This window comes from Vipera ursinii (genome assembly GCF_947247035.1).
Source record: "Vipera ursinii genome assembly, chromosome: 4".
NCBI lineage: Eukaryota > Metazoa > Chordata > Lepidosauria > Squamata > Viperidae > Vipera > Vipera ursinii.
This window is the reverse complement of record NC_139514.1, coordinates 10818308-10890396: the sequence shown is the minus strand read 5'-3', so window position 1 is coordinate 10890396 and position 72089 is coordinate 10818308. Positions and strand designations below refer to the sequence as shown.

Genomic DNA, 72089 nt, shown 5'->3' with positions numbered 1-72089 from the left:
CCTATCAAAAGTCTTGCTGCCGTAACTAAGTTCAACATCAACTTGGAGTCCACAACTGTAGCGTCGACAATTATTCCCAACAAAAAAAATTGCGGACAAAACTTTATCCTCCGTTTAAAAATCTTCTGCATATTCCACCAGACTTTTATCCAAAAAACCTTAACCTTCTTACATGTCCACCATATGTGAAAATATGTTGCATCTTCATCACCACACCTCCAACATTTAGGCTGGTAATTCGGATACATACTTGCAAGCTTTTTAGGATCTAAATGCCATCTATAAAACATTTTGTAAAAGTTCTCTCTTAGATTTTGAGCTTGAGTAAATTTTACATTCCTCACCCAAATCTTTTCCCACGTGTCCATTGTAATAACTTCCTGAATGTTTTGGGCCCATTTTATCATACAATCCTTAACAAGCTCTGTTTCTGAATCAATCTCTATCAGTGCAAGATATATCCGTTTGATATGTGCTGGTCCCTGATTTCTAATTTGCTTTATCAAATTTTCCTCAGTCATTGCAAATCCATTTTTCTGGTCTTCTTTCCACCTGGCCCGTAACTGAATATATTGAAACCAAGTTTGAACAACCTTCTCTTCTCGCAAGAGGCTATATGATTTCAAACACCAAACATTCCTTTCCAAGCTTAAAATTTCCTTGTACGTAGTCACATCATGTTTGAAACCAGCATGTATATTTTCTATTGCGTGTTTTGGAATTGCCCACAATGGTATCTTGCTGCTTAACTTATGTCTATACTTCTTCCAAACTCTCAGCAATGCCTGCCTTAAAATATGCATCCTAAACACAATATCTACCTTCTTATCATACAACAAATATGCATGCCAGCCAAACAACAAATCATGGCCCTCAAGATTTAATAACCTCGGTTGCGTCAAATTAATCCAATCGCTTATTCCTACTAATGCAGCAGCTTCATAATATAGTTTAAAATTAGGCAATTTAAGGCCACCTCTCTCACGAGTATCCTGCATAATCTTAAGTTTAACTCGTGGCTTTTTCCCTGCCCACACAAATTTATTGATACCACGCTGCCATTCCTCCAAGTTAGAATCTTTCTTAAGAATCGGTATCATTTGAAATAAAAATAAAAATTTGGGCAGGACATTCATTTTCACTGCTGCAATCCGTCCCAACAAAGACAATTGCAATTTTTCCCAACTCTCCAATTCTTTTTGAATTTTCCCCCATAGTTTTTCATAATTATTTTTATATAACTTTGTATTAGAGGGCGACAAAATCACCCCCAAATATTTAACCCTTTTAACAATCTCAAATCCAGTTAATCCTTCTAAGAGAGCCTTCTGTGAAACTGTCATATTTCTAGCCAAAATTTTAGTTTTCTGTGTATTTACTTTAAATCCAGAAACCTTCCCATATTGTGTTATTATCTCCATCAGGTCCACAACAGAGTTCTCTGGCTGGGTCACTGTAACAACCAGATCATCTGCAAATGCTCTCAATCTATAGTCCTGATCTCCAACTTGTATCCCCTTAATTTTTTCCGAATTCCGAATCTTAACCAATAATATCTCTAATGTTAACACAAATAACAAGGGCGATAACGGACACCCTTGCCTTGTGCCCTTCTCAATATTACATGCTGCTGTCAGGCTATTGTTAACTATGATTCAGGCAGTTTGTTTTTGATATAATGCCCTAATCGGTTGTAAAAATTTTTCCCCAAAATCCATTTTGTCTAAAACTTTCAACAAAAATTGCCAATTCAATTGATCAAAGGCCTTTTCAGCATCTAAAAAGATTAGCGCTGCAGAGATCTGGTTGTGCCTTTCCAAAAACTCTAACACATCAACTATATGTCTCACATTATTTTTCATTTGCCTACCACTAATAAACCCCGTTTGATCCCCATGAATCACCTGTTGCAGAACCCTCATCAGTCTATTAGCCAAAACCTTAGCAAATATCTTATAATCTGTATTTAAAAGCGATATCGGTCTGTAATTTTTAACTTGAGTAGCATCCTGGTCTTCCTTCGGAATCAAAGAGATAAAAGCTGTTCTCCAAGACGGTGGCACCTTTCCCCCCCCTCTGGATTGTCTGGAACAGTTCCTTTAACGGTTTTATCATCTCTAATTGTAAATTTTTATAATAGGCCGCAGTCAAGCCATCCGTGCCTGGTGCTTTATCCACCTTCAGTTCCTTAATTGCTGTAAAAATTTCTTCTTCTGTAATCAGTTGATTAATCCCCTCTTTTTGTACTTGCGTAAGAACCGGGATGCTAGCATTCTCCAAGTATATATCAATATCTTTTGCATTAATTTCCTCTTTAGTATATAATTTCGAATAAAAATCCACAAAAGCATCCTTAATAAGATTCTGTTGAAACACAACCCTTCCTTTATACTCAATCTTATCTATATTAGAGGCCCTTTGTTTTTTCCTCAGTCTATAAGCTAACCATCTGCCTGGTTTATTAGCGTTGCAAAAAGTATTATGCCTAGCAAACCGCAGATTGGTCACCACTTGATCAGTCATTAATTTATCAAATTGTCCTCTTAGCAGTCTAATAGCCTCCTTGATCTTCACATCCTCTGGGTTCAAAATCAGAGCCTTTTCTTTTTCCTTTATTTCATTCTCCAGTTCTTTCCTTCTAGTTTCCACTGCACGTCTATGTCTATTATTCATATATATCAACACCCCTCTCATATAGGCCTTGCTAGCATCCCAAACCATATCCATAGAGGTACCCTTATTCATATTAATCTCAAAAAAATCCTTCATCCGCTGTTTGCATTCTTCCACATTTCTCTGATTTCTAAACAAATTCTCATTTACGCGCCACGAGCGCCTATCTCTTTTCTCCTTATCAATCTCCAACCAAACTGGACTGTGGTCAGAGATAGTTCTTGCACAAATCTTCACCTTTTTAGTTCTCAAAAAAAAAAAATCATTAGTCAACAAAATAAAATCAATCCTCGAAAAAGATTGGTGTCTGTCAGAATAAAAAGTATAATCCTTCTCCTGCAAGTGTCTCTCACGCCAAATATCTCGCAATTCCAGGTCGTCCTTCAATTCAAAAAAAGATTTAGGCAATCTAGCATGACTTGGAATGCGCTTAAAAGCTCCAGCCTTATCCAACTGCACATCCAAAACACCATTCCAGTCCCCCATAAAAATAAAAGATTTATAATCCAACTGGGTAAGCTTTGTGTGAAGTAAGCTAAAAAAGTCAGCTTGTTGTTGGTTAGGTGCATATAATCCAACTAAAAGCGTCTTTTTACCTTCTAACAACAGCTCAATCATAACATATCTTCCATGCTTATCTGTTTCAATTAAGTCTGCTGTTAAGGCACTTTTAACATAAACAACCACTCCATTTTTCTTATTCTCTGCAGAAGCAACAAATTGCGTACCCAGCCTCGAGTTCAATAAGTGCTTTTGATCCAAAACTCTAATATGCGTTTCTTGCAGACATATAACATCTATCTTAAATTGTTTTAAATATTGAAAAACTTTCTTCCTCTTCTGCGGTGAATTTAGTCCATTAACATTCCAGGTTAAAAATTTAGTTGCCATGCATATCCTCCAAAAGCTCTTGGACCACAGCTTTGATAGGACTAACTTCTTTAGGCCGTGCTCCTCCCACTGCTTGGCTATGAGTACGTTGTGAAGAATCTGAAGACTTTTGCTGATCTTGTTCTTTTATTTTCTTTGCTCGTTTTAAAGCAGCACGCGTTACTCTTTGCTCTCTAGGATCATCCAAAGAAATTGTAGCTTGATCTCCTCCAGCACCATTTTCCTCTGTTTCATCCTCTTGATGTTCTCCTTCTCCAGATCCCTTTACAGCTTCCAGAAGTGTTAATGGGGTTGCTTTTAAGACATTATTGTAGAAATCACGCGCTTGCTTCACAGTAATCAGCCGATACCTTTTACCTTCATGCATCACCATCAGCCCATCTGGAATCTCCCATCTGAACCTTATATCTCTTTGCTTAAGCTCATGCACGAGAAATGTATAGTCTTTCCTTCCCCTTAAAATCCTTGGAGGGATTTCTTTTAAGACCAAGACTTCTTGTTCAGCAATCACAACTTTAGCATCATAGGCAGCTTGTATAACTTGATCTCTAATTTCTCTTTTTGCAAAATAAACCACCACATCTCTAGGCAACTTTCTCTGTCTGGCAATCCATGAATTCACCCGAAACACTTTATCCATAGCTGCTCTTATTTCAGATGCTGGCTGGTTCAATACCACTTCGAGAGCCTCAGAGATCAGCTGCTTTAAATCTTCTTTAGTATTCTCTTTTAAACCTCTGATTCTGACAGCAAACTGCATCTGGTAATATTGGGCAAGGCTTAACTCCCTTTCCATTTTGTCTCTTGCATTTTCATTCTCCCGTGCTTTTACTTCTAATATAGCATTCCTTTGAGCCAGATCATCAATTTTTTCATCTAAATCTTCCACACATTCCGCCACTTTATGCACTGAGGACAAAATGTCTACCTTCATCACGCTGAACTTCTGTTCCATCCTCTCTTCCATTCTCTCCTCCAATTTCTCCAATTTCTCCTCCATCTGTGCAAATTTATCAGCAATTGATTGATTAATTGATTCCAAAAGTACCTGGGCATGTTTATCCAAAGCATCTCGCAAATCCTTCGATGTCAGCGCTTCAGGAGGGTGCAACGCCTGTAGTGATGATTGTTGCACCGGCGAGGATCCACCACTCCGAAGAGTTTTAGGGGGAGGTTTCGCCGCCATCTTTTAGTCCACAATTATGACGCACTTTCACTTAAAGTTTAAAAAGTCCAACAAGCTCGAGAGTATAGTAAAATAATCCTCTTCACCTTTTCCTCTTGTACCGCTCTGCCTGCTCCTTTAAACCATAGTCCTTTCTTCAGGCAGGGATGGTTCGCAGATGCCTGGCTCGGAGCAGAGACGCCGGCCAGCTGGGAGCAACCCAGGCTTCGGGGGAGTTCAATCCTTCAGCCGCCCAAGCTCCAAGCTCAGGCGGCCCCGGAGAACTCTACCCCTACCTGGGGCCTCACCCCCTCCTCTTCTCCCGAGGAGGGGGCTTCAATTTCGCCCGAACAGCTGATCGGCGCTGTTTCGGGCGAAAAAAACAAACAGCTGAGCCGCGGGCAGCCCGGTTAGGGTTTTAATGGGTTTTACATTGTGATTGTTTTAATTGGGCAATTATTTAATCCTTTTTTTAACTTTTGTATTTCTATTTATATGCCCTGTTCACCGCCCTGAGTCCTCCGGGAGAAGGGCGGTATATAAATTTAATAAATAATAATAATAATAATAATAATAATAATAATAATAATAATAATAATAATAATAATAATAATAATAATAATAATAATAATATGCACAGTCAAAAAATAAGTTTAATAGGGATAAAAAGTTTCCAGGGATAGAAAATCCATAATGGGGTTTGAAACAGAATTATGTACAAATGCTAAACACATAATTTCTAAAATGTATAAATGTTTGTTGAGATATGACATGGAAGAAGAACAAGTTAAACACTGCATGATAAAATGGGCTAATTTTTATTTTGGTTACAAGGTACACATGGATCAATGGGAAAGAATATGGTCAAAAGGTTTGAAATGAACAGTCATACAATTTCAGAGATAACTTTTATAAAAGGATGTATTGCTGGTATATGCCATCAGACAAATTGCCTAAGATACAAAGGAAACAACAATGAGTTTTATAAAACCCTGGAAACTGTTTATGGACTTTTTACTGAAAGGGGATAAAAATGAACTGATGATTTCTGGATTTACTGATTAATAAGGTTAGAATATGAGGAGACAGGAACCGTGTTATATAATTTTGGAGAGAGGAAATGGTTTTAAATTTTATTATTTATTTATAAAATTTATAGGCCCCCCCACCTTACCTAAAGGTAACTCTGGGTGGCTTACGATCATAAAAATAAAAACTATTTAAACTAAAAGCATAAATCAGTTAGCATAAAATCCAAAACTTCACAGCCCAATTAGAAGTGGAGGGGGGGGGGGCGGGAGCAGGATGGGTGGGAGGTGGAATCCATTGTTAATTGACCAACCACCTCCACTGTGATACTTCCCCATTGGAGCTCCAAGCTGTCTTTAGGATCTTCTGAAAGGTCATGAGGGTCAGGGCCGACCTCACAGGGCGGGGGAGGGGCAAGATGTTCCACATCTTAAATGTGTTTACAATGCTGTAAAGAAAATCGGAAGCTGCTTTCATAAGTATCTTTTTCTCTTTTTTCATTGCGTTAACGCTTTTTTTCTTTTTGCCTTTCTAACTCTTCCTTTACATCTTGCATTTATCTTTTTAATGTTGTAAAATAAATTTTCAATACAATGTATTAAATTAAAGTTATATCTTACCAGCTGCATTTTGAAATCGATGTTCATGCATTTCAGTGCACTTGCTGATATTTTTCTTGAGGTCCGTTAAGTTCCTTGCACACTGGATTTTTTTTTAAAAAAAATCTTCTTTAATTCAATTAAACATTCAATAGAGCTGAAGGGACCTTGGAGGTCTTCTAGTCCAAACCTCTGCTCAAGCAGGAGACCCTATACCAGAGGTTTTCAAACTTGGTCCTTTTATGACTTGTGGACTTCAACTCCCAGAATTCCTCATCCAGGCATGCCTGGCTGAGGAATTCTGGGGACTGAAGTCCACAAGTCATAAAAGGGCCAAGTTTGAAGGCCCCTGCCCTATACCATTTCAGACAAGCGACTGTTCAGCCTCTTCTTAAAAACCTCCAGCGATGAAGCCTCCACAACTACTGAAGGCAATCTGTTTCACTGGTTAATTGTTAATTAAAAACTGGTTAATTATAAAAGGGAGCAATCTAGCATGTGATAATGAACAGCTTTGGCCTTAAGAATAACCTTTATATAACCTCAAAGGCATCCCATAACTCAAGGTGACTCCTGCTATGATAATCAAAAGCAAGGTCAGGTAAACCAGCAGAGAGTATTCTGGAAGAAGAGAAGAAATGCTGGAAGATACGCCATTCAGTAAATCAGATCATGAAATAAAAACTCCAGGAAAGCTAAAACTACTTTCATTGAAATTGGCCATAACAACAGAAACCTGCAAGTCTGATTGTGGTCTACTGCTGACAATTTTGATATCCCAGTGAAGCGAGAAGATAACTTTCTGAGCTGTATCCAAATATTATCTTTTTTTTTTCCCTCAGGGACTTGTATATTTCTGTAAAAGTCATCTTTTCCCCTCTCTACACAGGCTTACACCGGCAACCATTTTAGAGCACGTTCATAATGTACTCTTAATTATGGTGTTCTTATTATTGATAACTAAAAAGATGATTGCTCAGGGGCAGAAATACTTGATTAAACTTTCTGTTCCGATATGTCAGGCCTATTAATTACCATGCTTGAAGAGATTTCTAAAAAAAGAAGTATATGTTGGTTAAAGAAAAGGAAGCGGTACAACTTTATTGGTAGTACAAGTGAGATGTGCACATCTTTAAAAATAATCAGACTTCTGGAAAACGTGAGAGATTAATACTGGAAAGTGAGATAGAAATAAAATAATTAGAGTGTTGAGCTGGGTGGATAAATAGCAATAGCACGTAGATTTCTATACTGCTCCATAGTGCTTTAAAGCACTCTCTGAGCAGTTTATAGAGCCAGCATATTGACTCCAAGAATCTGGGTGCTCATTTTACTAAGCTTGGAGGGATGGAAGGCAGAGTCAACCTTGAGCCTGTCAGGATCGAACTCCAGGCTGTGGGCAGAGTTTGCATGCAGTACTGCACTTTAAGCACTGCGCAACTGGGGCTTGGTGTAAAATAAATATATTCGCTAGAAAAAATAATAATCAAAATTAATCAAATTCTAAAATTTACTGTCTGGTGAAAAAGGTTGGCACCACAGGTGACAGAAGAGCCATGCTCTCTGGAGCTAATGCTGACTGTGGGCTCCCACCAGGGGGCTTCAATGGCCAGAGGTGCTTGCATCCCATTCCCCTCTGACAGCAGCAGGGGTGCCAGGTACTACGTGACCCAGCCCACCTCAGCAGCCAATGCCACCATTTTCTTTCTTCCTCTTTGGACACAACATTGGATGAAAGCTCCAAAGAGATGCTTTGGAGTACACTGAATTACATAGTACTGGTTTGCATTCTGTAAATTCTCAAAAAAAAACAACTGCCCTCCCCAGCTACCTTACAGCTCTGAATCACCTTTCTTGAAACTGAGTTTGAATATTTGTGTAGCACTAATTGTGGTACTCTGTCTTTGAATACAATAATCACATGGATGCAATCAACAACTTGGGTGTTTCTGTTGTGATTATTCTGTGCCAGCCTGTGCTCCCGACAGCTGAGTCTGGGGAATCTGAGGAGGAGGAGGAGGAGGGGCCTGGGATGCCATCAGAGTTGGGGGAAGGCTCTGATGAGCTCCAAGACTTACATTCCAGTAAGGAGCCTGGCCCTTCTGCTCGTGCTCAGGATGAGACGCAGCTGGTGGGAAGCTGGGTTGGACTTGGAGGACACACAGCTGGAGGACATGAGAGATGCCCACAAGTGAAGACAGGCCAGGAGAGTAGGCCAGTGGAAGGCAATGGGGCAACAGACCAAGACAGTAGGCCAGTGGAAGGCAATGGGGCAACTCTGGAGAAGGCATTGAGAAGCCATGCCTTGAGGACTGAATTACAAAAGGGGAATGTGTGGGCGGTGCTAGTTGCTGAAGGCAACCGTTGCAAATTACTTCATGGGATCATGTTCTGTTGGTATTGCCGGTGAATAATTCTGTGTTTTGCATTGTGTTTTGTGTGGACAATTTCCTCCATTTGGATCATGTTTTGTTGCCTTTGTTTTTGGACCATTTGGCAGGTTTGTTACCAATATTAATAAGGGGTTTTGTTTTTTTCTGAGTCTCCAGCCTATTTGTCAAAAGGGGTTTTGTCCTTATGCATTTAACAAGGATGTCCATAGGCTGGGACAGAACATTTTCTTAGCTGATCATCCCATCCTACAATTCTCTTCTATCCAATTCCATTTTGCAAAGCATTAGTACCCCAAAGCAGAAAAAAATAATGGTATGTTCCTCCTCTGGTCCTTGCTTCTGTATTTAAACTGCTTCTTTACCAGTGGGTTACATCATCCTTTGGATGTTTGACTAGATACCACATTGTCATTCAGAGATATTCTGAGAGCCACTACTGTGTATTGGTTAAGATGTTGGAGTATGAGAAGAGAGACCCAGGTTTATGCACTCTTAGCCATGGAAGCACACTGATGGACCATGGGCCTATCACCTTCTTAGTCTAATCTACCTTGCAGGATTATAGTTTGGGGGTCGAACACTTGTATTGCATTTGATAGCAAGCGCCTAACACCAGACATGTCACTGGAAGCCAAAATCATAAAACTACATCTCACTTATTATGGCTATATTATGCAGGGGAATTCACTGGAGTAAACAAATATGCTTGGAAGAGTTAGAGATAAAAGTAAACCAGGCTGCCAAAGGACACCTTCAAAGCGGACAGCAGCCAGAGCAGAGAACAACTCAAAGAAGAAGTGCAAGATTGGAAGATGTGGAGACACCTGACCCATAGTGTTGCAGACGACTGAATGAATAACATCATCATACGTTGCACTTCAATATAAAAGATCTATGCACAATGAAAATTCTCCAGTTTTCTGTTTGTAACCTTCAGTTGGGTGAAATGGAGTATGATAGAGCCAAAGGTGCTTTTTCTTTTTTCAGGAGAAAACTGGACTTTCTTGATTTTTCTATGAAGATGTTTTGCTTGTCTCCCAAGAAGGTTCTTCAGCTCTGACTAGATGGCTGAGAGTGGAAGGATAGACATTTAGCTATGCACTTTGGGATGGACACCCTTCAAATGGTATGAGAGTATGAATGGATTTCTAGAAAACATTGCAGACTCCTTTGTGCTTCAGTGTGAGATTCAGACAACACAGACTCATCCCCAACAGCCTATACCTGTCCTCAACAGTGAAGGGACACAGGGCAGAAAACATCCTGTAGCCAAGAAGGCTCCACACACATTTGCATGAACTAGGTGACCCTTAGGGCACAGGTAAATCTCCAAATGGTCCCAAGGACTTTCTAAAACCGTGGTGGTGAACCTATGGCACGGGTGCCACAGGTGGCATGCAGAGCCCTCTCTGGGGGCACACGCACTGTCACCCCAGTCCCAGGCCTTCAGCTGGATTTTATAAAACCTTTTTGCTTTAGGCCTCCACCGCCATGTGCAAAAAAAAAGGTTCAGTCAATCAATCAATCAATTTCAACTTTTCGCAGGAAAAAAAAAGATCTCGCAAAGTTGGAATTGATTGATTGAACTTTTTAGTCCCACCCAGTCTGCCATTACCATGCCCATCCAATGGGATACACCCACCCAATTGGTCACACCCACCCAATGGGCCATGCCAACCCAACACCTGGCGATACCTAAGTGGGTTTTGGGTTGCAGTTTGGGCACTTGGTCTCTGAAAGGTTCGCCATCACTGTTCTAAAAGAATGCAAATGATCAGCTGTTTGCAAGGAGTATAAATCCTTCCTATTCCCCACCATCCAGTAAGAGCTGAAGAAGCTTTTTGGATGAGAAGCGAAATGTCTTCAAAGAAAAATAAGAAAGTTCAGTTGCCTCGTAAAAAAGCATCTTTGGGATAACTATGACCTGGATGACTTAAAATCTCCATAGACATGACTCCAGTGGGATTAAAATTTGACCAAGTTGTGTTTCTTTAGTACCACTTTGATGCTTTGATCAGCCATGATCATGTGATCATCATTTCCAACACTCCCTGTCAACAACTATGAGGAAAATCAGTGGGGAATCCAGCAAGTGATTTCCCTCCTGGTATTTTTGCCTGCCCATTCTGGTTTTCTCTTTAGGTAATTAATTATCTTTGAAATGATGACCCACGAGTTGTTTAATATCAGATAAAAGTACAAAATACAAAAATACCGACACTATTCAGGCCATTTTGAGAAGAGTGTTTACCTGCCAGCTTTTTCCTGGCTATATCTGAAAGCAATATTACCTCATGTTTTTTTTATTTGCTCAATATTCCCTTCTGTTTTTGCTCCTAGACAGAACAAGAGGCTGAATAGAGATCACCATATCATATTAAATTCATCAACTCTCATGACAAACCTTGAATAACAAAAGCTCAATCCACCAAGTGTACAACTAAAAATAGGAAGATTAAAAATGAGCTGGATACAGGTTGAACATGATTGAAGGTAGACCTATAAAAATTTTGATCAGGCTTTTCAGTGGGAGTCTTTCCTGAACATGTTTTATTCGGATTCCTGCCCAACTGAGCTTTTCGAATTTGTCTTTGAACTAAAGAAAATAGTGGGGAGGAACTCCCTGAATCTAATTTTTAAACTTTATATTATTTAAGAGTTTTACATAAGTTATAAACAAACCTAAAGCAAAAGGAAGAAATGAAGAAGGTGCAAAAAGTAAAGAAACGGAATGGAGATATGCTTGTTAACTATTTAGATTACCTTGCTAGGCCCCAAACATGGGACAAATCTTTATTTCCTGTTTCAGCCTAACCGAAGGCCATCGACAGGCAGTAGTCACAACAGTGACAGGTCATATTTGTGTAAATTTTAGATTGCTAACAAAGAATTAAAGGGAGACTGATATGCATTTCAAACTTGTTTTCATCAGTCAGCCATACTTTTCTGAGATTCGAACCTGGACTGATTGCACATTAGGCAGTTGTTTTAACCTCTAGGCCACAAGCTCTATCTCGCTTTGTTAGCTGAGAAGCAAGGGAGATATGTGTTAAATGCTTGTTAACTATTTAGATTACCTTGCTAGGCCCCAAACATGGGACAAATCTTTATTTCCTGTTTCAGCCTATATATGAATCCAATGTTGCAGCCATTGCTTCAAACAATAACTATAAAAAAGGAATTATCAACTTGAAACCAATAGGTCTTATTGTCCCCTGTTCCTTGGGGCATTTCCTTCAGCCCAATAAAGTCACACTGTTGAAATTGCATACAAACTGCCAAATTATGGCACTTTTTAAATATTGCTCAGTTATAAATTTTATTAGTTTATAGTATCAGATACAAAGAAAATACAAAAGGCACTTTTTAAATATAAAATCACCACCAAATGAGCCTACTCAGACTCCATGACTTTTAGTAATCTTATTTTCCTGTACCCCAGAAAGCCTAGACATTGTGGGTGAAGGGGCAAAAAATTGTTCCCTGGATACAATGGTGATGTCATCGTTTTACCACCATGTTCTCTGAAATCCTTGGATGTCCAAATTAATCAACAAATCCATCCATCGGTTTTAAAAAGTGGAGCCAGCAGGTGCAAAATAACTAGTTATTCTTAATTTTAAGAGAAATAAAGCTAGTTTCATGTAAATAACCTGAAAATTATCTATAATTATATTTGCTTCCAAAACAGAGGATATCTAGGGGCCTTGATAACTTCATTGCATTCTGCAGCATTTTTTATCACCTCCAAGATGGCGTTCTTATGTCTTATACCCTTTCTGTTCTTTCTATTTTTAAAACAATATTTTTTACTACTAAATCAAGTTCCTCTTTGATCCAGTCTTGCCCTCTTGTTCAACCTCTGGAAGATAAGTGTTTGGTATAAGGGTTTTCAATTTTCTCCTTTTACTCTGAAGCATCCTTTTGCTTTTGAATCTGAAGCAGTGCCTAGCCTGGTACTTATTACAGACACTTTTGCTCCTGCAAGCTTTAAAAGATAAACATTTTTTTGAAATTAACAAGAAAAAAGGCCTTCTTGAAATTATTTAAAGTCTGTAGAAATTCCTACACTCTGTGGTGCTTCACAATGGCTTATAGTACTGGGCAGTGGTGGGATTCAAATATGTGAACAACCGGTTCTTTGTGTGGATGCCACTTCAGAAAGCCCATTCTGGGCCTGGGCAACAAAAAATTAGCTACCGGTTCTGCCAAAGTGGTACAAACTTGGCTGAATCCTGCCACTGGTCCTGGGGCTACATTCTGTGCAACCAGTATGATTCAGTTTCTTTAAATGTGACCAAGTTCTTTTGTTACATTTGTAAATTTTGCTGTTGACATAATCACACTGACAATATCTGTACTCCTTTTTCAGTGCAGATGACACATCTGCTCTGTGAGCTATACTGTTTACCAGTATGCTTCTGGGTTTCATTCTAGGTCAGGGGTCTTCAAACCTTTGGCCCTTTTATGACTTGTGGACTTCAACCCCCAGAATTCCTCAGCCAGGCACGCAGGCTGAGGAATTCTGGGAATTGAAGTCCACAAGTCATAAAAGGGCCATATTTGAAGACCCCTGCACTAGGTGCTGGTAATGACCTAGAAAGCCCTATCTTGTATGGGAGAAGAATATTTGAAGGGCTACTTATCTTTGTTACACCTCTTCATCCTATCAGATTCAGCAGGAGGGGCATAATATGGATCCTGCCGACTAAGTAGTGTCAATATGATGGGATTTAGAAGGAATGCCTTTTCTGCCATGGTGCCCACACTTTGGAATATCTCTCCCCAACTTAGTCTTGAACCTACTGGGCTTTGCATCCAGTTTTGGTCACCATGATGTAAAAAACATGTCGAGACTCTAGAAAGAGTACAGAGAAGAGCAACAAAGATGATTGGGGGACTGGAGGCTAAAACATATAGGGAATGGCTGCTGGAATTGGGTATGTGTAGTTTAACGAAGAGAAGGGTGAGGGGTGACATGATAGCAGTGTTCCAATATCTCAGGGGTTGCCACAAAGAAGAGGGAGTCAAGCTATTCTCCAAAGCACCTGAAGGCAGGACAAGAAGCAACGGATGGAAACTAGTCAAGGAGAGAAGCAACCTAGAACTAAGGAGAAACTTCCTGACAGTTAGAACAATTAACCAGTGGAACAACCTGCCTCCAGAAGCGGTGAACGCTCCAACACTGGAAGGTTTTAAGAAGAGACTGGACAGTCATTTGTCTGAAATGGTATAGGGTTTCCTGCCTGAGCAGGGGGTTGGACTAGATGACCTCCAAGGTCCCTTCCAACTTCTTCTTTTTCTTCTTCTTCTTCTTCTTCTTCTTCTTCTTCTTCTTCTTCTTCTTCTTCTTCTTCTTCTTCTTCTTCTTCTTCTTCTTCTTCTTCTTCTTCTTCTTCTTCTTCTTCTTCTTCTTCTTGTTATTATTATGGATCTGAAGATGTGGTTTTGTTACTGTACTTGAGGATCTGGTGTAAGGTCTATCCGACTGAATGTGATATATGGATGGATGGTATTCTGTAGCTGATTATGATGATGTTTTTGTGTATTTTAATATGGTTTTTATAATAGCTTTAGTATGCTTTGGTTTTTACTTGTAGTTTGTTTATTGTTTTTGACTGTTGTGAGCAGCCCAGTGTTATGTATGTGAGATGGGTAACTAGATCGATCAATCAAGCAGTGAAATGGATATTTCTGCTGTATTGTTGTTTTGCTTTGTATGTTTTAAACTCTGTTTTTTTAGGAGAGCTCTAGCCAATAACTGCAACAAATTCCATATCTATTGTACTATAAAATAAAGTTTCATTTCTCAGAGATATATAGTATGGGAGAAAATATTTTTTTGAAGCATCTGGAGTTGACATTTGAAATATTGAAGAAGAAGAAGAAGAAGAAGAAGAAGAAGAAGAAGAAGAAGAAGAAGAAGAAGAAGAAGAAGAAGAAGGAGGAGGAGGAGGAGGAGGAGGAGGAGGAGGAGGAGGAGGAGGAGGAGGAGGAGGAGGAGGAGGAGGAGGAGGAGGAAGAGGAGGAGGAGGAGGAGGAGGAGGAAGAAGAGGAGGAGGAGGGAGGAAGGGGGGGAGAACTAATGTACAATATTTATAAACATTTTTTAAAAAAATGTAATTCTAATTTCAATTTTTGATCTGTCCTTTTTTCCTTCAAAAATCCTACTTTCCCACTAAAAAAGTCATACTAATTTGCAGAAACCCTGAGCTTGCTAGTTATTTTTTAAAATCAGAGCATGCACTCTTCCTTGACTCCAGTTTCTTCCTCTGTTTCCATTGCTCATGACCCAAAAGAGTAACTTCTGAGATTGCATTGCGATCAACAGTGTGCAACGTCATATCATTTTGAGACGATCAAATTATGCTTATGGCCATCTTGAGATACTATGTATAATGGGATCTGGTTAGTCAGTGGAGCATCTGGTTGTGATGGGACTGACCTTGAACTACATAACTCTGACATAAATTCTACTGGATCATACTGACATCACTCTAAGGAAAGGAAAAGGAAATTGTTTTAAACCTTACGACATGAATAATGGAAATATTAAGAGAGCAAAAGATAAGTCAAACTGAGCATTGATTGAACAAAACTATTGGGTCTTTCCTTGGAAGTTAAAAATGACTTATATTGTAGTGAGATGAAAAGAAAGCTGTCAGAAAGTAAATTTGAACAAAATGATCAGCTTAGCAGAACAGAGCTCATCATACTTGCATGAGAGAAGGTAATCTTTTTAATTGTTCACTTGTCTTTAGCATCTGCTACTTCATCCCTTGGAAAGTAGACCTTAGGGAATGAAATGCGCCTTGTCCTTTGCAGCCAGTCCCTGCACTGCATTTCAAATAACATGATGAACTGTTTTTCTATTTGCCTGAGGAGAAACCAATCCAGGGATTAGGGGTATATCTCTAATACATCTAACTCACAGGTGTCAAACTTGATAGCGCAACGTGACATATCGTGACGTATCATGATGTTTTTTACCTTTTCCGAGCTGGGATGGGCGTGGTCTGTGTGTGACGCGTCCGGTCCAAGGGCCGCCAGTTTGACACCCCTGATAACTGAAGACCTGAAATATTTCTCTGACTCAAAAGCATAGGATGAAGCAAGTCAGATTGCTAGCCAGCCCCACCACAGGAGGCATTTGGGCCAAAACAACCCAATCCTTAAAACAGGGGTCTTCAAACTTGGCCCTTTTATGACTTGTGGACTTCAACTCCCAGAATTCCTCAGCCAGGCCCAGAATGCTACAGTCCAGATAATGTCTGCTTAGGGTCCCCACCTATCAAGTGGCAACCTAGAATGAGAAGGAAAATGGCTGTAGCCATGCTCATTTGCAGAGTTGACAGCCTCGGAGTTCTGCTTTACTCGTCTCTGTCTGTTAGAATCACGACATCAGGAAGCGAAAACGGAAAACTCAGAAGGATGGTTCCCCTTCTGGATGACCCTTCAGGACTGATTCTAGAGCAGGGGTGTTAAACTCCTGGCCCATGGGCCGGATGCGTCATCTGGAAGCCACACCCACCCCATTGCCAACAATGGCGAAAAAGCTCCAATACGTTGTGGACATCACGTGATGTCGCGAGTTTGACGTGTCTGTTCTAGAGCCTTCAATATAATTCTTAGTTTTACTGTACACAATGTTCTGAACCAGCCCTCTTCTGGCCTTGTAAAGGCAAACCCCTATTTAGGAAGAAGAGACTGGAGAGCTTCCAAGGCTAAAAGGCATCTGCCAAGATTTAATTACGCAGTTAACAAAAACACAAGAGCTTGTCTTCTCAAGCGGAAAAGTTGCTTTCAGCAACCAGCCCCTCCCCAAACACTCCTTTTATAGAGAGCTCAGGGCGTGGTCTCCCTGTGCCTCCTCCCGAGGAGTCCCACATTCTTTCTTTGTTTGTTCCTGCTCGACTGCCTCCTGCGTCGGGCGTCCTTGAACAGGGCCAGCTGTGGGTCATCATCTTCCGCACTATCGGGCTCACGCAGCTGAGAAGAGGGCCCCGGCTGGGAACTCTGCCAAGCCTCCACGCCATCATCAACCGGTTCGTCTCCCACACGGTCCTCCTCCCCTTCATCTGAGTCATCCGACACATCTGAGCCGGCTGCCGAAACCACAGGCTGGCCCTGAGTCACAACACTATCCCGCACCGCAGGGCCCTTCCCCCGGGTCTGCCGATCCGGATGCGGTCGGGATGGGAACTGTTCGTGAAACGCAGTCACCAACGCAGGGGCATGAACGGCGGTCGCGTCTTCCCATGTGAAGTCCTCCGGCCCGTACCCTTTCCACTCGATTAGGTACTGGAAGCGACCTTTCAGCCAGCGGGAATCCCTGATGCTGGCGACCTCATACTCGGGGGTGCTGCCTCCATCACGAGTTCCTGATGGGGGAGGTTCCGCTTGGCGAAGTGGACAGGCCGGTTGTTCGGGGACCAACAAGGACCGATGGAAGACGGGGTGCACGCGCAGGGAACGTGGCAGAGTTAAACGATAGGCGACCGGATTGATGACGGCCTCGACTGGGAACGGTCCAAGGTAACGGTGGTCCAGCTTCCTCGCCGGCCGAGTGGATGGTAGGTTCCTGGTGGACAGCCAGACCCGATCCCCCACCGATAGTGGAGGCGTATCCCTTCTCGACCGATCGGCGAACCTCTTGTAGTCGGCCTTGGCCTTCTCCAGCTGCCGTCGCACCAACCGATGGATCGCCTGTAACTCCGCCATAAATTCGTTCGCTGCCGGCTCCGATGAGTCCACGGGAGAAAGGGGGAAAAACCGGGGGTGATAACCCACGTTGGCCAAGAACGGTGTCATCTGCGTGGAGGTGTGCTGCGAGTTGTTAAAGGCAAACTCGGCTATGGCCAAATAGTCCACCCAATTGTCCTGCTGCAGGTTAACGTAGCAGCGCAGATACTGCTCTAAGATGCCGATGACCTTCTCGGTACCCCCGTCGGTCTGAGGATGATGCGCGGACGAGAGGCAAACCTTAATGTCCAACGCCCGCATCAACTCCTGCCAGAAGCGGGCTGTAAACTGGGCCCCCCTATCGGAGACGACTCTATCGGGAAGGCCATGCAGCCGGAACACCTGTTGGATGAACATGCGACTAGTGGCGCGAGCTGACGGTAAGCCGCGACAGGGGATGAAGTGCGCCATCTTGGTCAACATGTCCACCACCACAAACACTGTCGTGAAGCCGGAGGATGGGGGTAGATCCGTCAGAAAGTCCATGGACACAGCCCCCCAGGGTCTCTTGGGTGTTGGCAAGGGCTGCAGTAAACCAGGCGGGGCCCCTGTCGCTGACTTGGCCTGCCTGCAAGGAATGCAGGAGGTGACATAAGACTGGACATCGTGTCGGACTCGGGGCCACCAGAAGGTACGGGAGACCAGGTTCAGAGTCTTGAACAGGCCAAAATGCCCCGCAGCCGGGTTATCATGACACTGGCTGAGGACGAGTCCCCTGAGTGGCCCTCCTGGAACATAGAGCCGGTCACGATAATACAGGAGTCCATCCACGACTGACCAAGGCGAATCTGGCCCCACCTCTTCCTTCTACTGAGCCACCCACGCCTCCTGCTGCTGCGCCTCCCGGATCCGAGCCCGTATATCCACCGGCTCCCGCACCGCAGCAAAAGACTCGACGGGGATCACTGTCCTGGGCGGAAGCTTGTCTTCCGCTCGGGTGTATTCGGGCTTTCTGGACAGAGCATCCGCTCTCTGGTTGTGCCCGCTTGGTATGTACCGCACCCGGAAGTCAAACCTCGCAAAGAAGAGGGACCACCGGATCTGGCGTTGATTCAAATTCTGAGCGGTCTGCAGGCTTTCCAGATTCTTGTGGTCCGTCCGGACCTCGATCTGATGCCGCGCCCCCTCCAGATGATGCCTCCAAGCCTCGAACGCCGCCTTGATGGCCAGCAGCTCCTTCTCCCAGATGGTATAGTTGCGCTCCGAGGGGTTCAATTTCCGAGAGTGATACGCGCAAGGGAAAAGGGTACCGCTGGGCGTCGTTGCCTGGAGTAACACGGCCCCAATGGCAATGTCGGAGGCGTCCGCCTCCACGACAAACGGCCGTTGCGGGTCGGGATGTTTCAAGATGGGCTCCTTCATGAAGGCGTCCTTCAAAGCCTGGAACGCCTGTTGTTCGGGGGCGTTCCACTGGAACCGAGTCTTCTTCTGCAGGAGCCGGGTGAGGGGGGCTGTCAAGGCAGCAAAGCCAGGGATGAATGTCCGATAGTAGTTGGCAAATCCAAGGAGTCGCTGAACGTCCTTCACGCGACGCGGGGGTTGCCAACTCTGCAACGACTCGACTTTACTCGACTCCATGGCGATGCCCTCAGGAGAAATGCGGTGACCCAGGAAATCGATGGTCACCTGGTAGAACTGGCACTTCTCCAACTTGGCAAACAGCCGATGTTCCCAGAGGCGCTGCAGGACCTGACGGAGATGCTGATGATGCGCTTCACGCGACGGGGAGTAAATCAGGATGTCGTCCAGGTAAATCACGACAAACTGGTCCAACAGATCCCGAAAGATATCGTTCATAAAATGCTGAAACACAGCGGGGGCGTTGGTCAGGCCAAACGGCATCACCGTGTACTCGAAATGTCCATAGCGAGTACCAAACGCCGTCTTCCACTCATCACCCGGCCGAACCCTGACGAGGTTGTAAGCTCCACGCAGGTCCAGTTTCGTGAAGATCTTAGCCTCCCGGAGTCGGTCCAAGAGCTCGGGGATGAGGGGCAGCGGGTAGCGGTTACGCACCGTGATGGCGTTGAGTTTCCGGTAGTCACAGCAAAGCCGTAACTCGCCCGACTTCTTTTTGACGAAGAGCACGGGTGCAGACACTGGCGAGGACGAGGGCCGGATGAAACCACGAGCCAAATTCTTTGCCAGGAAGTCCCGCAATGCAGCCAACTCGGGCTCCGACATGGAGTACAAACGCCCCACTGGGAGAGGCGCATCAGGGACTAGATCAATGGAACAGTCATAGGGCCTGTGCGGGGGTAATTGGTCCGCCTCTGACTCGCTGAACACATCAGCAAAGTCGGACAGTTCGGGAGGCAAGGAAACCCCTGAGGAACCCTCCACCTGGCCGGCACAGATATGGCGGGTGTGGTCCACGCACTGCAAACTTGGGAAGGTGACCAAGTTCTGAGACCAATAGATCTGTGGATCATGCGCCCGGAGCCACGCCAGTCCCAAGACCACGGGGAAGTGCAGATCCGAAGTGACGTAAAACTGAATGGCCTCCACATGGGTACTGATGGCCATACACACGGGTTGCGTGGCGGCCGTGATAGGCCCGGACAGGAGCACTCGACCATCGATGGTCTCCACAAGCATGGGCGGATCCACTGGACACTGGGGAACAGCCCATTTGGCCACAAAGGCCGAATCCATAAAGTTAGTGGTAGCCCCAGAGTCAATTAAGGCATGGACCGGAATCCCCTCTGGCTTGCCAGGAAGGATCAGTCATGCCTCCAAAATCAAATGCCGTGGAGGTTCACAGGCACCGTCGGAACGGCGTCGCTCGGCGTGGTCGTTGTGGGTCGCCCGATCTTTCACACCGTCTAGATCGGGCTCGGGCCATTTCCCGATAGCAAAGCAGGGGACTTTCTCGGGGCAGGCTTGGTCACTGACGCCCGCTGACGCTTCTTCGGGCAAGAAGCAGCCAAATGTCCAGGGTCCCCACAGTAAAAACACAACCCCTCCGATCGTCGTCTGTCCATTTCCGTCACCGATAGACGGGACCTGGCGGCACCCAGCTCCATTGGCTCCTCCCTCTGGACTGGGGGCTCACGCACAACAGGGGCGGGAGGGGTCTGTGGGGTGGCACGGCGACTCTTACGCTGCTGCAGCCGGGCATCGATCCGCAGACAAAGATGGATCAGCCCATTCAGGTCTGAGGGAATGTCCACGCGGGCCAGCTCATCCAACATCTCCTCTGACAAGCCATCCTGAAAGGCATCCACGAGCGCAGCCTCATTCCAGGCGGAATCCTGGCTAAGCAGCCGGAAATCGCTGATATAGGCCTGTAGAGGGCGCTGACCCTGCCTCAAAGCTTTCAGGCGTCGGGTGGCAGTCTGCGCCTTAATCGGGTCCTCGTACATGAGGCGCATATGGTCACAAAACCCCCCAAAGTTATCCAACAAAGGGCTAGGCTGTGCCAACAGAGGCGTGCCCCAACGAGCTGCATCTCCCGACAGAAGGCTCAACATGAATCCCACCTTATCTCGGTCAGTGGGGAAATCAGCTGCTCTCACGCTGATATAAAGCTGGCATTGTCCCAGGAAGGCAGGAAACAGTTCTGGTTTACCAGCAAATTTATCCGGCATAGCTATCTGACATTTCCTCCTGGGTGGGGGTGCAGCATGTACCTGAGCTTGCAGTTGTGCCACCTGAGCTGCCAGCAAAGTGAGTTGCTGGGTGAGCTGGGCATTCTCGGCAAGAAGCTGCTCCATCGTAGTAATAAGGGGTGGGTGGCTGAAAGCAAACTGTTCTGAACCAGCCCTCTTCTGGCCTTGTAAAGGCAAACCCCTATTTAGGAAGAAGAGACTGGAGAGCTTCCAAGGCTAAAAGGCATCTGCCAAGATTTAATTACGCAGTTAACAAAAACACAAGAGCTTGTCTTCTCAAGCGGAAAAGTTGCTTTCAGCAACCAGCCCCTCCCCAAACACTCCTTTTATAGAGAGCTCAGGGCGTGGTCTCCCTGTGCCTCCTCCCGAGGAGTCCCACATTCTTTCTTTGTTTGTTCCTGCTCGACTGCCTCCTGCGTCGGGCGTCCTTGAACAGGGCCAGCTGTGGGTCATCATCTTCCGCACTATCGGGCTCACGCAGCTGAGAAGAGGGCCCCGGCTGGGAACTCTGCCAAGCCTCCACGCCATCATCAACCGGTTCGTCTCCCACACGGTCCTCCTCCCCCTCATCTGAGTCATCCGACACATCTGAGCCGGCTGCCGAAACCACAGGCTGGCCCTGAGTCACAACACACAATTCTGTTTTATTTTTTATGTGGTTATAGTCAGTAACTGCCTGAAGAAGGAAGATGGCAGTCCCAGTGATATAATGAAACTTGGCCCTTGTATAGAATCTTGGCACATGCTAGCACTATGGATGTTACTTAGTTGGGTAATGAAATGTCTGCCAGAAAACCACCAAGCTCAGAGAGCACCAGGACCTCACAGTTCAATCCCGAGCTACAAATATTTTATTCTGTTAATATCAACACATGTAACAACAACAACAACACCCATGCTTCAATCATAATGCTATAACCACCATCTTGTTTTGCTCCTCCTCCCCAAGTCAATAAAGTTAGGGGATCCCGTGCTTAATATGTATGTTAAGGGATCTTCCAATGTTCTCTTACAATGTTTTATAATTATACTGTAATGCTCTTAGCAAATGTTTGGCTAGGATGTATCTTGAATCTGCTTGAAAATACATTCTTGGACTTCTCTTATATTTCTTCCTCATAGAGGATGTAATTGCTCTTAGGAATGGAGATAGTCTTATTGAGCTTCTCTCTTTCGTTCAAAATCTTTTTAGATGGCCTCAAATCAGGACCTCTGTACCCATAATGGTTTAATTTCAGATGAACTCTTCTGCCACTTGCCATGTGTCTTTGATTAACTCAACATTGCAGATAAAAGACTGAAAGATAGTGACTTGCCAACACTCATGTATTTGTCTGTAAAATTATATTTAAGCCATTGCCTTGGATTAGTCTCTTACCTCGTAGGTAACACCATCTGTTGCTCCAGACTAAAAAGTTCACAATTTTCCTCGAGTGAAAAATGTATATATTCCCAATGTGGGGAAACTGTGACCCTCCAGATGTTGCTGAAGTATCGTCTGAGCAACATCCTTTAGTATTGGCTAGAACCTCTTGGATTTGTAGTGTGTCCACATCTGGAAGGACATCTGTTGTGCTCCATCGTTGCTGTAGTCTTTTAATTATAATTTGAAACTGAAACTTCTAGTAAGCTACTAGTCAAAAAAAATGCTGCTAATGGTGACTGAATGAAAGTCAAAAATGGTCATATCGGAGGTCAGAGGAGATCAGTTTCTTGATTTCTTTTTTCTACAAAAAACTGTTTGAAGCAGAAGAACAAGCTTTGTTTTGAGGTTATACCTGAGGAAGAGGGACGCGGTGGCTCAGTGGGTTAGGACACTGAGCTTGTCAATCAGAAGGTCGGCAGTTTGGCGGGTCGAATCCCGAGTGCCACGTAACAGAGTGAGCACCTGTTACTCGTCCCAGCTTCTGCCAATTTTACGTGCAGTTTGAAAGCACGTAAAAATGCAAGTAGAAAAATAGGGAGCACTACGGTGGGAAGGTAACAGCATTGCGTGCGCCTTTGGCATCTAGTCATGCCGGCCACATGACCACGGAGACGTCCTCGGACAAGCGCTGGCTCTTCGGCTTTGAAATGGAGATGAGCACCGGCCCCTAGAGTTGGAAACGACTAGCATGCATGTGCGGGGGAACCTTTACCATTTCCTTTATACCTGAGGTATAACCCCATTGTCTAATTCTACAAATATTTGAAAGCAAAGAAATGATTTTTAATCATTTAAAAAAAATCACAGGATTGGCACCTTCCTTTCAGCTGAGTTTGTCAAGGTCACCAACTGTAATAGAATTTATTTTCCTCACATTCAATCCTTCATTTGTTTTCTAAAATCACCAAGCATCCTACACTATTCATCTTTTTTTCTGGTTTATGGGCCAATTTACCTATGGCTGAAACTTTAGATACACAACTCTCCGGTCCGTGGAAAATCTCTCTCCACAGAACCGGTCCCTGGTGCCCAAAAGGTTGGGGACCTCTGTCCTAGAAGACAGTTATCATGTCCCCCTTAATCCTTCTCTTCATTGTTCTAGACATAACTATGTCCCTCAACTGTTCATTATATGATTTCCCCTCCCAACTCTTTATTAAGTGACGTGGTGGTGCAGTGGTTAGAATGCAATACTACAGGCTAACTAACTGCTCACTCCAGGAGTTTGATTCTGAGCGGCTCAAGGTTGACTCAGCCTTCCATCCTCCCAAAATCAGTAAAATGGGGACCCAGATTGTTGGGGGCAATATGCTGATTCTGCCTACTGATGTAAAGCACTATGAAGCAGTCTAAGTGCTATTGCTATGAACTTTGTTGCTCTTCTTTGCACACTTTCTAAGATCTCATTATCTTCTTTTTTTGTATTATAGTGACCAGAACTGTATGCAGCAATCAAATTATAAAGTAGGCACTATCACTTCTCATGATCTTGATGCTATCCCTCTGTTGATGCAGCCCAAGATTGTGTTGGCTTTTTTTGGCCACTGCAGCACATTGCTGGCTCATACTTAAGTGATGGTCCACTAGGACACCTAAATCTCCGTGGGTTGCAGATCCAGAATCCAAGATCCAATCGAGGCACCATTTCAGATTAGACCGGGCTCTGAAAATTGTAAGGACTGATTTGAAATGTGTCTGACTGCCGATGTAGACGTGCATGTATGGAAGACCAATTTAAAATCTAAGGCCTCACTACTCAGTCTGAAGCTTAGCTCCAGCATTCCAACTTAAATGGCTTCTTCCAATTGAAGATTGAAAAAAAATGTAAAGTTGAATAAAACTATATCTTATATTTGGTCTCCTTAAGCTAACCTACCTGTTTCCATTTATTTTTTTATTTTTTTAATTTTTATTTTAATTCCATTTATATCCCGCCCTTCTCCGAAGACTCAGGGCGGCTTTACAAACTTAGCAGTAGCCTTCATTCTATGTATATGCCTGCTTATTAGGGCTTTCACACACCCCAAGCGGCATTATTACAAAGTCAGCTTATTGCCCCCAACAATCTGGGTCCTCACTTTACCTACCTCGGAAGGATGCAAGGCTGAGTCAACCTTGAGCCTGGTGGGACTCGAACCTGCACTAATTGCAGGCAGCTGGTGTTACTTAAGGAGGCATCAGCCCACTGCTCCCCCAAGGCTAACCCTACATGATTTAGCCAATCATGTAAATGTGTGAACTATGAAACAAGGTGTGATTGACTCCTGCTTTCGTTCTAGCAACCATTCGCTGCTTCTTCAGGTCCCTTCAATTTTTAGTCTACCTCCCACCACCAAAATCCATACTGCAAACTGGGGATGTCCTACCTTGGCAACTTTTAACAACTGTGGACTTCATAGTCCAGTATTCCATGCTTAAAGTTGGACTCTTCTGCTGTAAACATTTCATTGAACATTCTTTCTTGCACGCATAGTTTCTTTCCTTTTGGTGAATACAAGCCTGTATCTTCATTATTTTTATTCTTGATCTGCATCGCTGTAATGTTGATTAAATATATCTTTCTTCAGTTCAGTTCCTGTTATTTTGTGGGAGCTGTTCCCAGTCCTCAGATTTGCTAAAATAGCATTTATAGTTTTAGAATCAGTGTGAGTATTTAAGATCGGACAACTACAATGCTCTATCTTTCTGCATGGATAGCTGAACAGCAAAGATAATAATTTGAACATTCAGTAAGACTATATGATGCCACATGAACGCAGTTGTACAGTTTCAAATATTTCTTTTGTAAAGACAAAAGAGTATTTGTGGAGGTTTTGCTTTAGATTCAGTGGGTCAAGAGTCAGCCTGGACCTTAGTCTAAAATCCATATACAGTAACCTGCGTCATTGAATTAAAATTCATATCGGATATTGAAGGATTGGGAACCGTGCAGTGCTATTTAGGCACTTTTAAAATTTGACATGAGTTTAATAGAATACATTTTTTTTTCTATAATGATCATATCTAATAAGAGAGTGCCTCTAATTTGCATGCCATTAGTGTAATATTTCAGTAATCACTGGTAATTATGAGCCTAAGCTGTTACATTTGAAATACAATTCCATATTTAATATAAGAAATGTTCTCTCGTGAACAGCTTCTGACTTTAATTTTTCTTTGTGTGGTTTATCTGTGTCATTCACCACTCAGTTTTGGAACAGACTCTTTGCGTGTCAAAATCAGATTGAGTGGTCTTTTCTATATACGCTTCCTTGATCATTGTCTCTCCACAGCTTTTCAAAAAAAAAAAATGACATCTTGGCTCAAAAAAGTTTTCATAGCTCAGCCTCCTCTTTGAAATTTCAGACTTTTTGTAATAAACTCCTAAGTGATAGGGAAAAAAATATGTATTTGTTAGGTTACTTCAGTTTAAAATTGGAAAACGCTCATACTCAAGATGGAAAACATGGAGGAGGAAGAGGAGGAGAGGAGGAGGAAGAGGAGGAGGAGGAGGAAGAGGAGGAGGAGGAGGAGGAAGAGGAGGAGGAGGAGGAGCAGGAAGAGCAGGAGGAGGAGGAGGAGGAGGAAGAGGAGGAGGAGGAGGAGGAAGAGGAGGAGGAGGAGGAGGAGGAGGAAGAGGAGGAGGAGGAGGAGGAGGAAGAGGAGGAGGAGGAGGAGGAGGAGGAGGAAGAGGAGGAGGAGGAGGAAGAGGAGGAGGAGGAGGAAGAGAGGGAGGAGGAGGAGGAGGAAGAGGAGGAGGAGGAGGAGGAGGAAGAGGAGGAGGAGGAGGAGGAGGAGGAGGAAGAGGAGGAGGAGGAGGAGGAGGAGGAAGAGGAGGAGGAGGAGGAGGAAGAGGAGGAGGAGGAGGAGCAGGAAGAGGAGGAGGAGGAGGAGGAGGAGGAAGAGGAGGAGGAGGAGGAGGAAGAGGAGGAGGAGGAGGAGGAGGAGGAAGAGGAGGAGGAGGAGCAGGAAGAGGAGGAGGAGGAGGAGGAGGAGGAAGAGGAGGAGGAGGAGGAGGAAGAGGAGGAGGAGGAGGAAGAGAGGGAGGAGGAGGAGGAGGAAGAGGAGGAGGAGGAGGAGGAGGAGGAAGAGGAGGAGGAGGAGGAGGAGGAAGAGGAGGAGGAGGAGGAAGAGGAGGAGGAGGAGGAGCAGGAAGAGCAGGAGGAGGAGGAGGAGGAGGAGGAAGAGGAGGAGGAGGAGGAGGAGGAGGAAGAGGAGGAGGAGGAGGAGGAGGAGGAAGAGGAGGAGGAGGAGGAGGAAGAGGAGGAGGAGGAGGAGGAAGAGGAGGAGGAGGAGGAAGAGGAGGAGGAGGAGGAAGAGAGGGAGGAGGAGGAGGAGGAAGAGGAGGAGGAGGAGGAGGAGGAAGAGGAGGAGGAGGAGGAGGAGGAGGAGGAAGAGGAGGAGGAGGAGGAGGAGGAGGAAGAGGAGGAGGAGGAGGAGGAAGAGGAGGAGGAGGAGGAGCAGGAAGAGGAGGAGGAGGAGGAGGAGGAGGAGGAGGAAGAGGAGGAGGAGGAGGAGGAAGAGGAGGAGGAGGAGGAGGAGGAGGAAGAGGAGGAGGAGGAGCAGGAAGAGGAGGAGGAGGAGGAGGAGGAGGAAGAGGAGGAGGAGGAGGAAGAGGAGGAGGAGGAAGAGAGGGAGGAGGAGGAGGAGGAAGAGGAGGAGGAGGAGGAGGAGGAGGAGGAAGAGGAGGAGGAGGAGGAGGAGGAGGAGGAGGAGGAGGAAGAGGAGGAGGAGGAGGAGGAGGAGGAAGAGGAGGAGGAGGAGGAGGAGGAGGAAGAGGAGGAGGAGGAGGAGGAGGAGGAGGAGGAGGAGGAGGAGGAAGAGGAGGAGGAGGAGGAAGAGGAGGAGGAGGAGGAAGAGAGGGAGGAGGAGGAGGAGGAAGAGGAGGAGGAGGAGGAGGAGGAGGAGGAGGAGGAAGAGGAGGAGGAGGAGGAGGAGGAGGAAGAGGAGGAGGAGGAGGAGGAGGAAGAGGAGGAGGAGGAGGAGGAGGAAGAGGAGGAGGAGGAGGAGGAGGAGGAGGAGGAAGAGGAGGAGGAGGAGGAGGAGGAGGAAGAGGAGGAGGAGGAGACGACATTACAGATATTAGTTTCTAATTTTCCCTATGTTATCTAATGCAGAGGTCCCCAACCTTGGCAACTTTAAGACTTGTGGACTTCAACTTGAGTTGAGGTCCACAAGTCTTAAAGTTGCCAAGGTTGGAGACCCCTGATCTAATGTACAATATTTATAAACTTTACAAAAAAACACTTTTAAGCTGTTATTTTTTTCCTTTAAAAACCATACTTTTCCTCTAAAAAAAGTCATACTAATTTGCAGAAGTCCTGATTCTGCCAATTTTTGGATCCGAGTCTGCACATCACTGACCTGATTAAAACAGCCACATAAACACTGCAAAGTAGTCACACTGTTGGTGGCAGTGATGAAGTCTAGTAAATGCTGAAACACTATATTGCACTTATGCAGCCACAGAAGCCATAATTACTATTGTTCATTCATGAAATATTTAACATTTCAGTAAGTTCCTAATGAAGGAGAAATCACCCTTCCAGGGCAACATGTAAAATCTAGCCATGTACTTTAGTTGATTACTGTCAACTGGAAACTATTCTAAATGCAATTACATGGCAATGATGGCAATTATAAATTACTCCAGCCATTTAATACAGCAGCCAATGCCACCTTATATTTGGTTTAAGTGAAACAATATTTTAATATCATCCTTTCTATTTTCCCCTCATAGAAACATTTTTTTTAAAAGTAAGAGGAAGAAAATTAAAGAAAATAAAAATTATTAGGGAATTAGTTTAGGGGTAATCTGAAGCCTATCCGTGAACCCATTAGTGATCCATGGGCCATAGATTAAGAATCACTGGAATAGGTGCTAAATAAAATGAGAAACAACCTGGGATTTTGAAATCTCTTACAGATTGATGGCCCAAAAATAAAGAATGTTTGTATTACATGATGGTCTTCAGACATCTAGGACTACAATTCCCATTAGCCATGACCTATAGCCAATGATTGATAATAGGAGAATTTGTATGAAGAGAAATGGGGGGGGGTACTGAACTGGAGAAAGCTGAGATAGAAAACAGCTTCTCAGAAGCAACATGAAAAATTACAGTCGCCAAATGTTGCCTTAACTACCATGGTCAAAAGTGAAAAATAACGGAAAACTGAGTTCCAATGCAGTGCAAGAAAGATTGCTACAAAACAGCCTTGTGATTCTATCCCAACCAAGGAGAAGCTGTGATTGATTAAATGTTATGTTCATCTTCATCCCACAAGCACTGGGGAGAAATAATTCAAATCTGCCTTGTAACTTGAAGGAGACTACCTAATGTAAACACAATTATTCTCTCTCTTAGCTGTTCATGAGAACAGCCAAGGAGCAACCTGGCTTGAGTGGTTGGGACGCTGGGCAGGAGGCTAGCCAGCCTGCGTTCGAGACCTGAGACCTGCCGTAAGGTGAGGTTGAGCTCTCGTCCTTCACTCCAGCTCCTCCAGGAACATGAAAGGAGCCGCCAAGTGGGCATCCCCAGGGCAAATGGTGACGTCACTGGCTAATCCTTTAGATCCAGAAGATCCTCAGTACTCGTGACACGAGTGCAAAAACAAAAGACAAAAACGAACACAGTCAAAAGCAGTGACGTGCCCAGTTAAATATGGTTAAGCATGACTAAACTACAGGCCATCTAACAGCTCCTGAAATAGAGTTTATAGCCTTTGAGAAAGTCTGATAGAGAAGATGAACTCGGCAGTGACAAAGAAGGCATTCAGACATTTGGGATAAAGCAACAAGAGGCTGGAGGGAAAAGCAACTTGTGACACTTCTGATGTTGCTAAAATAAAGCTCCCAGCATTCCTCACCGTTGGCCATGCTTTCTATAGAATTTGGACTCACAGTTCAGCAAAACCTGGAACACCACAGGTTATCTACCTCTGGTCTGGATTGCAGCTTCTGAATCTATGCTCAACTTCATTATTGCTTTTGTTCTTTAAGCTTCTCTCTTTTTGTAGATCTCTTCAGTTCCATCCCATCAAAACTTTCTTGGTCTTTCCCCTCTTCTCAGTCCAAGGCACTCAATATAATAATACATTATTGATTAATCCGTCAAGCATATAAAATCATGAGCAGGTTTTGAGATGCTCAACTGTAAAATACAATAAAATGAGGCTAGTGGGATACCGTGAAATGAGGTAAAATAGTCTGTGGAGAGACAGAATAAGTAAGGTAAGATAAAGATAAATGAGTAAAATAAAACAGTATAAGATAAAATGGAATGCAAGGCTGCATAATGTTGTGAGTCGCCTGGACCTGCCTATGTCTGAATTGGTTGATTATATAAATTTGTATAATAAATAATAAAATAAAATGAATATTAACATTCAAAACCAATGTGTTTTGGGTGGAATTCATTACCTTTACAGGCAATCCCAATGTGTTGTCTAAAATGTGTTCTCTGTTGGACAGACATGGAGTATAAACTGAACAATTCTAGTGACTGCATATATATTTGTGCCTTGAAAGAAATAAAATATTTTTTGGCTAGAGACCCAGTGCATGATTCCCTCAAGGAGTGTCTATAAGTAATGGGCTCTTGCTGAGGTATATAATTGACAAGAGAGCAGGACATGTCTTCTATTTTGATGCTTCACAAATACATGTTCTCTCAAAAGATAGCACATGTTAGTTAGACTATAGCAGGGGTAGGCAACCTTTTATGATTCATGGACTTCAACTCCCAGAATTCCTGAGCCAGCACGGCTCAGCATGGAAACCTCTCCCTTTCCCCTCAGCATGGCTGGCTCAGGAATTCTGGGAGTTGAAGTCCACAAATCATAAAAGAGCCAAGCTTGCCTACCCCTGGACTATAGAATCCAGCTGCTCAAATCTTGCTATCTTATGATATGGAATCAAACCCCTTGTCCAATAGTTTCCTCCCTTTCTATTTTCTGTCTTTGATCCTTATTGATTCTCTAGATTGGACCAAACCATCCCAAATATTACCAGTAAAGAAGAATATTTGTATCTCAGAGTTAAAATGAGGGGTCCTTGGTGCTCTCTGAACTTGGTTGTGCTAGTTTAGGACCCCTCATTTCAACCTTGATCTACAAATATTTTTTTTATTGGTATCACATATTGGGGTCAAATACTTCAGAAAGTGACTAGCACTGATAATGTTACCTAGTTTGGGTAATGAAACGTCTGCAAGAAAACAACCATTTTCAGAAAGCACTAAGGACCCCTCATCCCAATGTTATTATGGCATTACTGGTTGCTGGCCATAATGGCCAACTTAGAGGACAATAGCTGGCTCAATAAAGTGTGGAGAAGATACATTAAGATGCTCTTATCTTTTTCAGGAGGTTTGGATTACTGCCTTTTCATTTTGGAGAAAACCCCTAAGGTACATTCTCCTGGAAATGGTTCCCACGAGTATCACTTTATTACTGCTTCCTCTCCTCCCTCCCCTTTTCATTTTAAGATTGGCCTGCTAGAAGGATACTCAACTTCAATGAAATAAGAATTCATTTTCATCTAGCAATTTGTCTGAATGACCATAGATTTTAAAATAAAACTCTGTTCCAAGTTCAGGGAATGATTCCTTGCCCTCTTATCATGACATCCTTACTAACTGTAAAACCATTAATTAGCCTGCTTGGGTGTTCATGGGGGGGGGGAAAGGAAGATTTTACATGTTAATGTGACATATTGATTGAGCAGTGTGGTGGTCTAGCGGTGAAGATGCTGGCTTCTCACTGAGAAGGTTGAAAGTTCAATTCTAGGTAGAAACAGATGTTTCTCTCTCAGGGTAGAAAGAGACAATATCTGCTGAGAACTCTGTAAGGTGTCAGGAAGGGCATCCAACTAGTAAATGCTCAGTTCCATTCAGTTGCCTGAATCTACCCCAAATTGCAAGGTCATAAAAAGAATCTATCTCTATCTCTGTCTGTCTGTCTGTCTGTCTGTCTGTCTGTCTGTCTATCATATATCATCTATCTATCTGTCTATCTATCTATCTATCTATCTATCTATCTATCTATCTATCTATCTATCTATCTATCTATCTATCTTTATTTATTTAGCTATCTATCTATCCTGATTGAAATGGGAAAATAATCATATTGTTTATAGTTTGACAATCCCATATATACTTCCATTTTATTTCAGCCAAGTATTTTTTTTCCTAATCCAGAGTTTAGTGGACCAAACCTTTCTGTGTCTTTGGGATTTTTCAGGAGATGGTCAGTTCAGATCACATTATCCGGAAAGAACATTTTTGTCCACTGGAGGGCTCCCATATTTCTAAATATCTAAGAATGAAAAGGAAGCGTTAATGAACAATTTCTCCTTTTATATGGCTAAAAAGAAATAATGCCTAATTTATGGTAACTCTTGTTTATTCTTCAAAATGGAAGGGGGAAAGCCGAAGGAGGAACTAAAGAAATGGGGAAAATTCCTCTCTGTATGTCTTCAGAGAGCACATAGCAGAACACTTTAGAAGCTAATCTGCCTATGGCTGCAATATTTCATTAGAACTTTTATCATATGCATATTTTAAGGTAAAACATAGCATGAAATTGAGTCGTAGAATGCACATTTCTTGAGAGAAATAGAGAGTAAAATGGATGCAATTTTAAAATTGTGTATTGATTTAGAGATGTGAGGGATAAATTCATGTGAGACAAATTGAAAATAAACGAGTTTGTGGACTGTGGATCAGCCAACATCTGCTTTGCATCATCAAGTCAGTCTGGATGGTTGATATCATTTGACTGAGAATTTGAATAAATCTGATTCAATTCAATGTTTCAATCTAAAAAAGCTGAATTAGATCAGTTCAGCTCTTTATCTGATTTTTCAAACTAATCCAGGAAGGAAAGGACTTTTCCTCATTCAGCATAATTCAACTTCCTTGTGTTGTAAGTTCAGTAATTCGATCTGAAAATTTATTCAGACGTGCTCGGAACGGAATCTCTGAATCAATACTTTCCTCAATCCCAATATATATACCACTTTAATTACAGCTCAAGTAACCTGTAACATTTTTCTTGGTGACTCAGAGAAACAGTGGTGGAAGAATGCAATACAGGTAGTCTTCAGCTTACAACAGTTCATTTAGGGACTGTTCAGAGTTACAATAGCGCTGAAAAATGTGACTTATGACTTTTTCATGCTTACGACCATTGCAGCATCCTCATGGTGACGTGATCAAATTTTGGCCATTTGGTAACTGGTTCATATTTATGACAGTTGCAGTATCCCAAGGTCACATGATCCCCTTCTGAGACTTTGTGACATGCAAAGTCAATGGGGGATGCCAGATTCACTTAACAACCACGTTACTAACTTAACTGCAGTGATTTGCTTAACAACTGTGGCAAAAAAAGCTCATAAAATGGGGCAAAACTAACTTAAAAACTGCCTCGTCGTCTCACCTAGCAACAGAAAGTTTGGGCTTAATTGTGATCATACGTCAAGGACTACCTGTAATAGACACAGCTTAGTGTCATGTGGTGTTTATAGAGCTGTGTTAGTTGGGAAGATCAGGAGTTATTAGGTTGTTCTTGGGAAAATCTTCTTTGATAATTTATTTTATTTATTTGCCATAGTGGTGAATAGCTATAGCTCGGGGATAGGATGAGGGTGAAGGTTTGTTCTTTGAGCTTATGGGTTGGTTTCTGTTGTGATTCAGGGTCAGCCTGTGGGTTCGTCAGTTGGGTCGGATGACTCAGAGGAGGAGGGGGCTGTTGAACAGCTTGCTGAGGGGGTTGGAGAGCTTGCTGGTGAGGGCCCTCAGCCAGGCCCCTCCCACCTGGTTACGACGCAGACCCAGCTGTGTGAGCCTGACAGCGTGGATGAAGATGACCCACAGCTGGCCCTGTTCAAGGATGCCCGACGCAGGAGGCAGTCAATCAGGAGTAAACAGAGGAAGGCAATGGGGCACCTCGGAAGGAGGCAGAGAGAAGCCACGCCCTGAACTGTATAAAAGGGGAATACATGGGAGGGCTGGTTTGCTGAAGGCAACTTCTTGAATAGCTCCTGTTTCATGGTTTGTGTCTTGTTCTGTTTGCTTTTGTATCCATAAATTTGGCAGGTTTAGTTCCAGCCTCTTGCCTTCTTTTAAAAGGGGTTGTCCCTGCCTTTTCTGCAGGGCCAGTAGCAGGCTGGTACAGAACAGTTTTGTTTCCGAACATTTCATTACCAGGCTAGGTAACATCTCCAGCAGCGTTTGGGGGATGTCTGTGTCCGTGTTCTTCTGTTTATAAGGGCTTCAGGTATGTGTGTGTGTGTCAAGTGAGGGTCTTGTGATGGGTCAGATGAGTTATCAGAGAGAGGCTTGTGATGGGTCTTGTGATGGGGAGGTTACTTCAAATCAAGGTCTCATTGGAGGGTGTGAATTATCAGGGTCTTGTGATGGGGAAATTACATTACATTACAAGGTAAACTGCGGAGAAGGGGGGCGGGGGGCTTGCATGGGTTGGTTGTGGGTTGGTGCTGTCTCCTGTTGGCTGTGCAATTGATTTGGATTCTGAGGGCTTCATAGGCTGGTTGTAGATCAACATGTCTGTTGAGGGAATTGCTTCTGGACTGCCAGGCTTCAATGAACTCATGGCGGGTGTCTATATCAGTTTAGACAAGGAGTTGTCCAATCTCTTCTTAAAACTCTCCAGTGTTGGAGCACCCACAACTTCTAGAGGCAAGTCGTTCCACTGATTAATTGTTCTGTTAGGAAATTTCTCCTTAGTTCTAGGTTATATGTAACAGTGCTCTGTGTGTCTCGATGGATCATCATGCTGGTGACATGACCACAGAAGCATCTTCAGACAATGCTAGTCTGACACGATTAAACAGGACAAAGGTTTATCTTTACTTTTAAGGGGGGAAAAAAGACAGCTTCAAAATCAATCAGTAAGTTCTAAGGTCGATTAAGTCATGACCCAGGGTTTCCTCGGTTCAAGGTTGACATCTTATTTAGCACATTTATTGTTATTCCTACCTGTTGGAATTTACCATAGCAAAATAGAATGTTTAAAACAATATACATTTTTTTCTAAGTCCCTTGTTACCGAATGACACAGGAGCAGAATCCAGGATGCATTTGTTATTGTCACTAACAATTTTCTAATGCCAGCTTATCAGTGCCCCCTTATTAATACTTGCTCTATCATAATTTAGCTCTAGGTGTTCATTTGTTCATGAAAGCAGCTATTAAAGTACATTTGTAGACATCTTTGTCTATCAGTCAGTGACAAAACTTAAATGCATTAACATTAGCAGAGTAACTGTGGAATTCAATTAACTTATTAATAAGACATCAAGCTATTTTAGAGCTTGCTGTGAGATATGATCTATTCAGATAAATCTTCTGGAGTATGTAAGTGGCAAGTAAAATAAATCTCCCTTGTGACTGACATTGAAAATACAAAATGTTGGCATTGTTAATTAATTTGAGAAGTGATTGGTCTGAAAAGGTGGGAACCAATGTAGCACACAAACCCCAAACCTGTAAAACAAAATAAAGCATTCAAATCAAACAGACTTGTAGAAGGCTATGGAAAACTGCAGATAGCCAAGACAAGAGAAAAAAAAATGGAGCTTTAGAACAAATCAATCAAGGCAGAATTCTCATTCAAGGCACAAATGACCAGGCTCAAATTGTCATATTCTGGATACACTATGTGATGATGATAATACAGGGAAATTCATGACAGGTTTTGCACTTTTACTTGGTTACATAAGAGTAACTCAGTACATAGTAGATAAGGTATAAAAGTTAGAAAAACGCTCATGCGTGCATGCATCCTGTGGTTTTGATCACAGGCTCAGCTCGTAGGCGTGTGGTTTCTTATGGAACTTTCCACAACTTGAAAAGCCTGCTAAGACCTGAACTTTATTTCTGTCATTTCATTTTGGCATGAAAAACTTTTTGTCTGATCATCAGAATTTTTCAGAATCCTGATCAACAATATTATTGAATATCTGGCGTTGAAGAGCCACTTTTGATCTTTTGAGGTTGTGTCCTGGAACCAGCTTGCAGATCATTACTTACTTACTTACTTACTTACTTATTTATTTATTTATTTATTTATTTATTTATTTATTTATTTATTTATTTATTTATTTATTTATTTATTAAATTTACATACTGCCCATCTCTGGGCAGCATTTGGGGCGACTCTAGGCAAGCATGTAGCAATAGTACTTAGACCAGATATGTCAAACTCACAATGTCATGTGACGTCGCGGAACGAATCAGAGCTTTTTCGCCATTGCCGGCAATGGGATGGGTGTAGTTTCCCAATGATGCATCCAGCCCGCGGGCTGGCAGTTTGACACCCCTGACTTAGACTTACTGTATATACCACTTCATAGAGATTTACAGCCCTCTCTAGGCTGTTTACAGACTTAGCATATTGCCCCTATCAAACTAGGTCCTCAGTTTACCGACCTCGGGAGGATGGAAGGCTGAGTCAACATTGAGCCAGTCAGAATCGAACTTCTTGCATTCGGCAGAATTAGCCTGCAATACTGCATGCTAACCATCATGGCTCTTATATATCTCAGTTATGCCTCAACACCAAACTTTCCCTTGTCTTGACATATGTTACACATCTGATTTTAAATCAAGTTGAGGAAGATATTAAGGACAGTAAAACTGCATGAGCTTTGTATACATTTTCAAGCCCCAGTGATGACCAACAGATGAATTGCAAACTGCTTCAAACTACTAAAGAATTTGATCTAGGAAGTTTTTCGTTCTCGCAACAGCTTGGTATATTTGGTGCTAAAATCCTGCACTTCAGTTAAGGATGACATCCAACTCAATTTCACCCAGTTCTGCTTTTAATTTCTTTAAAGCAATTCCTTCCCCAACATAATTTAAATGTTAATAGTTAGAAAATTAGTTAGAAAAAAATTAACACAGCATTTTTACATGCTCATGGTTGAACACATACAGATACACATAAATACACAAATTTCTAACTATAAGTCACTGGATGATTTTAATCAGAGCTTGAGAACCAACAGATTTTTTTTTTTTGAGATTTATTGCCTCCATACAGACATTTTCCATCTCTGATTCTGTTTCTCTGATTCTATGTTACTTAAGCAATTTCCTTTAATAAATAGAATAATTAAGCAATAGCAATGACTATCTCCACATTTCTCTAAAACAATGCACTAAATAAATAAATAGTAATAATTGTCACTGGAGTTTTGGAACCAAACTACAGATATGAATAGGTCAATCTGAGGAAAACCAATCTTTTATTCACTGTACAATATAATCTTCTCAGCTGGTTTTCTAGATCTCTTATTTTGCATCATTACTTCCACTGCTGATACCAAAAAGGAAGAATAAATTATTAATCACATTTTCAGTGCCGATAGGAATTTGAATGATTTCAGATTCCCAACCGAGTTCTAAGAGATCTTTCTACTGTGGATGACTTATTAATGACTATCATTATTATAGAATCGCCCCCTTTTTTTTAAAAAAAAAGCATGCATTTTCAGTTGCACTAAAATTTTAAATACCCTAGTTTATTAATAAAATACAGATGGAGAAGAGTTCAGGGGATGACAATGTACAAAAGGAAAACATCTTTTATTTAAAGCAAAAGAATTTATGTAATTTTAATTTCATTATAAAAGCATGCATTTGACGAAGGGACCACGCTCAAATGCATCTCCCATAGATCATAACATTTCAAGTACTAATTCTTTTTTTTTTTCCTGGCGCAATGTAGCAATGAAATAATAATGACAACAAGAATAATAATGCAGCTCCTGTTAATAAAAGTTCCATTAAAATAATGCTTTGTTTTGTTTTAAAAAGGAGAAATTAAACTTCAGTATATTCTTAGTAGCTTTTCCCCTCCACTTTACTCCTGTTTATTGTAAGTGGAATGTGACAGGTATGCAAATACAGATTTATATATTTATCATCTGGAAGAAAATAATTATGATAAACGGATAAATAAAGGTAAGGAGATGACAATTTTTTTACAAGCTGCACAGTAGCAAACTAGCTCTTTTCTCCTGTAATGTTTTCAACATGGAGCCATAATAATGTGTTTATTGTGGAATTTTTGGTGCTCTCCGAGGATGGCAGTTTTCTTGCAGAAGTTTCATTATCAGTGCACTGATGATGTCACCTAATTTGGTAATGAAACCTTTGCAAAACCACCATGCTCAGAGAGCACCAAGGAGCCTTCAGTTCAACCCTGAGCCAAATATTCTCATCTATTAATAACATGTTTCTTTCCCATGTTGCTTGGATTAGAAAACAAACTAATGAGATAGGACAGAGTTAACAGATAGAACATCTTAAACATTTTCCTGGGTTTTACAGGTTAATCGCTTCTACCACTAATGTAATTATAATTATGAATCAACCTTGTTCTGAACTCACACAAGAATTCTGCAAAGGTGGACCCTCATCCAAAGCTTTTTTTTTTTTAAAAAAAACCAACTTAATAATAATGATGATGATAAATAATTCAAACTGCTGACTGTGCAAAGAGGCAGAAGAAATAGTAGATGATGTACTCAGCTCATGCAATAAGATTACACAAACCGATCATAAACAACACACTAACACAATCACCCAAATGATTTATTGGAACATCTGTAAAAATTATTATGTGCCAGTAATGAAAAATTGGTGGGGGACACAGAGTTGAAAATGAGCTTTGCAGGATTTCCAAATACAAACTGATAAAGTATGCCTCATGAAACACCAGATTTCAGTGTGGTTGAAAAGAAGACAGTGTGGATAATTAATGTGGCAATACAGGAGAGAAAAGAACGGAAGACAAAAAATTGGAGAAGATCACAGAATATCAGAATACAGAATCGAAGAATTGGAAGGCACATTGGTGATCTTCTAGTCCAGAGGTCCCCAGCCTTTTGGGGCACCAGGGACCGGTTCCATAGAAAAAGGTTTTTCCACGGAACGGAGAGTGTGTGGTTTTATGTGCTGCCTGCATCTTGTCGATGGGGCTTTGCTTGTTTGTGTGGACCAGTTGCTGGCATGCTACAGCCCAGTACCAGTCCATGGGGGTTGGGGACCCCTGTTCTAGTCCAACCTCCTGCTCAGGTAGGAGACCCTATAGCAGGGGTAGGCAACCTTGGCTCTTTATGACTTGTGGACTTCAATACCCAGAATTCCTGAACCAGCCATGCTGACTCAGGAATTCTGGGAGTTGAAGTCCACAAGTCATAAAAGAGCCACGGTTGCCTATTCCTGCCCTATACCATTCTAGACAAATGGCTGTCCAATCTCTTGTTAATTTATTATTTATTCCACCTGAAGGCAATGAACATTATAATAATCAAGTCTTTCCCCCGCTCCCCTCTCTGGGGATCATGAGAATAGCTTTCAAAAAGAAAAACATTTTAATTGACCAATAAATACTTGGGGCAACTTGGACATGAAGTTTCTAGGTGATTCCTACAATACGTATTTAGCATTGGGCTAATCATGGGGAAATTCAGTCTGTCATGTGCATTCCTATGGATTTTGCTATTGTTAAATTTGTTAATTCTTTGTTTAGAGAAATGGATTAGTAAGCAAGATTGCTGATTAGAGTCCCCACACGGGGTGACCTGATATATAGAGGAAGAGGTTTATGCCATGGCTCTTCCCAACTCAGCTTTTACAGATATTGGGCTGGCATGGGTACCTCTCATGTTTCCTAGGTAACAGATGACCTTGGTTAGCACATCACGAGAACCTAGCAAATGATAATGTTGACAACACAACAATGGACTCGCAACAATATTTTCTAATTAAGAAAACTCTGAAGCTTCGGCCAAAAATTTAAAGACATGTCAAAGTCTCATGCCTGATAATATTCTGAGATCTGGATTTCAGAGTTATTTCAAATGTCTAAGTAGATGTTTGCTGAAGAATAACCTTGAATTTCCTTGTTCATTCTTTGGCAGGGACAGATCATCTCCCATAGCATGACTTTTTAGTACTTTCATGTCCATCTTTCTTTTGTTCTTTTTTTTTTAATTGAGTAGTCCACAATACTTATTCAGATCTCTTTTATTTTTCGACATCCCTGACACTTTTGGCTTGGCTACTTGTCAATGTATCAGCAGTATGGATTTTTTTCCTACTTTGAAGTTCAAGAGGTGAAAACTGACATTTTGAAGAACACTTTTGAAATGTCAAGCTAGTCTTGTCATGAGTTTTACAGTAGCATTTTTCCTTATTTACTACAAATGGATCTTTAAAACTAAATGAACTGCTTTCATTAGTCCTGTGGTGGACACTGCCTTGATAAATCCCATAACTGGAGAACAAAGATTTATACTGCTTCTGATTTGCAATGAATCCATGTATAAAACAAATGGGCAAAAACATTTGGTCCACTATACTACACTTTTTTTTCCATAAAATAGTAGTTTTAGGAGGAACCACAAGCTGAACCTTCAAAATAATCTACACTGAAGCATCTCTGCAGAGGAATATCTAGCTTTTGCTTAAAATGGTTTTTGAAGAAAAGCCTACTAACTCTTCGAGTAACAGTTCTACTATAGAACTGCTCTTATTGTTAGCCAGTTCTGTTTTATATTCAGTTGCAATCTGTTTTCTATAGCTCAGAATCCCATTTTTGTGTCCTTTACTTTGGAACAGTGGAGTAAAAGGTCTTTGGTTTGCCTTTCTTTCAGGTACCGAATGTTCTCTTTTCTTTCTCTCTGACATAAATACTAATCTCTTCTTAGATGATTAGAAACTAAACAATGAGAGAAGCAACCTGGAACTAAGGAGAAATTTCCAAACAGTGAGCACAAATTAACTGGTTCCTTTAGAAGTTGTGGGTGCCCCATCACTGGAGACTTTTAAGATTTGACTGGACAGAGACTTGTCTGGAATGGTATAGGGTCTCCTGCATGAGACTAGAAGACTTCTAAGGTCCCATCCAACTCTGTATTTCTGTTCTTCTGTTCCCCCCCTCCGCCCCCACCCCCTACACCTCACAGTGTTGTAGACTAGTGGTCTTGGTTCACTACAACTCCTAGGTCAAAACGAGTTAGAAAGAGTCGGATCTCCAAGTCATCTTAATGGAAAGGAACAACTTTCTGGTCTGTCTTCAAGTTTTGAACTTTTCTTGGTTCTAGAAAATATTGGTATCGCACTATAGGGTACTATTCTTCCTTTTCTTTCCTTTCTCTCTCCCCCCACCCCCCTACACCCCACAGTCTTGTGCCAGACTCTGTTATCTTGCTTCATTTGCTTCTCTGGTAGCATCATCCAATTAATCTCCTTAGGACATTGGTTCCATATCAATGAGCCTACAAAGAAAGCCTCTCTAAGCTGCCTGGCTGGTGAATATCCACTTCTTTCTGAACAATATAACGATGCTATATCTCCCACCTCTGCTGACTCATGCAAAATCTCTGTTGCATGCTGATCAGGAGAAGCAATCATTCAGGTCATTTGATTTTAATGTGCGCTTCACAATATTGTTAACCTTTCAGCATTCATTGACTGCATTCCTTTATTGCGGCTCAAATTGGCTGTACAAGGGTGGCAGAGAGGAAAGAGCAGACATTTTACATAGAAAGAGCTCATGTGTAAATAGGCAGATGGAATCTACTGTTTGGGTGTCAAGCTTCTGTTTTATAGACACTTAGACGAATCCTTGCTCTGTTTTCCCTTCCATGGCATCGTTGATTGGAGTGGGTGAAAATTGTGCATTTTTTGTTATGATACTCGAGAAGTTGAAACAGTGACATTAGGTCTACAATATATTATGCATATCTTGATCTAAAGTGATACGTTATTCAGGGTAAATGACATTGCAAGTAAGGCTATATATACAGTAGCTAATCAAATTTTTAAAAAATAAATCACAAAAGTTTTCAAGCGAAGATTGGTCATTTTGGATTGGTTTTGGATATTTGGTTCTTGGATATTGGTTTTGGGTATGGATATTTTCCTTCTTAATTGGTCTTCCTTTTGAAATGAATGAGACATTAAAACCCAATTAAGCTATGTGAGTTGTCTATACATTTTTATATTGTACTATTTTCATGATGCTTTTTTTAAAAAAAAATCCTCCTTTTTGTAAATATACAGGACAGGCTAGAGGGAAATTTAAATAAATCAATCCCCTTTCCATACAGCAAGAATTGAACTTATGATATATCTTTAAATTAAATTTAATTAAATTGCTTTAATTAAGTTTGATTAATTATTTAAGATTAATTAAATTAACTTTAATTACATTAAGAAATTTAACTTACCATGGGTAACTTATTATGGGTCCTCAACAACATCTATATGCAAACTCAGTAAGCCTCTAAACATAAAAAAATGGAGAAATGGGATGGAGGTCATGGAACGGAGGAGTGGAAAACAGAGAGGAACTGGTGCAAGAAAAGACAGTCAAGGTTTTAGGAAGGACCTCTGGTTGTGCAATGGTTAAAGTGCAGTATTGCAGGCAAATTGTGCCCACAATCTGGAGTTCAATCCTGACATGGCTCAAGTTTGTCTCAGCTTTCATCCTTCTTGAGGTCAGTAAAATGAGGACCCAGATTGTTGGGGGGGCCAATATGCTGACTCTGTAAACTGCTTAGAAACGGCTGTAACGTGCTGTAGGGCAGTACATAAACCTAAATGCTATTGGTATTTATTTCAAAAAACAGATGAATTCACACTTAATATGGTTTCTACTTTCATTGAATTTAAAAAAAAAACAAGAGAAAAGCATCTCTTCCCATGAGCTTTTGGTCTTAGCTGACTGGAGACACCATTATGTTTTTTATTCTTAATATTCTGGATGGTGTGTTGCTTAATTGTATTAGTTTAATTATATTGTAAGGATGTGGTGGCTCAATGGGTTAGGACGCTGAGCTTGTTGATCAGAAGGTCGGCAGTTTGGCGGGTCGAATCCCGAGTGCCGTGTAACAGAGTGAGCACCTGTAACTCGTCCCAGCTTCTGCCAACCTAGCAGTTCGAAAGCACATAAAAATGCAAGTAGAAAAATAGGGACCACTACGGTGGGAAGGTAACAGCGTTCTGTGCACCTTTGGTGTCTAGTCATGCCGGCCACATGACCACGGAGACGTCCTCGGACAAGCGCTGGCTCTTCGGCTTTGAAACGGAGATGAGCACCGGCCCTTAGAGTCAGAAACGACTAGCACGCATGTGCGGGGGAACCTTTACTTTTACCTAATTATATTGTGGCTTTCATTCTGGAGCACTGAGGATTCTGGAAGACTGAGTACTCAAATACTCTCAAATAAAGTTAAGCAAGCTGGTAAATAAAAAAAAGATTCCAGGAAAGCACTTGGACTGAGATATTCTGAAAAACAGAGAGAGGTAAACTGATAGAGACAGAGAGAAAGAGAAAGTACCAGTTAAAAACAAATGAGCAGTAGGGGAAAAATAGAAGACATGAGAGTTCCTTGAGAAATCCATAATACTAGGAAAAATTGAAGTTAAAAAGGGGACCAATAGCAAGGTGGATGCAGCTGATTATAACAACAATGAATCACCTCTGAGAAACCTACAAGTCAAAATTTAAGACAAGTGACACTGGAAAGAATCTACCTATTGGTTGCTAATGACTTGGTGGTACATAATCAGTTGATCAATGAAAGATGGGTCGGCCTTTACTATTTGTTTTGTGGATTTCTGAGAGTTATGAAGCCCACCTATGTTGCTGGATTAGGAAATCCTAGATTGAGGAATAGCAATAGCAGTAGCACTTAGACCAGGCATATCAAACTGCCGGCACGCGGGCCGGATGCATCATACTGAAACCACACCCACCTCATTGCCGGCAATGGGGAAAAAGTTGCAATGCATCACGCGACATCACGTGACATTGCAAGTTTGACATGCCTATCTTATTTACCGAATGACAGTGCTTTATAGCCCTCTCCAAGTGGTTTACAGAGTCAGCATATTACCTCCAACAGCCTGGGTCCTCATTTAACAACTTTGGAATGATGGAAGCTTGAGTCAACCTTGAATCCCATTAGGATCAAACATGTGGCTGTGGACAGAGTTAGACTGCAATACTGCATTCTAACCACTGAGCATTGCTGATCTAATTCAGTGGAAACTGTTCAATAAATGTGACATATATTTGGGAAAATATATAAATATATATATATAAAAAGCAGAGTGTAGGAGGAATAACTGAGGCCAAACTGAGTAATCACACCAGAATTTAGGTGTTGTGATCCCACTTTCAAATATTGTGGCAACCGAATCATAGAAAGTTGCAACTTCCTCGGGACTAGCTAGATAAACTTTCAAAATAAAACATATAGATTAGGCAAATTCCTAAACAACTTGCAAACAAAAAGGGGAAAAAACCCTGTAGAATAAAGTTCTGTAACAGTCAAAGATGGCTTCTTTCCTGATGTTCATGCTTCAAACAGCATCTGGAATTCAACTTCTTCAGACCACATCAAACAGTTTTGCAAAATTGGTTATGCCATCCTTTAAAAACAAGCATTTAACCATGAAAGTCTGGGACTTGCAGATGAGCTGCTGAGTTATAAAACTGCATTTCATCTCCCACAAAATTATTGCCAGTGAAGATGATCTTCAACAGAGGACTCAAGGTTAAGTTGCATCTGTTTTATGTTCCATACAAAAAAGGATGCATATATCAAAAGCCAAAAGGAATGGTGATAGCCTCTGGGGAAATTACATTTCTTAAGGGGTCAACGGCTTCTTTTCCCCAGCACTCATCAACTTTTGCATGGCTTCTAATGTCCACTCCAGTAGCTACACCTTGAGTGCATCTCCCTGAATTTCTTCAGCTTAATCACCACATTTTTCTTGAATCCCGGCATATGCTTGCTATTTAGACTGTTATTAAGAGTGGACTAAAATACTGGTACAGGATAAAAACAACAACAGGCTACTCTACATAAAGGTCACATTTTTTGAAACCGTTAGACTACCACGTGCAACCGAACCAGGAATTATGTGTTTCCAAAACACACACCCTGTTTTCTTAAATCCCACCTCCTTTTCCCCTTAGTAGAAGCACAGCCTTTGGACACAATACCGGTCCAAAGTTTAAATTTCACCTGGGTGTAAACCACAACTACTTGCTTCCAATGGGGGGATTCAAATATGTGAACAACCGGTTCTCTGTGTGGATGCTGCTTCCAGAAGTCCATTCTGGGCCTGGGCGACAAAAAATTAGCTACTGGTTCTGCCGACGTGGTGCGAACTGGCTGAATCCCATCACTGGCTTGCCGCCCACAAAAGAATTGTACGAGATTTCAAAAGGGGAACAAGAAGCTTTCATTTCTAAATCAGTCAGGGTGAAAAAAATGTCTGCAATGGTATAAGTTCTCCTGCTTGAGCAGGGGGCTGGACTGGAAGACCTCCAGGGTCCCTTTCTATTCTATTCTATTCTATTCTATTCTATTCTATTCTATTCTATTCTATTCTATTCTATTCTATTCTATTCTATTCTATTCTATATACAAGAAAAGTAAGAATAAAAAACAACATGTGTGGGCTTTTGAGAGGGGTCCATAATTCTCTGAATGTGTGCATTTTTTTAAATTGTGTGTGTGTGTGTGTTTTGTCAAGCACCATTGTCCTCAATGAGGAGCTATGTGGCTCTATGGGGCCCTCAGATATTTCAAGAAGGTCACAAGTGAAAAACATGTACAGGCAGTCCTCGACTTAGGACCACAACTGAGCCCTAAATTTCTGTTGTTAAGTGAGACATTTGTTAAGTGAGTTTTGCTATCACTTTTCTTGCCACAGTTTTCAAGTGCAGTTGTTTGGTTAGTAACACAGTTGTTAAGTGAATCTGGCTTCCCCACAGACGTTGCTTGTCAGAAGGTTGCAAAATTTTTAACCTGTGTCAGTGTGTACACAGAAAAAGTGACAATAAAGGTTATCTTACGTTATCTTACATGACCCTGGGACACTGCAACAGTCATAAATAGGAGTCAGTTGCCAAGTGACCATGAGGATGCTATAATAGTCATAAGTGTGAAAAAATAGTCATACGTCACTTTTTTCAGTCCCATTGTAACTTTGAACGGTCACTAAAATAAACGGTTATAAATCAAGGACTATCTGTAACTGGGAACTTCAAAGTAGAAGAATGCAGTGGTTAGATACAGCCTTTGATGTAACGCAATGTGTTGGCAATAACATATTCAAGTTCGTTTAGGTCTCCAGAATCCCTGGCCACCTAGAGCCTTGGTGGCGCAGTGGGCTAATGCCTCCTTAAGTAACACCAGCTGCCTGCAATTAGTGCAGGTTCGCATCCCACCAGGCTCAAGGTTGACTCAGCCTTCCATCCTTCCGAGGTAGGTAAAATGAGGACCCAGATTGTTGGGGGCAATTAAGCTGACTTTGTAATAATGCCGCTTGGGGGGGGGCCAAAAGCCCTAATAAGCAGGCATATACATAGAATGAAGGCTATTGCTAAGCACATTGATTTGTGCTTTAAATTGTAAGCCGCCCTGAGTCTTCGGAGAAGGGCGGGATATAAATGGGATTAAAATAAAAAAAATAAAAATAAAAAATAAAAACCCCTCATGTCAGCTTTTTGCTAATAAATGGATGCTGTCGGATGCCTGCTTTTCACTTCCTTGTACTTTTTTTCTTCCTTCTTTTCTCATCTCCCGCTGCTTGTCAAACACTTTCCGAAAGCACAAAGACCACTCAATTAAGCTCTTTTGCTGACACATTTTCTGTGTCAGGAACCTTGAGTCTGTCTTGAGATACGTACGTGTGCGGAAAAAAAACAACCCTCTTCACCACGCTTGCTTTATTAATTCAGAGAGCATCCCGACACACGTAGCCCTTTGCAAATCTGATCAGGGAAAAAAAAAGGAACATTTTCAGGTGTGCACAGATCGAAGGCTGTCTCAGATTGTCTGGGACACTGTACCCCCTCTTCACGACCTGTTTTGCTTGTTACCTTCTAGGAGGAGGGGGCTTCGTGGTATCCGTGGCAGAACATCCAGATTCAGCCATACTTTCATTCCATACAGCATTAACCTTGTGAACTCTCAGGATTCCTCCTTCTGTTATATATTCAAGATGGACAGTGTTTAATATTTATTTCTTATGTATATGTAGGGGTAAGGGATGCGGTGGCTCAGTGGGTTAGGACGCTGAGCTTGTCGATCAGAAGATCAGCAGTTTGGCGGGTCGAATCCCAAGTGACACGTAGCAGAGTGAGCGCCTGTCACTCGTCCCAGCTTCTGCCAACCTAGCAGTTCGAAAGCACGTAAAAATGCAAGTAGAAAAATAGGGACCACTACGGTGGGAAGGTAACAGCGTTCCGTGCGCCTTTGGTGTCTAGTCATGCCGGCCACAAGACCACGGAGACGTCCTCGGAGAAACGCTGGCTCTTCGGCTTTGAAACGGAGATGAGCATCGGCCCCTAGAGTTGGAAACGACTAGCACGCATGTGCAGGGGAACCTTTAACTTTACCTTACATGTAGGGGTGTGGGTCTATACATATGTTGTATGTAGTAAGTTTTAGGTGTGTGTCATGTATGTGTTTCACTTTGATAGCAAGCAACTAAATTTTATTTGTAATGTGTGCCATTGTGCCCACAGTAAAAAATGACAATAAAGGTTATCTATCTATTTATCTATTTAGTTTTGCACAAGTGAATGTGGAACCAGGTCAACAAGAGCCGTAACATAACACTTGTACTTTTTTTTTTTGTTCTTTTGATCAATCTTTACTTCTGGAGTCTTTGTACTTTTCTTGGCAAGATTTTGTAAGTGGTTTTGCCCTTGTCTTTTTCCTAGGGCTGAGAGTGTGTGACTGGCCCCAAGTTATCGACTTGGCCCTGAGCTGAAGGACAGATTAGAACACAGTTTTCTGGTTTCTCACCTGGTGCTTTTAATCACTATGCCAGGGGTAGGCAACCTTGGCTCTTTTATGACTCATGGACTTCAACTCCCAGAATTCTTGAGCCAGCCATGCTGAGGGGAAAGGGAAAGGTTTCTAAGCTGAGCCATGCTGGCTGAGGAATTCTGGGAGTTGAAGTCCACGAGTCATAAAAGAGCCAAGGTTGCCTACCGCTGTTTGACTATGCTAGGGATAGGCAACCTCGGCTCTTTTTTGACTCATGGACTTCAACTCCCAGAATTCCTCAGGAATTCTGGGAGTTTAAGTCCACAAGTCATAAAAGATCCGAGGTTGCCTACCCCTGGATTATGCCATACAAGCTCTCAGCACTTGGTTAACCTCCTATGTCTTTAGTATGATGAAAACCAAGACCATTTTGCTTTATTTATGAGTTAATGTATTGCATAAACCACTCTGAAATACATTTTATTATCTTTTTTGCTGCAGTTGTTAAGTGAATTACCACCAAGCAAATATAGTGGATATTAAATGACTACCCCAATCATTAAGTAAACACAGTGATTGTGAAACAAATCCATTATTTGGAATGTCTTTTTTTTCCCCCTTGGAAACCAGAAGTGTTGTGTTGCTTGTTTGGTCAGGAAAGGACATATTCGAGAAGTATAGCTGACCAAAGAGAAAGGCGCTAGTCGTTTGCAAAGGTAATAGCTTTACTAGAGGCAACTAGCATTGTAAATAGTTGGAAGCTTTGGATCTGATTAAAAATGCTCCACAGATTAGTCAGGTAGTCCTCAACCTACAATAGTCCGTTTAGTGATGGTTTAAAGTTAAAAGTAAAAAGGTAAAGGTTCCCCCGCACATGCGTGCTAGTCATTTCCGACTCTAGGGGCCGGTGCTCATCTCCGTTTCAAAGCCAAAGAGCCAGCGCCTGTCCAAGGATGTCTCCGTGGTCATGTGGCCGGCATGACTAGACGCCAAAGGCGCACGGAACGCTGTTACCTTCCCACCGTAGTGGTCCCTATTTTTCTACTTGCATTTTTACGTGCTTTCAAACTGCTAGGTGGGCAGAAGCTAGGACGAGTAACAGGCGCTCACTCTGCTGACAAACTGCTGACCATCTGCTCGACAAGCTCAGTGTCCTAACCCACTGAGCTTACGACACTGAAAAAAGTGAGTTATGACCATTTTTCACACTTACGACCATTGCAGCCTCCACATGGTCTTATGATCAAAATTCACATGCTGGGCAACTGGTTCCTATTTATTCTGGTTGCTGTGTCCCAGGGTCGTGTAAGATAAGATAAATAACCTTTATTGTCACTTTTTCTGGGCACACACTGGCACACATTAAGACTGTGATCACCTTCTGACACGCAAAGTCAATGGGGAAGCCAGATTCACTTAACAACTATGTTATTAACTTAACAACTGCAATGAGTCACTTAACAACTGTGGCCAGAGAGTTCGTAAATTAGGGCAAAACTCACTTAACAAATGTCTCACTTAGCAACATAAATTTTGGGCCCAATTGTGGTCATAAGCTGAGGACTACCCGTGTTACTGAAAATTGTTAGAAAAAGGATGCGGAGAAAATTTTAGTTGATGTTAAAAGTCATTATTGTACTGGTAGTATTCTTAAGTGGAATGAGAACAAGTCTGCAGAAATATAGTTTAGATGTTAATCAGATGTTAATATGCTAGCAAAACAGGCAGATATAGAAGCATTTGATTTAGTAAAGCCCCCATTTTTTTGTAAATACAAATTCCAGCAACTAAAATCCATCCTGTTTCTATTCCATATCGGATTCACAGATATACTGCTGGCGTAAAGCAGGGATATTTATATTTATGAAATATGAATATCTCTGCTAAGCTTAGATATACTGCTCTAGTTCTCAGTAACGGAGCCTTCAGAGACAAACAGCCTATGGTATAAATGGTTTAAGAGAAGGCTCTAAACATTATTCTTGGTAGAGGTGTTTGACCACAAATTGAGCTGCCCCCAAAACCTGAAATGTATAATAAACTTAGTAGGCCTGAAAGCTTCAATCTTTCACAAAAATATGAGCTTCCAGGCCAGACTGGACTGCTAAGGTCTTCCCTATCATGTGTTTTTCATTTATAGAAAATAATTCTTTAAAATCATTAGTCTAGCTAATGTGTTTGTATTTTTAAAATACAAACCTCTCACTTGCCTAATCATTAAAAGAAAATCCTACACTCACTGGACCCTTTTGTTTCAAAAAGAAATTCCTAATGCAAAAAAAAATATGTAGGTCTAGACATCACCCTAAAATTTCCAGTTACATTTTGCTGGACTGGAAAGGTTTTGCACAGCTGCACACTGTCCAATGATGCAAAAGTCAGTTGGCTGTGTGTTGGACACAGGTCTGAAAAGAATGCACAAGATGGCCTGGCCCTGGGATATATTTTTAGAAGCCAAACTGAAATTGCCTTAAGCATTGTCATTCCTGGGTTGCCCTGTGTATAATGCAATCAATATTCTTTAATTATAGAATGATATAATTGATTCTAACTATCCAAAAATTGTCTGTTTCATCCATTTACAGTTCCTTGGCGTTGTATACATAAATGTTAGACATATTATTGTCTATTTTTAAAACATGCTCACTCAGACATTTGCTTCTCCTATGTAATTTCTCCTATGAAGGTAGGTAATTTATTATGTGAGATTTATACTGTATTGTATTGTATTGTATTTATCACATCACAACATCACAGCATTCCATTCCATTCCATTCCATTCCATTCCATTCCATTCCATTCCATTCCATTCCATACCATACCATACCATACCATACCATACCATACCATACCATACCATATACACTACTGTGGAAAAGTCTTAGACTACCATTAGATTTGTTGTAGCAATATATAAATGATGATAGATTAGAGATAGAGATATAGAGAAAGAGACAGAGATAGATATACTGTAGCTATAGAGATAGATAGATAGAGATAGCTGACAAAGATAGAGAAAGATACAGATAGATAGATAGATAGATAGATAGATAGATAGATAGATAGATAGATAGATAGATAGATAGATAGATACATAGATAGATAGATAGATAGATATAGATACTTATATACACACATACACACATATATACAGTATGTATATACACAGGCAGTCCTTGACTTACAAGAGTTCATTTAGTGACTATTTGAAGTTACAATGGCACTCAAAAAAGTGAGTTGTGACCATTTTTCTTGTTTTCAAAAGTGACTTAGGACCGTTTTTCACACAACCATTGCAGCCTCCCCATGGTCACATGATCAAAATTCAGATGCTGGGCAACTGGCTCATATTTCTGACGGTTGCACTGTCCTGGGGTCATGGGATCCCCTTTTGCGACCTTCTGACAAGCTATGTCAATGGGGAAGTCAGATTCACTTAACAACAGTGTTACTAATTTAACAACTGCAATGGTTCACATAACAACTGTGGAAAGAAAGATCATAAGATGGGGCAAAACTCACTTAACAAATGTCTCACTTAGCAATATAAATTTTGGGCTCAGTTGTGGTCATAAGTCGAGGACTACTTGTATACATACACACACACACTGCAGTGTTTGTGTGTGTGTGTATTGCATACAAATTGCCTCTATTTTCTTATAGTATTATAATAAACCAGACTGAGATGTAATTATTTATGGTTATTATACCATTGCTACAATAACAAATCTAATAGTGGCCTAAGACTTTTGCACAGTACTGACAGATAGATAAATAAATATATAGCGAGATAGAAAGATAGATAGATATAGACATATTCCTACATTTGAATATATATTTTTTCTTTCCATGTTACTTGGCTTGCACCTTTTGGCACCTGTATATAAAGGCAAAATGTGCAAACCACATTACTTGGAAGGAAAAAAAAACCATGAGATTATAGTTCATACAGAATATTTTAATATAACTTGGAATTAATATTTTTCACCCCAAATTTTATGTCAAAGAATCTTATTTTTGTTCCTTGGAGGAGGCTTCTGTTCAAAGGGTGCTAGGAGGCTTATAAGCATACCCATCAATTTATATGAAGGCAAGAATCTTGGTTATATTGAAACACTAATCCATAATGTATAATACAATGTTCACTGGGAAATCCTACTTCATTTGCTTGCTAGCTAAAGTTAAACTGCAGGTAACTGTGAATTAATGGCCTTTAAATCTTCAAAAGGATGTATATTAATTCTTATCAAATGAACCTTTTTTTCCTTCTCTGAACTGTCACACTGGGAAAGATTTCTCTATTAACCCTAAGCTGATTGCATGATGCTTTTAATTATTTCGGCTTGAAATGAAAAGCCACTGCTCTGTAATGGGCCAGCCGTGATTCCCACTTAAAACTGAGATATTTCCAAAGGCACCATGCAGGAATATGGCTGAAATTAATACTGTACTGAAATCTCTTCCAATTTTCCATCAATTTCATTTCACATAAAAGAAACCGGTTTGAAACTGTGCATGGGGAGATTTAGAATTTCTTCAACATTCCTTGCAATAATGTTTTTCAGCTTATATTATCTTAGGGTGTTAGTGAACATACTACATTTTGAGGAAATTTAGACATCACCTTCTGTTTGCAGCTTCTCAGTTTGCCCATATATGCTGATTTCAAGTGTCTCTTAATGGTATCTTCCTTGAATTGAAGTGTCTGTACTTGAATTGAAGGGACTCCACTATTGTATAGGTCAGGGGTAGGCAACCTTGGCTCTTTTATGACTCGTGGACTTCAACTCCCAGAATTCCTGAGCCAACCATGCTGAGGGAAAAGGGAGAGGTTTCCAAGCTGAGCCATGCTGGCTCAGGAATTCTGGGAGTTGAAGTCCACAAGTCATAAAAGAGCCTACCCCTTAGTTGACTTACAAGGAGACATTCATTTTAATTGGGGTTTTTAATAGTACAGGGTTGATTTAATATTTTTTAAATTGGGTTTTAACTTTTGTATGGTTGATTTTTAACTCCCTGTAAACCGCCCTGAGTCCTCAGGGAAAGGGCGGTATATAAATGCAATAAAATAAAATAAATAAATAAATAAATTTCTAACTTTCCCAGCTGCCTTCTGACAAGCAAAGTCAATGGGGGAAGCCAGATTCACTTAACGATCGCGTGATTCATTTAACAACTGCAATGACTGGCTTAATAATGGTGGCCAAAAGGCCGTAAAGTGATACACAACTTACTTAACAGGTGCCTTGCTCAACAATGGAAATTTTCCACTCGATTGTGGTTGTAAGTCGAGGACTGTATAAGATGAGCAATTCATCCCTTGATGAAAGTCACTTTTTTCAGTGCTGTTGTGACTTTGAATGGTCACTAAAAGAATGGTTGTAAGTTGGTGACTAACTGTACAGTAATGGAGTCCCTGGGTACAGACATTTTGGTTCAAGGAAGATGCCATCAAGAGACCCTTGTGATCAGCATATGTGGACAAACTGAGAAGCTGCAAAAATAAGGACATGTCTAAATTTCCTCGAAATATAGTATGTTCACTAATACCCTTATATAAAGTAAGCTGAAAATCACTATTGCAAGGCCCTGAAGACATAGTTTTGTCAGTGGGCCTGGAGACCACAAATGGAGATGGAGCCAGTGAAATGGCTGATTTGAGGTACGTTATAAAGGAAAGTTATACTGTAAATTTCATTTTTCAGCAAGATCAGCAAATATGTAAAACTTGACAAGTCAGTGGGACTATGAAGTAGGTAAACATGAAGTGATTCTGTCAAGGCATACATGGGTGTCAAACTCAATTTCATTGAGGGCCACATCAGCATTGTGGTTGCCCTTGGGGGGCTGGGTGGGTATGGCCAGGGTGGGCGCGGCCTACTGGGTGGGCGCAGCTGGAGTGCGTATGGCCTACTGGGTGGGCATGGCCAGCTCTACATCATTGGCATCAAGGGTGCCTATGGGGGCCTGGGCAGGAGTGGGACAGATCTGGGGGTCTCTGGCAGAAGGAGCATCTCTGGGCCAGGGCCAAGGCAGTGGGGACCGTTCCCTCACTGTTTCCAGGATGGCTTCGGGGGCCACATGAAACCACTTCGCGGGCCGGATCTGGCCCCTGGGTCTTGTGTTTGACATGTCTGGCATACATCAAGAGAGAGCTGGAAGAAAGCTTCACAGTACTGTCTTATAGAATAGAATAGAGCTGGAAGGGACCTTGGAGGTCTTCTAGTCCAGCCCCCTGCTTAAGCAGGAGGATCTATGCCATCTCAGACAAGTGACGGTCTAGCTTCTTTTCAAAAATCTCCAGTGATGGAGCGCCCACGATTTCTGGGGGCAAGCTGTTCCACTGGTTGATTGTCCTCACTGTCAGAAAGTTTCCCCTTAATTCCAAGTTGCTTCTCTCTTTGATCAGTTTCCAACCATTGTTTCTCGTCCTTCCCTCTGGTGCTCTGGTGAATAATGTGACCACCTCTTCTTTGTAGCAGCCCCTCAAATACTGGAACACTGCTATCGTGTCTCCCCTATTTCTTCTTTTCTTTAGACTAGGCAAACCCAAGTCCTGCAGCCATTCTTCGTATGTTTTAGTCTGCAGGCCTTTGATCATCTTAATTGCTCTTCTCTGAATTTTTTCCAAACTCTCAACATCTTTTTTGTGATATGGTGACCAAAATTGGCTGCAGTGTTCCAGGTGTGGTCTTACTAGGGTTTTATAAAGCCGTACTAATACCTCACATGATCTTGCTTCTTGTTTATACAACCCAGGATTGTATTAGCTTTTTTGGCTGCTGCTGCACATTGTTGGCTCATAGTCAAGTGATCGTCCACTAGGACTCCAAGGTCCCTCTCACAGCTACTGTTTTTAAGCCAGGTCTTGCCCAATCTGTACTTGTACTTTTGATTTTTCCTGCCCAAATGTAAAACTTTGCTTTCCTCCACACTGAAACTCATTTTGTTGGGTAGGGTCCATTGTTCAAGTTTGTCAACATCTTTTTGGATCCTGAGTTTGTCTTCTGGGGTGTTGGCTACTCCTGGCACTTTGGTGTCATCTTCAAATTTCATGAGTTCCCCTTCAATTCCTTCATCTGATGAAGATATTGAAGAGTACTGGGCCTAAGACGGAACCTTGTGGTACCCTGCTGCTTACTTCTCTCCAGGTGGATTTAGTGCTAGTGAGGACTACTCATTGAGTACAGTTTGCCAGCCAGTTATAGATCCATCTGGTGGTGATGTTGTATATTCCATCTTTTTCTAGCTTACCAAGGGGTAGGTTGTGATCTACTTTATCAAATGCCTTACTGAAGTCAAAGTATGTCCACAGTATTTCACTGGCCTATTAGTTTAGTCACTTTGTTGAAGAGTGAAATGAGATTGGTTTGGCATGATCTGTTTTTTTAACAAACCCATGCTGGCTACTAGTTATAACTTTGTTTGCTTCTAGATTTTCATAGATCTGTTTTTTGATTATCTTTTCTAGGATCTTCCCAGGCATTGATGTTAAACTGATTGGTCTGTAGTTTCCTGGGCCCATTTTTTTCTCCTTTCTTGAAGATGGGAATCACATCAGCCCTTTCAAGATAATAGGAAAGATGAGAAGGATAATAGTAATACAGCCTCACAACATGGGCAAATGAACTTAGGCATTTTTCATTCAATTACATTAAACACGAGAGATTTAGGAAAATATTTGATGGGCTCCAAGAGCCACATTCATTTTTTAAAAAATATGAAACCTAAGGCTGTAGACTTCTGCCTTGCAATAACAGTTGTGTACCAATCATAATGGCAAGATTCCGACGTCATGCTAAGACCAAATCAAAGTGGTCATGTTGTGATAATCTGCAATAGAGAGTTCTGCCTAGACATTAAGCCTGTTTAATTTGCCAGCGTTACAAAACCTTTCTGCATGGTATCTTTTTCTGCAACGATGACCTGTGTTGTTTGCAGACTTAAAATACAAGTGGACTCATTCGGAAACAGAACTTGTTAAAGATTGTATGATAAAGTGGTCTCAGAATATTCAAGAAGTTATCACAATGGACACTTGGGAAAAGATCTGGGTGAGGAACGTAAAATTTACACAAGCTCAAAACCTAAGAGAGAACTTTTACAAAATGTTTTATAGGTGGCATTTAGATCCTAAAAAGCTTGCAAGTATGTATCCGAACTACCAACCTAAATGTTGGAGATGTGGTAGCGAAGATGAAATGTATTTTCATATATGGTGGACCTGTAAAAAGGTTAAAGCTTTTTGGATTAAAATCTGGTGGAATATGAAGAAGATATTTAAACAAAGGATAAAGTTTTGTCCGCAATTGTTCTTATTGGGCATAATTACAGATACTACTGTTGTGGACACCAAGTTGATGTTGAACTTAATTACAGCAGCAAGACTTTTAGTAGGTCAATATTGGAAGAAGGAGGAACTGCCGACTATAGAAGAATGGACTCTAAAGGTTTCTGACCTGGCAGAAATGGCAAAGATTTCGGCTTATTTGAAAGACCATTCGCAACAACGTTATATTATGGAGTGGAAAAAGTGGATTGATTATATCCAGAACAAATATGGGACCAAAAAGTTTCACTTAGCATTTGAATAAGTTTTTTTCTTTTTTTTAATGTGATATTAGTATTGCTTGTAGTCATTTCATATGAGCTAGAGTGCGATAGACTTAATAGTTTATTGTTGTTAACATATGGTTGTTTATGATTGGTTTTTTGCTTTTATACCTTGTATTTAGCTCTGGGAAGTCGGGGAGGGGGGAGGGGGGAAGGGGGGAGGGTTAGGGAGGGTTAGGAAGGGTTGGGTGGAGGGAGGGGGGGGAGGGATAGTTAAAGATAAAATGTATTGTAAAACTTTTCAATAAAAAAAATACAAGTGGACTCCAACCTTTTTACTGATTATGAAGGTAGAAAGAGACGTGCAGTAGTGAATTTCAGTCCTTCATTGATCTTGCTGGGAATTAGTTTTTTTTAAAAAAAATGGAGGGGGGGGGAGAAAGAAATGAATCAAACCCCTTTGGTCATCAAGTAGAAACATAAGATTTAAGCAGTGCAGATTTTACAGGATGAAGAAGATCAGTTTAAAGGAAACAATGATACCTGACATGATAGAATGCAATGGGTATTGGTATTGACAAAAAGTCAACCAAGGTTAGATAAGAAGTATTTTTTATGATGATTCTGGAGGAAGAGAAGATATTTTGGCAATTGGGAAGACTAAGCCAGTTTTAAAGGTTAAAGATTGTTAAAGAATCTTTAAAATAGGAAGACTGAAAGCGACTGATAGAGTCAGTCTATCTGGAAGAGGGAGTCAAGCTATTCTCCAAAGCACCTGAAGGCAGGACAAGAAGCAACGGATGGAAACTAATCAAGGAGAGAAGCAACCTAGAACTGAGGAGAAACTTCCTGACAGTGAGAACAATTAACCAGTGGAACAACCTGCCTCCAGAAGCTGTGAATGCTCCAACACTGGACGTTTTTAAGAAAAGATTGGATAACACTTTGTCTGAAATGGTATAAGGTTTCCTGCTTGAGCAGGGGGTTGGACTAGAAGTCCTCCAAGGTCCCTTCCAACTTTTTTATTCTGTTATTCTATTATTCAGTTGAAGGAAAAGAGACAGTGTGGAACCAGGTTTTCAAAAATAGACTGGACAACAATAGACTGGTATGGTATAAGGCAGGGGTAGGCAACCTGGGCTCTTTTATGACTCGTGGCTGGCTCAGGAATTCTGGGAGTTGAAGTCCATGAGTCATAAGAGAGCCAAGGTTGCCTACCCCTGGTTTAGGGCAAGGATAGGCAACCTTGGATCTTTTATGACTCGTGGACTTCAACTCCCAGAATTCCTGAGCCAGCCACGCTGAGGGGAACGGGAGAGGTTTCCAAGCTGAGCTTTGCTGGCTCAGGAATTCTGGGAGTTGAAGTCCACAAGTCATAAGAGAGCCAAGGTTGCCTATCCCTGGTATAAGGCCTTGAGCAGGAGGTTGGACTAGAAGACCTCAGAGGTATCTTCCAGCTCTTTGATTATATGTTCTAGGTGAAAGAGAAATGGAAGAAGTGGGGGAAACAGGAAGACTGAAATTACAGGTAATCCTGGCCTTACAACCATTTGTTTAGTGACTGTTTGAAGTTACAACAGCACTGGAAAAAGTGGCTTAGATCAGTTTTCACATTTCCTCCTGAAAGTTTTCAGACCTTAATCCAAAGCAAATGAAAAGATAAAGTCTCCGTGGTTATTTCAGGGATACATCCATATCATTTTCTTGGCAATGATAAAAGAATTAGGTTTTTTTAATTGTCTTTTTCTGATAAGTTTTTCCATCTTCCCTAGCTAACAAATGACCTTCTGGGAATTTCCCATCCAATTCTAAGCCATATTGACCCTACTTTGCTTTTTGAGATTAATTTAAATTAATGCCATCTGTACAAATGGTAGCAAAAAAAGAAAATAAAAGAAAGAGAATGAACAAAAAGACAAAAAATAAAATAAAATAAATCCAGGATAGATTAGCTAATTACATGCAAAGTAATGACCTCTTTTTCATTATGAAAACACGGAAAAATAAAATAGATTTCTGCTTGATCTGCGACAGAGTAGCCTAAGACTAATTTTGGGTTTGCAATATATACTGTAGAGCAGTTAAGGCATCAGGATAGAAATTCAGAGACTGTGAGTTCTAGTTGTTCTTTAGGCACAAAATCAGCGGAGTGAATTTGGGCCAGCCACTCTCTCTCAGCCCTAGAAAGGAGGCAATGGCAAACCACTTCTGAAAAACCTTGCCAAGAAAACTGCAGGGACTTGTCCTGGCAGTCTGTGAGAATCCGTCACACTGAATGGAAGACAAAACAACAACAACATATTGTGATATGAACCAACATTTATAAGTGGTGAGATAAACACAATATAAAGTTCTTTAATTATAACTGATCTATAATAAGATCAGCTCAGGCAAGCCATTATAAATCTCTTTCTCTCTTTATTCAGGTCTCCAGATCTAGCATCATGGAATTAAGGCTATTTTAATTTATCTTCCGGCTGTATTTTTTGGAGGGCCAAATTTGGAGTGCCAAATTTAGATTTGCACAAGAGAACAGATCGGAACTGAGAATGAATCAATATCCTACACCTCTCTTGTGTTTACTGCTTTCTCCGGTGTGCAAATGAATTATTTTTTCAGCATTGCAGTGTCTGCTTGTTATGAGAAGTAGCTACTCTGTCTTTGATGTAACCGAAAGTGACATGCGTTGTAATTCAAGTCATCTTTTATATTGGATATTTTGAAGTGATGCAAAATGTGTCAGCCTTAGTGCAAATTGCTGTTCCATTTAGTCCAGTCCAAAATATTCTGTTCATGAAGCCTAGGCTGAAAGGTGCTGAATCCTGTTCTTTATTGTCAGCAAACCATTGCTCAACTATGAAAAAGACTCTTGCTGATTGTGAGTAGGTTTTGTGTAGTAATAATGAGCATGTTATTGCAAAAATGTATAAACTTTTACTGAAAATGAATACGGAAGATTTATGATTAACTGGGAACAATTTTTTGCATATAATGTAACGCTTGACCAATGGGACTATATATGCAATAAAGGACTGCAATTTACATGGAATTATAATTTAAGTGACAATTTTTATAAGATGATTTACAGTTGATATTTAACAATTGTCAGTGATGTGTAAGAGATATAATGTGAAATTTTTGAAATGGTTTTCAATTTTTTGATTTCTTCATTGTTTGTATATTGTAAATGTTTTTTTTTTTGTCGGTGTATGGTGTGTTTTAACACAAAATGTAAATAAAGATTTATTTTAAAAAAAGAAATATATACTGTATGTTGGAAAATATTTTGGAAATGCAACCAATGTGAAAATAGAACATAGAATATAGAACATCAGAGTTGGAAGGGACCTTGGAGGTCATCTAGTCCAACCCCCTGTTCAGGCAGGAAACCCTATACCATTTCAGAGAAATGGCTATCCAGTCTCTTTTTAAAAGCCTCCTTCTCCTCCTTTCTTCTTTCTCCTCCTTTCTCCTCTTTTCTCTTTCTCCTTCTCCTTCTCCTCCTCATAAACTTTCTCTTTTCCCTTCTCCTTCTTTCTCCTTCCTCCTTCCCCTCCTCATCTGGCAGAAACGAAAAGAAAATATTGGACCTCTTTCTTCTACTTAAGGCCATTAATGTTAGAAGCAGTAAATGACAATATATAATGTCAAAGCATTTACTGTTCCAAAGGACAAGAAATGCTGACATTTGGAGACATATATAACAACCGTGGGGAATAAAGAGCTATTATATCTGGGCTGTTATATAACTCATCAATGGATCTGACCTTTCCAGCAATCATACCATTGTCCCATCTCTCTCTCTCTCTCGGATTGCTCTGAACTAGGTAAGAACAGTTGTGTTGCTCGCACATCTGGAGAAAGCATTGTGAAAGCTTGCTCCCACTCTCCTCTGTCCAAATTCCCCAAGAGAACTCTCACAATAGAAGAGATTTGAATGATATCTGGCATATTAGTGAAGTGGATATACCAGCATGAAGACATTCTGGGGGATGAAATGGAGTGGGGAGGATAAGGTAGAAGGGAAACTCTTTGTTAAGGACAGGCTGGAAAAATACTGCAGTGCTAGACATAAATTGTCTTTAATGGAGATATTTCAATGACCACTTTTTCCCCCTCTCTCAAGGGAGACATTTGTTTTAAAAGTCCTGCAGTTGGAAGAAACCATTTAGGCCCCCGAATCCAACTCCTTCTGAATCCAACTCTCTACACAGTTCAAGCCAAGCGAAAAATGTAAACCAAAGAGGCTATACGTAACATCAATTATGCTGTATTTCTCTGCAGAATAACATGAGAGAACATCACACTGAATATAGCAAAACTTACATCCTGATAGACAGACATAGTATAGTACTGGCGTAGCTGCATGTTTCCACTGAGAATTACGGAGTCCTTTTGAAGAAACTGGTTTTTTTTGGGGGGGGAATTGTATATTATCGGCTATTTATCAAACTTTTTGCCAATAAGCTTGGTGTTGGATAAAAAAAGGATCACAATGATCCTTTGAAACAGGTAACTTGGAGAGAGACACCAACTGCTCAAAGGTCATTCATCATGCTTTAGAGCAGAATACAGCTGTTTTTGAAATTGCAGCATTGGATGTTACACCTTAGAATGTAAGTGGCAGATTAAATTAAGTCCACGGTGTTTGATTAAGTACTGTGCATTTTCCTGGCAGATTACATTTCCTTATTTTTCCTTAGAGAAGACTGTATCAACAAACTGACTAGCAAGCTGTAGAGAATGTCTGTCTGTTGTCTGTTTTTGCATCTGTCTGTCTTTCTGTCCATCATCCCTCCATATCTATCTATCTATCTATCTATCTATCTATCTGTCTGTCTGTCTGTCTGTCTGTCTGTCTGTCTGTCTGTCTCTCTCTCTCTCTCTCTCTCTCTCTCTCTCTCTCTCTCTCTCTCTCTCTCTCTCTCTATCTATCTATCTATCTATCTATTGATCTATCAATCTAGCTAGCTAGCTAGATCCATCAATCGATAGCTATCTATCTAGCTACCTTTATTTAGAGCAGTGTTTCTTAACCTTAGCAACTTTACGATGAGTGGACTTCAACTCCCAGAATTCTCCAGCCTGCTGGCTGGGGAATTCTGGGAGCTGAAGTCCATACATCTTAAAGTTGCTAAGGTTAAGAAACCCTGCATTAGAGAATCTCATGGTTCTTTGAGGCTGTGGGACACACAAAGAATGAAGAACCAGAACCATTAAGTGAAATAATTCATTCCTTTGCTTGAAACATTTGCATCATAACAAGACATTTAATAATTTTTTCTTCAACTAACTGTTGAATGGAGTCTGAATTCAATAAATCTTCCATGTAGTTGCTAGAAGAAGGCAACAACTTAATGGCATATTATCATTATTATCATCATCTGACTGTAATGATCATAGTTTCCTACTAATATATCTTCTTGCCAGTAATTCCTTTTGTGTCAGAAAGAATTTCATGAGATTTTGAATACTAGTTTAAAAAATGATGACAGGCTGTAAAAAGAATAATGTAGCTGACTTAACCATCAAGTGCTGGATGATCTCCATTTCTCCAATAGTTTGTGCTGCTGCTGCTGCTGCTACTACTACTACTACTACTACTACTAATTGCAAAAGGCGGCCTTACTAGGAACTGCTTCCATTCTGCGATGATATCTGAAATACCATCAAACATCCACATCTGCCTATCCCAGGTCCTTGGAAAGGAATTGACAGGTAGACAAAAATGTCAAATCCAGTCTGAACATCTGGCTGACTGTACAATGATCAATAATAATAATAAACTTGGAAGGGACCTTGGAGGTCTTCTAGTCCAATCCCCTGCTCAGGCAGGAAACCCTATACAGCTCAGGCTGTCCAGTCTCTTCCAGTGTTGGAGCATTCTCAGCTTCTGGAGGCAGGTTGTTCCACTGGTGAATTGTTCTAACTGTCAGGAAATTTCTCCTTAGTTCCAGGTTGCTTCTCTCCTTGATTAGTTTCCATCCATTGCTTCTTGTCCAGCCTTCAAGCGCTTTGGAGAATAGCTTGACTCCCTCTTCTTTGGGGCAGCCCCTGAGATTTTGGAAGACTGCTATCATGTCACCCCTATTCCTTCTCTTCATTAGACTAGACATACCCAATTCCAGCAGCTGTTTTAGCCTCCAGTCCCCTGATCATCTTTGTTGCTCTTCTCTGCACTCTTTCTAGAGTCTCAACACCTTTTTTACATTGTGGCAACCAAGACTATCTAGCTCTCTACCACAGTGAAATGTCCCATCCCTGCAACCGAAGTAAGGTTTATCTATTAACTGATTTAAATTGTCTATGTGAGATGGAGAGCCAATATGGCATAGTGGTTAAGGAACCAGGCTAAAAGCCAGGAAACCAAGAATTCTAGCCTTACCTTGAGCACAAAGCCAACTGAATTGGAAGGGACTTTGGAAGTCTTCTAGTCCAAACACCTGCTCAAGCAGACAAACGCTATAGCATTTCAGATAAATGGTTGTCCAAACTCTTCTTTAAAATCTCCAGTGCTGGAGCCCCCACAATTTCTGGAGGCAAGCTGTTCCACTAGTTTATTACTGTCAGGAAATTCCTCCTTAGTTCTAGGTTGCTTCTCTCCTTGATTAGTTTCCATCCGTTCCTTCTTGTCCTGCCTTCAGGTGGTTTGGAGAATAGCTTGACCTTCTCTTCTTTGCAGCAGCCCGTCACATATTGGAACACTGCTATCAGGTGATCTTGAGCCAATTGCTCCCTCTCAGATTTAGGAAGGAAGGAGGCAAGGGCAAACCATCTTTAAATTAACTTGCCAAGAAAATTGCAGGGATTTGATTTGATTTGATTTGATTTATTGTATTTATATGCCGCCCTTCTCCCTAAGGACTCAGGGCGGCTCACAACAATAAAAACTAAAAAAGAACATGAAAATACAAAATTTTAAAAAGAATTAAACAGTAGATATGTTCAATCCATAATAATTTAACCCCATAAAACCAAATTTAAAACCATAGTCAGTCCAGGCCCAATTGTTGAAACATCCATGTCTTCAGGTCACGGCGAAAGGACCGAAGGTCTGGGGCCATCCGCAGCTCATTCCAGAGGGTCGGCGCGCCCACAGGCAGTCTCCAAGAATTAGATGTGATTGAACAGAAGAAGAAGAAGAAGAAGAAGAAGAAGAAGAAGAAGAAGAAGAAGAAGAAGAAGAAGAAGAAGAAGAAGAAGAAGAAGAAGAAGAAGAAGAAGAGGAGGAGGAGGAGGAGGAGGAGGAGGAGGAGGAGGAGGAGGAGGAGGAGGAGGAGGAGGTGGAGGTGGAGGAGGAATTAGGTTATCATCTGGGGTTTTTTTTTAGGTGGCAAAATGTAGATTAGCACAAGCCAAAATACTAGTAGACAAGTCCCCTAAATGGAAGTCATCAACCAATGTTCAATAATAATAATAGACCAGACAATTCTGCCCGTTTCATTATTCTTTATTTGGCAACCCACCCAAAGTATTTCAAAGAATGCATAAATCTGGCTACCAAGTCTCCCAATTATATAAAAAGGTACAGTAGAGCAGTTTTATCCTTCTTTTATTTTCTTGCTGGCTTCTTTTCATAAAAGGATCCCTAAACAGTGTCTCTTCTGACATCTGTTTGCACTTTTTCATCAATAGCAGAACTGTGCAAAATGTACTTCTTTAAAAAAAAGTATAAGCTTCTGGTTATTTTGGCTTTTGGCTGCATATATTTACACCCTATTTCCTCACTTTTATTTCAGATAGTGTTTAACACTACAGTAACATGCTGTATAAGTAATGAATAAGGTAGGAAGGTAAGAATTAATTCATAAACAATTAATTTAAAGAATTCATTTATTCTTTAAAATATGTTAAATGTTCTGTGATTTCCTTCATCAGGTCAGTTTCTGAGATGGAATACAGAGAAAACAAATTATTTAAAACAATATATTAAAAGGCAGCAGCTAAAACCTATACAGCAGACAGAAGAATTATACAAATTAAAAGGCAAGCAGAAGGAAAAACATTCATTTGTTTCAATATGCAGGTTGCTAATTTTGATGAATTCACCCATGGAAATTTGGTTACTATATGCAACATTAGCATTTTGAGAGTCCAAAAATCAGTTTTTAGGTAAAAAAAATATATATGTGCAGAAATATTCACTTGAGGGTAAAGTGCAGAGAAAATTAAAAGTAATAAAGTTAATTCAGTCATATAAAGAAATGTGGTTAGCACTTAGAATTTAGCAATGGCATTTAGACTTATATACTGCTTCATAGTGCTTTACAGCCCTCTCTAAGCAGTTTACAGAGTTAGCATAAAGGTAAAGGTAAAGGTTCCCCCTTACATGCGTGCTAGTCATTTCCGACTCTAGGGGCCGGTGCTCATCTCCGTTTCAAAGCCGAAGAGCCAGCGCTTGTCCGAGGACGTCTCCGTGGTCATGTGGCCGGCATGACTAGACGCCAAAGGTGCACGGAACGCTGTTACCTTCCCACCGTAGGGGTCCCTATTTTTCTACTTGCATTTTTACGTGCTTTCGAACTGCTAGGTTGGCAGAAGCTGGGACGAGTAACAGGCGCTCACTCTGCTACGCGGCACTCGGGATTCGACCCGCCAAATTGCCGACCTTCTGATCGACAAGCTCAGTGTCCTAACCCACTGAGCCAAAAATGAACTATGAAGTTTCATGCCTAAAATGGGATTAAGACTCACAGACTCCAAAGTCACAGGGCCCAAAGTCACCCATCTGGCTTTCAAGTCTTAGGCAGGTGTAGAGATCACAGTCTCCTGGTTATTGACCCAAATTCATCCAGTTGGCTTTCATGCCTAAAGTGGGACTAGAACTCACCAACTCCTGGTGATTTTCCCAAAGTCACCCAGCCAGTTTCATTGACTAATGTTGGACTAGAACTCACAGTCTCCTTCCTGCTTTCTAGCTTGGTGTCTTAACCACTGATCCACTAAATTACTAAATTGTGGACTTAATTTAATTAAAAATTCTCTGTGTGAATTTTTCTTGTTGAGAATCACAAGTGCATTATATTGGAATACTGCATCACTTTATGACTGCAGTGTTTTTAAACAAGAATATCTGTAGTAAACAGTATGCATTAACAAATGAAATGGAAAAAAAACAGATATTTGTTTCTGTAAAAGTACAAGAAATTGCAAAAACGTAATAAATAAATGGAATGTTCTTTAATCAATTGAATAGCATTCAAAATTAAAAATAAAATAAATAAATGATGGGAGAAAATGAAGGTGATCTGATGTTGTGGTGTAAAATTGATGAATACATCCAGCAAAGTAAATTGCTGGATAATTAAGTTGACTTAATTATGAATAATAGGGTTGAAACGTAGATCAGAGATCCTGATTGGTGTCACCTAGGTTGTGTGTATGTAAGTTGAAATTTACAAGTTAATGTTCTAGTGAATGGTGATAATGCAAGAACCAGAGATGTGTTTTATGGGGGAAAATATGCAAAGTTCTGAATGAATGTGATCATTGTGGAGGGTGGGGAGTAAATGTATAGTTTTACTTTCTTGTGTTTGACACGGAAATGGTGGGAATTGTTGCAAGTGAAAGATAAATGGTAATTAAGTCAAATAACTAGAGGAATTTGCCCACCTTGATTTAATGTTTATTATGGACTGAGATATTTCAAGATATGCAGATCTTGAAAGAAGCGTAGTCTCTTGCATATCAGACAGAACTTAAACTCCATGACATCCTGGAATCCCATTCTTTTCTGGAGTCCCAGCAACTTGTGATATGCCAGGACATTTGGTTCACAATCCAAAATTCCTGCCTATGAAATGGATACTGTCAGATAATTACCATGTTGCAAGCCATCCAGAATCGTTTGATAATGAGATAGGTGGCATATATATTTAATAAAGAAATGTACAGTTTAATGATAGTGATGAGATGATAGCAGTCTTCCAATATCTCAGGGGCTGCCACAAAGAAGAGGGAGTCAAGCCGTTCTCCAAAGCACCTGAAGGCAGGACAAGTAGCAACGGATGGAAACTAACCAAGGAGAGAAGCAACCTGGAACTAAGGAGAAATTTCTTGACAGTGAGTAATCAATGGAGCAGGTTGACTTCAGAAATTGTGGGTGTTCCATCACTGGAGATTTTTAAGAAGAGACTGGATAGACATTTTTCTGAAAGGTTATGAGGTCAGTGGTGGGATTCAAATATGTGAACAACCGGTTCTCTGTGTGGGTGCCGCTTCCGGAAGTCCGTTCTCGGCCTGGGCAACAAAAAATTAGCTACCGGTTCTGCCAAAGTGGTGCGAACCAGCTGAATCCCACCACTGTATAGGGTCTCTTGCTTGAGTACGGTTGGGCTAGAAGACCTTCAAGGTCCATTCTAACTCTATTGTTCTCTTTCTGTTAAATAAATAAATATTTAAAACCTCTGCTCTGGAAATCATATTTGGCTGCTATCTGCTCCTTCTTTGGCAGGAATATATACTCAACCCTTTTAGCAACTCAGACCCTTCCACTGCAATAGATAAATTATCGATGCAATTTTCCTCTCAATATTTAGATTCTTTTTTAAAAAAAAATAAATGTTTCTTTTTATTGCACTTATCAAGAACGTATGAACAAGAAAAATAAATAAATTAGTAAAATGTGCATCCATACAGCTTGTGCTCAGTGCCTTTGCCACTTTTCCGTAGTAACAGAAAATAAAACCTTATGTTTGTGTATCATATTGTCAGCCTTCCCAGACTGACAATAGGAACCAGGACCTTATGAATTAAGGTAAGGCTATGTTAACAGACGCGGTGTCTCAGTGGGTTAGGACGCTGAGCTTGTCGATCTGAAAGTTGGCAGTTTGGCGGGTCGAATCCCAAGTGCCGCATAACAGAGTGAGCGCCTGTTACTTGTCCCAGCTTCTGCCAACCTAGCAGTTCGAAAGCACGTAAAAATGCAAGTAGAAAAATAGGGACCACTACGGTGGGAAGGTAACAGCATTCCATGCGCCTTTGGCGTCTAGTCATGCTGGCTACATGACCACGGAAGACGTCCTCGAATAAACTCTTCGGCTTTGAAACGGAGACGAGCACCGGCCCCTAGAGTCAGAAATGACTAGCACGCATGTGCGGGGGAACCTTTACCTTTACCTATGTTAACAGAATCTTGCAAGAACAAATCTCCAGTCGTCTCTCTTACAGCCTGAAAAGTTAGGAGGTTCCTTTCTTGGGGTGGGATTCAAAGATGTGATCAACCGGTTCTCTGTGTGGGTGCTGCTTCCAGGCCATTCTCGGCCTGGGCGACTTCTGAAGTGGTCCGAACTAGGCTGAATCCCACCGCTGTTCCTTTTTGTGTCTCTTTCTCTGTCCATTATGCAGCTGTGGGTTATCTGATCTCTTATCTCATAATTTCCTAGGCAGCATCTTTTCTCCCCCGCCCCTTCTTCCCCCCTTCTCTTAAGGTCATTCCCAAATGACATTACAGATCTCAAAGAAAGGTTGGTTCAGAGTAATTTAGGCACTTAAATATTGTGCCTCACAGCAAAGAGACTGGCTTTCAGCTCTCTAGACTCCTTTTCATTCCTGTAACTTGATGTTAGGAACCTTTTAATCTGGAAGGATACACGATGAGCAATAATTAGGGTGTTCATGAACTTCATTCTGGAAATCATTTAAAACTGATCTCTGAGAATGTGTAAAAACTAGTGTTTCCTTTTTCCAGTTAATTGAGCATCAAGAAAGAGATCAAATTTGCTGGCACATTTTTAATATTTAAAGAAGTGCCGTCAGCTAGAAACACCAGCATTTATTGTAAGAAAAATTGCACTGCAGATCCAGTTTAAGGAAGGCATTTTTTTAAAAGCGAAAAATCTCACTTACAGATGCCATGACCTAAATTCAAAATATTAGGGTTTAAACCTTGTACTATACATTTTGAAAGAAGAGTGCAAAGTAGCAAGATATATAGAATGGACTAATTCCCAGTTTTATTCTCCTATGAGAAGTTTAACTTTGATTTGAACAAATTACCCCATAAAGCCAAATCTTAATTGATGGACTGAATCAACTACCTTTGAATTAATTTGGCGATAATTTGTGTGCATGCATTCATCACATCTTCTTCAGACTGAAGCTTCAGGTCAAATTGATTCAATGATCTGAATTGAAAAGGGGAATAAATATGTGGGTGCTGGGAGTTGAAAAGTACTTGATAGCAAATAATAAATCAGACTGATTATTCAAGTCTTTGAATCAGTTCTGAAATTCCACGCTGATGTGGCTCTTGAAATTGAACAATAAATTCCAATATTAATAATTTCCAATTAAATATTGGCTCATTCACACAACACCCGCCAAATGGAGGTTGGTCCACTCTGTCATGTTCCCCATAGCTACTGTGGGAAGAATCCAGAGAAATAAATATTTTGAGGAATATAAAAAAATGAGATAAGATAAGATAAGATAAGATAAGATAAGATAAGATAAGATAAGATAAGATAAGATAAGATAAGGTAAGATAAGATTTATTGTCATTTTTTTTACTGTGGGCACAATGGCACACATCAAAAATGAAATTTAGTTGCCCAGAAAACTCAGCAGAAACCAGTTTTTTTTAAAATGCAGATGTAATAATCCATTCAGGAAGGTTAGGTTAGCTAGAAGCTGATGAGGTTAGGATGACAAAGACCTCTAAAATCTACATACCCACCCAAATTCTAAAAGACATGACTTTTGGGGACACAATAAAATTAACCCACCAATAACAAAAAGGGCACACTCAGACTCAGGTCAAAGAACATGACACAGGAAATACAAAGCCTCAAACAGGAACAGGAAACAACCTCAAGAGCCCCAGAAGGTATAAAAACCCACCACTCCCTGCTACATGTGGTCAGTTTTCCCAGAGCCATCTGTCTGTCTGGCTCTCCTCTTCAATAAACTACAACCTTCTTTCTAAAGCAGTCTCTATTTTGTTTATTCCCAGCTTAGATTGGACCCTGATGAAGATTTTTCTTTCAACACTAGCTATGGTTGTGAAAGTTGGATGTTAAAAAAGCAAGACAAGAAGAAAATCACTTATTTGAGCTGTGGTTTTGGAGAAGGATCCTGCATATTCCTCAGACAGCAAAAGTGACTAACAAGCAGCCATTGGAGTGCATAATGCCAGACATGTCACTGGAAGGCAAAAAACCAACAAAACTGCATCTCTCTTACTTTGGCCATGTCATGTGGAGGAATTCACTGGAGAAAACAATTATGTTTGGAAGAGTTAACAGTAAAAGAAAACCAGTCTGCCAAAGAACACAGTGCCTGGACACCATCAAAGCTGATGCCAGCCAGAGCATAGAACAACTCAAAGCAATAGTGCAAGATTGGAAGATGTGGAGAGACCTGGCCCACAGAATCATCAAGAGTCGGGTGTGACTGAATGGATAACATCATCATCAGCATCTTCTTCTTCTTGATCGTCATCATCATCTTTCTACCAATTGTTAGAAGCTTTCCAGAGTCAATTATGTTGGTAGAAGATCTAGTGCTGGTCTATATCTAGGTAAGATAGCTGATCTAGGATATAGATGCTAGAAGTTGATGGTAAGATATATAGAGAGGGGGAAAAATGCTCAACCTAAGTATTCCAAGCAAGCCCTTTCTCTCTCTTTCAAAAAACCCCAAAAACCTGCTGTCATAGTAGGTGTCAAGCAATAACATTTGTTGGAAACTTGACAGTAGGAAGCTTTTTAAGCTTCCCCTCTCCTAGAATATGAAATATTTTGAGGAATATTAAAAGGAGGCAGGATAGAAAAAAATCTCAACAAAGGCAGAACGCAGCCCCAGTCTTCCTGCTATAGGGGGAAAAAGCTTCAAGCAAAATGCCCAGTCTTTAGGAGATTTTGAATGGATATTCAGAAAGACTGGGCCAATCTATTCACAAACAAAACACCTTCAGTCCCCACAGCTGATAGGATTAAGAGTTTACATTCCCTCATCCAAATTCTAAGGACAGGACATGACTTTTAGGACATAATAGGAATAGCCCGCCACCATTGACACAAGGCTCACTTCATTGCACAAACCCCTGGAGCTTCTCAATCAAAAGGTATAAAAACCCACCTACTCTCAACTCCATTTTGTCAACTGTCCCAGAACTGCGTGCTGTTGCTGGTTCTGCTCATCAGCAAACAAGAACCTTCTTTCCTAAGCAGCTAGCCTCCATCTTATTTCCAGTGTCTTATCTTAACCTCCATTTTATTTCCAGTGTCTTAGCCTCCATTTTATTTACTCCTGGCTTGGAACTGGACCTGATTTTTTTTTTCAACTAAACACTTTGTTTAGTGAACATTCAAAGTTACAACAGCACTGGGAGAAAAGTGACTTATTTTTCCAAGTTATGTTGCAGTATCCTGTGGTCACATGATCAAAATTTGGATGCTTAGCAACTTGCCTGTGATTATGATGGATTATGATGGGTGCAGTGTCCCTGGGACATATGATCCCCTTTTGCAACCTTCTGATAAGCAAAGTCAATTGGAAAGTCAGATTCACGTTACTAACTTTACAACTGCAGTGATTTACTTAACACCTGTGGCAAGAAAGGTCTCAAAATGGGGGGAAAATTCACTTGACAACTGTCTTGTTTAGCTAAGGAAATTTTGGGCTCAACTGTAGTTGCAAATAGAGAACTACCTGGATAAGATATTGGGCTAGGACTGAAAATCCCAAATCAAGTCCAGAATAGCTTAGCTCAAAGTCTTCAGCTGGGTGACTTTGGGCCAAGCCATCTCTTGGCTCGTAAAATAAAAATAATCTCCATTTGAGTCGTCCTGAACTCTTGTAGAAAAGGCAGAATATAACTCTTAACAAATAATACAATAAAAAGCCAGCCAAATGGTAGTAAGACATTCCACAGGGTTTAATGTGCAGATCAGAATAGAATTTCTTTTGAAATTTCCCTGTTGTTTCTGATGGCAGAGGGATTAATTGAGCCTTTCTGTGTGTGTGGGGGGGGGAACAGTCATTACAGACTTTTGTTTAAAAGATGCTAAAGACTACCAACAGCAATGCAGGGCTAAAGAAAGGTTCTTGACTTTCATTTGCTTGTAGAAGGAAATTATCTATTCCCAGGTGGGAAAGCAGATGGCTTTTGTTCACAGAATTTGTGATGTTGCTAAAAAATCTCAGGCCTCATTCCTGTTCAACCTTTCTCATCTTGCATGTGACTGCAACTGAGTGTGGTGACTGCATAGAATAGTTAATAATTCCCCATATCTTCTTTTTCCATCACCTTTAAACCAATCTGGTCTTGCACAATCGTTTAATGAATCTGAGATGATTAAAATGGAAACAGTGCTAAGATCTTTTTTTTTCTTTTTTTTAACAGTAATAAACCAGCAAAATAACCTTGGGCAAGGATGTAATAACAAAAAGTCTAAGCGTGCAATCTGACCCAATTTATACCCAAAATGAATGCAGTTGGTGGCAAATGTGAATTATTCAAGATAGCAATTACTTCGTTGGCTCTCCGTCCTCCAGGTCATGGTTGCCCCCCAAGGTGCTTTTTTTGTTTTTCAGGAAGCAACGGGACTTTCTTGTTTTCCTTTTTTCTTTGAAGACGTTTCGCTTCTCATCCAAGAAGCTTCTTCAGCTCTGACTGGATGGTGGGGAATGGAAGGATTTATACTCCTTGCAGAGAGCTGGTCATTGAGACTCATTGAGGCCATCTGGAGATTTATCTGGGTCATCAGGGTCACCTGAGTAGTGCAAATGGTTGTGGAGCCTTCTTGGCTGCAGGATGTTTTCTGCCTCTTCCTGTAGTCTGCAATGTTCATATTCCCGCACCATTCGAAGGGTGTTCATGCCAAAGTGCATAGCTAAATGTCTAGAACTATAATGGTTGTTCCAAAGATGCCTTTTCAAGAGGCAAGAGAAACCTCTTTTCCACTGGTATGTTTCAGGCTATCTGGTTTGTTCCTGGTATGTTTCCCTGGGTGCACACCGGGTCCCCTCTATTAAATGTTATCATTGTGAGGGACCAAGGAAACACGCTTAACAGACACAAGGAACTGGAACAACATGGTCAGCTATAAGAGAAATATATCCATTGCTACTTGTCTGTTTGGAAGAATCTCACCAGACTAATTGCCCATTATGGTCATAAGTTTTGATGGCTGTAAAGTGGGTCAACCATGTGACCAACCTGATTTTACGACCTTTTTTATGCT

General features: G+C 41.2%; 1 long non-coding RNA gene across 1 annotated transcript; it reads right to left on the bottom strand.

The window, feature by feature from the left end:
- Nucleotides 1-24413: 24413 nt before the first annotated feature.
- LOC310639924 lies at nt 24414-53851 on the bottom strand. The gene is made up of 2 exons (XR_014492431.1): nt 53816-53851; nt 24414-24602 (listed from the first exon to the last, which is right to left on the bottom strand). It is a non-coding gene; the product is annotated as an uncharacterized lncRNA (long non-coding RNA).
- Between the last annotated feature and the right edge of the window lie 18238 nt (nt 53852-72089).